Source organism: Lepisosteus oculatus, chromosome 3 (genome assembly GCF_040954835.1).
Source record: "Lepisosteus oculatus isolate fLepOcu1 chromosome 3, fLepOcu1.hap2, whole genome shotgun sequence".
NCBI lineage: Eukaryota > Metazoa > Chordata > Actinopteri > Semionotiformes > Lepisosteidae > Lepisosteus > Lepisosteus oculatus.
Window position 1 is genome coordinate 34,592,211 of NC_090698.1, and position 72,089 is coordinate 34,664,299.

The window sequence follows — 72,089 nt, forward strand, 5'->3', positions numbered from 1 at the left end:
CTTCTTTTCTTCTCTTGCCTTAACTCGGACCAAGCAAGTGGATTCCTTAATACAGGTATGTCCTACACACAGAGCTTTTTCCATTTGAGACATCCAATATGCATTAAATTGAAAATACTTCTCATAGCTCTCAATTTCCCTACGGGATTAATAAAGTATTATCTATCTATCAGAGGGAAATTCAGAATCTATTTACACCAACTGGGTGATGCAACAGCAATTTAATTCATGTTAAGATAACCTAATGTATATTGTATGTATTATGTATTCCAGATAAATTCATATGATTTGTCTTATACAAAAGCATTGAACCATTAAACTAATCATAGGTAGTCGCTTACTTTCTGGTCTGTCATGTTGGAAAACAAAGTTGAACCCCTAGAAGTTATTTTCATGTTATGATCAGTATTTTGCAGTATGAGGGAATACATTCATGAAAAATTCCTGTTCAGCCTGTTCATCACTTCCCTTCGAGTCTTCATGCCTGCTCGGTGCCTTTCTTCGAGTCTTCACTTCACACTGCATTCCAGTGAACTCTTCACCCTGCATGGCAGCTCCTGGTCTTCATCTTGGAACCCTGGTCTCCACTCTGCTGGCCCCTCTTTCTTTGTTGATTGCCCATCTTCACCTTAGGGGCAGTATCCCTTATCCAAGATACCAATCCTCTCTGTGTGCTTCCTTTACCTTCCCTATTAAGCAGCCTGTATCCCCTGCTGAAGCCTTGTCAAGAACACTAGCCTTTTCTCCAACTGCCTTCATCTCACCCACCTTTCTGGCCTATCTTAGAGGCATCTCTGGTTGTCCAGCACTTCAGGGATCTTTTCTTCTCGCAATCTCTTTCTCAGGTCGTCTTGGCCACTTTTGCTTTCAATTACTTTTTCTTTCTTAGCCACCTACCAGTGTGCAATGGAGCCAAACCCATCCCTCCTAGGGAGCCAAGCAGTAGGAATCCACTCCTAAGTTGTGAGATTGGCACCCCATTAGCCCAAGCTCCCTGAGGATTCTTGTGTTCTCAAGCTCTGACTGGGAGATCTGCTTTTATCTGTGCTGACCCAGGACTCCGGAAGATGAGAGGGGATTAAAGGATGGGTCACAACTCGTTCCCTGCAGATGCCTCTCCCTGATTGGTCCAAAGGTTGCTTGATTGGTTCAAAGGGTGCCTTGGTATCAGGTGCCATTCGCCTCTGGGCTCTTCCGTCAGAGTGATGAACCTGGTTGACTGAGCTGACAGTGCACACCTAGAGAAATTGCACCTTGATTCCTGGACCCTTGGACTAGACCACCGATTCTGGGTTTCCTGCCTGCCAGTTTCAGTGAAACCACTTCTCCCAGTGAAACCTTTTGAGGCAAAGCATGACCCTGACCTCTCATTTTTGGACAGAGCACTAGTCTGCTATTCTGCCATCTTGCATCCCTGGCTACCAGTGCTGCTCCCTTTTCCCAGGGAAAGGTAAAGGTAAAAGGAATCCGCTCAAGCCAATTAATACCTGCAATAATGCTATAATATTGTCCCATGCAAAGTAGCATTGACTTTAACAACAGAAGAATATTGTCACACTTCTCTTTGTGCAAAAAGAAAATCTAAAGGAGCTGTGTACTGTCTTTTGTACAACAAATACAACAGTGAGCATTGCTGGGTTAAACGCATTTCATTTTGACTATATCTTTAAAAGCCAGAAATGTCACATCTTTAGAAAGATAACGGTATCAACAAACCAACAGTAGGTACAAGTCTTACTCTCAAGTCATTGTAAATGTATTCCATTCAATGTTTAAAGATTAGGCGAAAACCTATGTGCAGTACATGTTTCTGCAGTTTCACATCAAGAATAACATACATTTGCAAAGCCATGTCATTTCTACTTTTCACTGAAACAGCAATAACAACATGCATTTTCCTAGTAATGCTCACTAACATGGTGTTCTACTTAATGTATACAAAAGATAGTACACATACTCTTTTTGATAGTACACGTACTCCTTTAGATTAATTGTTTTGCACAAAGAGGAGTGTGTCAATATTCTTCTATTGTTAATGCTAGTTTGTAACATTGACAGTTGCACAAGGCATTTGTTTTGAGGATCACTGTTTTTAGAGCACTATTAATTGATTTCTTCCGGTCACACCAATCTACTAGTTTCAATGTTAAATACATCTGCTCGTAGATTCATCTTGTGCCTTGCGTGCGTGCTTCAAGTAAGTATTTCAAGTAAAATTGCCTTAGTTAATACAGTGTTTGTTATACAGATGATAATATTTAAATATTTCAAATAATAAATATTTATTATAATATTAAAATAATACATAGCTGTTAAAAATTTATACAATACATGACTCAAATCCCATTTCTCTGCCATATTAGTCATTTTAAGGAATGAGAATAGTTAATCAATGATCAAGATTTGAAACATTTTAAGAAAAATAACTGATGACAAAATTATTTATAATTGGTAATGAGGAAAAAAATCCCATGACAAATTAAAATATGTTTTGACAGTTAAGAGAGTGTTTTTTTTCCAGATATATTGTTTGTTACCTCCAAAGCATGAGAAGCATATAGTATGTCAAGGGAAGATAGATTCATCTGGAATCAAGCTTTTGAAAGGAACCGAAATCATAATTTGATGCACAGACATGCTCACAGACAAACAAAACTAAAATAAGACTGATAACTGATTGTTACGATTTCAATACAGCAACATGCAACATCATAAATGTTGGATTTTTACATGGCATTAGCTGGTAATCTTTGGGGTGTAGTTGAGGATTGAACATTGAGGATTATTTGTCATTATCCATTTCATTATCTGTAGCTCCTTTAGTTTACATTATGCAGTCTTACTAAGGACAGCATACATACAGTAAACATGCCAAGTCAGTAAAGCATAAGCACAAAGCTTCCAGCTCTGTACTCCTGCCATGTAACGTGCAGTGTCAGCTAGATAGCTGCCTTGCACCTGGAGATTAACCTCTCTTCTGTAATGCTCATGAGATCCTTCTTTGTCTTCACTGAAATTTGAGCCTCTGGCAAGATGCCACATGTCTGGCGCTGTTCATACTGAATTCTGGTGGTACCAGATCTGGACGATAAACTCATCCAACCTGTTTTTTAAAGAACAGACCTGTATTTGTGCCATGATCCTCATATCTATTGTCTGTTGTGGAACTCCTGTCATGGAACCTATACGTGGAATAGGAGGATCCTTATGCGTGACCAGAATCCCACAGGACACAGAGTAGCAAAGGGACAATCCAAAAGACAAAATCCAAAGGCTGGGTCAATAAGGGAGGCAGAGGGTCCAGTAACAAGAGATATTCAAAACAATTCAAAGGCAAAACCCAGAAGGCGAGGTCAAGAGGCAGAAGCAGAAGCAGAAGCAGAAGCAGAAGATTCATAATCAAAAGGTTTGGAAACACACACTGGAGAATACTAAGAAAGGCTTCTCAATAGTGAGCACAGGAAGGTGTGCGAAGGGGGTTTAAATACTGAAAGGAAAGGGGTGTGATTGGATGATTGGTTAGGGAGTGAGAATTTGAGGAATCTGATGCATGTGAGAATGTGCTGGGTTCAATCAGGGGTGAGATTGGGAAGCAGAGGTTCCGGGAATGTAACGTCGTTTGTGAGGGAGAGTGTGGGGCGTGACACTCCTTTGTGGCAGATAAAAAGCAGCATTTGATTTATACTTTGTATCATGATTTTCTCAGTATTTTCAAATATGACAGATGCTCACGAAAACAAACCATTACAGAATGATTCTAGAAGCTCCTTCCAACATCTGCTGCCATGTTATATCACCATGTTACTCCATATGGCTGGGTTATGATTTAGTCATGCTCTTTGTACATGCAAACTCAGCAGGTTTTAATGGTTGACGCTTAAACATACATTAACTCAAAATAAGTCTGAGCAAAATCCAACTTCTTACTGGATTTCTGAGATGAATTCCTTAGTGGCAAGTGCAAAGTGATACTGAAAGAGACCATTCATTGATGATAATGTCTATGCAAGCAAACCACGTGATCAACTTGTACCATCTGCGGTCAGTGTAGAAGTGCAGTATCAAATATTTTTATGGAAGGCTTTATGGGAGGATCTTTAACTTTCTCTTAACTAAAAACAAATGTAAACATAATGGGGGATATTCATTAAATTGTTAATACCCTCCAGTTAAAACTGGGTGACAGCTCTTTTACCAATGAATAAAATCACACTCAGGATACATAACTTTAAAAAATATTTAAAATACTGTTAGGTGTCAACTGCACAACAGAAGACACTACACAAGTTATATACTGTAAGTAAGTAGGAAACTGATGGTAAAACTCACTGACTTTTGGAATGTAAATTAAATGACAGAAAACAAAGACAAAATTCTCCACTTGGGAACTTATAATTCTAAGAGAGGAGGTTATGGAAAAATATCTGAAGCATCTCTGAAAGAGATCAAATAACAAGAAGACAAATGCTATGGTGGTCACAACTGCCCCAAAATGGCTCAAATGGCTATTAATATCACGGCACCCAAATTACCTTTATTTACTGTTGGTACATATAAGGTACATATTATATGTCCCTACATATTAGGTAATGTATATATACAGTATAGATATGACATCCTATTTTTTTTACAATTTTGCTAGAATATATCACATTACTCAGATATATTTTTTAAAAAAGTAAGTACAGAGATTTTTTATTTTCGTTAACAATTTTGGGCATTGATCATTTATGAGTGACAGTGATACATTCAAGAGTCTTTGTATGAACATAACATCACCTCATTAGTGAGTTGAAATGAGCAGGGGTGATTAGATAATTAACCTGTTGAATGTCAAGCCTTGCAAAATTAATCAAGAAAAAACAAAAGGAAACAAAAAAGCCTGCTTATCAAGAGAGCAATAGCTCTGGGCCATTGGCATGTTGAAAGACAAATATATGGTGTACTCACCAGCAATGCAGTAATGTCCTTGTGCAAATGTTAAGGTTGAGTTAAGGTTTTGTGTAGACCATGGATGGTGTAAACCATCCTGGCAGATATCAGTGAGTATGGCACAGACATGCAGAGCAACATGATACTTGTTGTGTTCAACAGACCTGTCAATGGGGAGGTCAACGTATGATGGTCTGGGCAGGAAAATCTAGTTGTTACAAAATTATTATAGTGATTAGTGACAACATGACTGTATAATCCTACATTGATTAAGTCCAGAAACCTCACTTCCTGTGAATCTGTCTTGATGTGAACATTCTAGCTGGACAATGTATGTCCTCATTCTTCAAGTTCAACTTTATTTGTCATTATACTTACTCAGGTGCATAGTATAATGAATAGAGTTTTTCATTAATCTCTAAGGTGCAATACATATATAGTACAGCAGACAAAACAATAGACAGAACATACAATAACAATAATAGTGTAAACAACAGTACGGTACAAGTGCGACAGTACCCATATCTGTTAAAAACTGTGCAAAAGTACACAAACAGAGAAAAACAGTGCAAAATAATACAGCGATTATCAAATAGTACAACTATCAAACAGTACAACTACAATCGAGTACAGTTTTAAGTTCAAGTTTGGCTTCCATTAAATTGTCAGAGGTATGGTGTATGTTGTGGTGCAGGAGTACAGTCGTTGTAGGTACAGGAAGAAGTGAGGAGAGATCAAAGTTTGGTGGGTGGGAGTGGGGGGGTCACCAGCTTGACGGCTCTGGGGAAGAAGCTATTTTTGAGTCTAGTTGTGTGCGACTGGAATGTCCGGAACCTTCTACCACATGGTAGAGAGAAAAACAAGTTGTGTCTGGAGTGAATGGGGTCAGTCATAATTTTGGTGGCTTTTTTCAGACACCTGGTGTTATAGATTTCCTGAATGGATGGTAAGGCATTGACAATGATGTGTTGGGCAGTTTTGACCACCCGCTGCAGGGCCTTACAGTTGGATGCGGTGCAGTTGCCGTACCAGACTGTGATGCAGCTGGTCAGTATATTCTCCACCGTACATCTGTAGAAGTTGGTGAAGATCTGTGGATGCAGGCATATTTTCTTGAGCCTTCTCAGAATGTACAGCCGCTGTTGTACCTTCTTGATTAGACTGGAGGTGTTGAGTGCCCATGTGAGGTCCTCAGAGATGTGAACACCTATAAATTTGAAGTTGTTCACCATCTCCACTGCGGACCCTTCGATGTAGATGGAAAAGTAGGGATGTAACCCCCACGTCCTGGCCAAATTTCCCATTGGCCCTTACCAATCATGACCTCCTAATAATCCCCATCTATGAATTGGCTTCATTACTCTGCTCTCCTCCCCACTGAACACTGAGTGCTGTTCTGGCGCACTATGGCTGCCGTCGCATCATCCAGGTAGATACTGCACATTGGTGGTGGTGGAGGGGAGTCCGCATTACCTGTTAAGCGCTTTGAGTGGAGTGTCCAGAAGCACTACAATAATGTAAGGAATTATTATTATTAATCTTCCAATATTCAGACACAGTGACTGTGACTATTACAAAAGTATTACTGAACTTGGTAATTAAGAGTTTACAACCCTTATTTCTTACTAAGCAGTTCTTAATAGATAATAAACAGACACAAGTGGGAATGATGCAGTTTCAGACAGCACAGTGAGTTTTTCCTTTTGCTTTAGTTCAATTGGTTGTAATTTACAAGTAGCTCACATAACTGAATAAAGGCTGTATTTAAACTCACTAATTAATACAGGATTCAAATCAATTACAAAACTCATTCAGTGTTATAAGAGCTGAAAGCAAATTAAAAATGCATCAAATAAAAAATTAAAATAAATTAGCCTGTGATGATTAGGAGCATAATGCTGAAATAAGATCCTCCAGAAGCATAATAGGAGGCAGTTCTGATAGTGAAGTAACTTTGCTGCTGTATGTCCCTCTCTTAAGCCGGCCTGAAGAAGCCCCCCATCCTGTGTTGTCGGGTTTTAGCTCTTACTGAGTTTTTAATTAATAAAATTTCATTATCAGTTCAATGAAGGCTTCAAGAAAGTAGTGTGTACAGCTGGATTAGAACAAGCTTGGGAGGACCAAGCTTTGAGAACTGCAGTTGTATGCTAGATTGAGGCCTGTGAGATAATCAAATTAAAATTTGTACCGGACTAAAGCAAATTCCTAATGAGTGTCCTTACTGATTGGTAAAGCTAAAGGAAGATCAAAAGGTGTATTCTTATTGTTTTCCCTATTACATGTAAAGCGCTTTGAGTGGAGTGTCCAGAAAAGCGCTTTATAAGTGTAAGCAATTATTATTATTCATAATATTATCCAGGTGGGTTAGTGTGGTGTGTGAAGCTATAGAGATTGCATCTTCTGTGGAGAGGTTTGTGCAATAGGCAAACTGGTGAGGATCAAGTGTTTTTGGGATGCTGGCCTTAATGTGTGGTATAAGTAGTTTTTCATAGCGCTTCATTATGACGAGGTGAGTGCAATAGGGCGGTAGTCAGTCAGGCATGTGGGTGTACATTTTGTTGGTACTAGTACGATGGTGGTTGTTTTGAAGCAGCTAGGTACATTAGCCTGGGTCAAGGGCAGGTTGAAGATGTCAGTACAGACATCTGCCAGGCACATGTTCTGAGTACCTGGACAGGGATTCCTTCAGATCCAGCAGCTTTTCATGTGTTCACTCTTCTTGGTGATTTCCAGACATCTAGCTTGGATAGTGTTGGGATGGCAGGGGTCCAGATGGCTGGTTCAGGGTTTTGAGCTTCAAAGCATGCATAGAAGGCGTTAAGCTTGTTTGGAAGAGAGGGGTCAGTAGTGCTTACAGGGCTTGTTTTGTTCTTGTAGTTTGTGATTGTATGTATGTCTTGCCATATGCTTCGTGGGTTAGCATTGGTGTTGAAGTTTTGTTCTATCTGGGATTTGTAGTGTTTCTAGATAAAATCTAGTGATTTTATTCCAGCCCTTATTTTTTTCCTTGCCACTCTCAGTTCTTCCTCATTACCAGATTTAAAGCTGCATCACAGTCTTTGAGAAGGGAGCGGATCTCGGTGTTTATCCAGGGTTTTTTGTTTGGGAGTTTACATATCTTTTTAACACTTGCAACATCATCAGCACATTTGCTGATGTAGCTGGTGACTGATGATGCATTTATGTTTATATTGTTGTGGGACCCGTGGGTGGCTGCATCTTTGAACACACTCCAGTCTGTGCACTCAAAACAGTCCTGAAGCATTGATTCTGCCTCTCTTTAGTCCATGCTTTTACAGTTATAACTGATGCCTTGGTGCATGTAGGCTGGGAGTAAGAACAGAGAGATGTGGTCAGATTGTCCAAGTTGGAGGTGAGGTACAGCTTTGTAGGCACCAGGTACATTAGTATAAACGTGGTCTAGTGTGTTGTTTCCTCTGGTGGGGCAGTCAACATGTTGGTGGCAGTTGGGCAGGACTGATTTTAGGTTTCCCTGATTAAAATCGCCTGCAACAATAAAAACGCCATCAGGGTATGCTGATTCTTGTTTACTAATAGCTTTGGATAGAGTTTTGACTCCTTCCTTAGCATTAGCATTAGGAGGTATGTACACAGCAGTTATAATAACCAACGTGAATTTCCTTGGTAGGTAGAAGGGTCAGCATTTTGTCATAAAAAATTCTAAGTCTGGTGAACAGATTGCAATTTTTGTAGTATTTCCACACCATGTTTGATTGACATAATTACACAGACTTCCTCTTTTGACTATTTTTACCATTTTTACCAGAGGCGGCTGTTCTTTCTGGGCAGAAAGTTAAAAATTAATCTAGCTGAGCTATGTTGCTGTGAAGCTATGTTTCCATAAACATGAGAGTGCAGCAGTCTTCTATTTCCCAGCGAGTTGTGAGCCAGAGTTTTATTTAGTCCAGTTTGTTGTCTAGGGACTGTACGTTGGTGAGGAACAGACTGGGTAGAGGTGGTCTGTCCCATCGCGCCATCACCTCTCCCGGCGGTCAAGGTCAGGTAGCTCTGCGGCTTCCGGGTCTGCAGTGTAAGGGCTGGATGAGCTTATGTAGTCCAAGTCAAGTGAACTGAAGGAGAAATCCCTGCAGTTGTTTCTGATGTCCAGTAATGTTTGCCAATCGTAGGAGATGTACTGTAAGCTTCAACATTTAAAATAAATAACGTGACATATAATATAAAAATAACAAACAAAATACACCATTGTTTGAGAACTAATGAAGCCGCTGCGTCCAAGCGCGCCACCATCTTAAGATCTTACTGCGCCGCCATCTTAAGATATCGTTGCAAAATAAGAAAGTGATGTTTATGCTGGATACCCTTCTCACCAGATTTGAGCCCAGCTTCTAACGTCCATAGGATGTCTCATGACAGTTTTTGGCTTTAAAGGATCAGAGATCATGTTGAACAATAGGAATGGGACAGAATCACAGAATACAGCAGTTTCCTGCAACATGATAGACTCTTTTATTAGCTTGTAATTTTCACATCTCCTGTTGATGACAAGTGAGTCCCAATGTCGAATTTGCCTAAGCCCTTTTTATTGAATACATTGGCAGAGATCCTTCTACAAAAACAATTGTGGCTTCTCAAAGTGCTTTACAGAATGACAACAGGAGTAACAATAAAAAAGCACCATTTCAGTGAGAGGGGTGAGCCTGTTTAGTCAAGCAAAGCAGATGTGAATTCATTGGTCGAGCCTTGATACAATTCACAACAGACTCTAAAAGATTTTAAATCCTCAGGCATTTTCTTGATGGCCAAGGCCTTGTGGTGGATGCTGCAGTGCATCCACTTCATATCTGGAGTAACCTCTAATTCGTGCAACTACACCACTGTGTCGGCTTGTCATCGCTCTAGCACCGTCTGTACAAACTCTGATGCATTTTATCCAGTTGAAGCCATTCTCTTCAATAAATTCATTCAAAAGCTGAAAACTGATCACTGGGGTCCCCCAGGGGTGTGTGCTTAGTCCATTGCTCTACTCCCTCTATACCCACGACTGTAAGGCCAAACACAACACCAACTCCATCATCAAGTTTGCCGATGACACCACAGTTGTAGGTCTGATCACAGACAATAATGAGAGGGCCTACAGGGAGGAGGTCAATCTCCTTACAACGTGGTGTGATGAAAACGACCTCACCCTCAACTTCAGCAAAACCAAGCAGATGATCGTTGATTTCAGGAAACTGCAAACAGGACATGCCCCTATCCACATCAACGGGACTGAAGTGGAAAGGGTCAGTAACTTTAAATTCCAAGGACCTCACATGGTCTCTCAATGCCACCTGTCTGATCAAGAAAGAGCAACAGTGCTCCAAATGATTTTCCCATTCAAAGATCCAGAGGAGCATGTCATGGAAGAAATGGTCTTAACAGTACAATAGTGTGTCCACTGTAAGAAAATAATAGCTTGCTTCCAGAATCTGGAAGAAGAAGAAGATCTGATAGCTAGAATGTAATAGTTGTGTTATGTAAAGAGAGATCATGCACCTCTTGCATGATGACATTAGCTCTTATTTCATTTTGACTGTTTTACAAATTTACAATAATGGTTATATCTGCAATTGAGGAAAGTTTATCATTAGTGTCTAGCTTTAGAATATTTGCTTTCTAAATGTAAAATTGGAAAGCCTCTGGGAATCTGGGCAGCTGCCAAAAATATTGTCAGTTTCTTTCAGGATAATAAAACTCTTTCTCTAATATTGAAATACAATAAATAATATATACTATATTGACATTTGTATTATTTTATATATCACTGTATGTTAAATATTACAATAATATTAATAAAAGTACTGGTGTAGCCACTCAGATTGTGTGTCAAAACTCATTGCCACACATCAAGATGACTTGCTGCAGTAAGATTCATTACACTACAAAAATAATATTTACTGGCCAATTAAGATCAATAGGTGGCACTTGTGGTGCATTAGATGTTAGAGAAAAACATTAGCTTCATTTAATCTGTACCTAAAACAACCTAAAACAAACCTATATACCTAAAACAAAAGTATATAATATGGAATCATGTAACATCATTAACAATATCAATTTATGAATATAAAAATAATATATTTTATAGCTGGTGGTATTTTAATCCACTTTCTTCATAAATATCTGTATTGAATTATTGACTTTGGTCAGTTGTGGCTATTTTGGAAATGTTTTGATGTGCTTGTTTTGACTACATCTAAAAATGCTGGGGAAAAGATTTTTTAATTTTTTTAAAAGAAACCGAAAGTAACATACAATGAATAGTCGAAAACAACTTTTTATGAGTGAAAAATTGATGATTTTTCTTCCTTAGAATTAATTTCTAAAGGTTAGAATCTTTTTGCACTTAGAAAAATAGTGCACCGCCCACTGCGCTCCATCAGAGAGGGAGGCAGCACTGAGAAAGGGAGGAGGCGTGGAGTTCAGCCATACACAATGAGTGTTCTATAGCACAGAGTGCGAATGGCACCGATTGCGTCTGAATTTATAACTTAGTGTTTCAAATTAAAGTACGTAAACCATTTTTTTTTACTTCTAACTCCATTAATTATCATTAAGCACAGCTTTCTCACCATTAAGATTTATTTCTGATACCAGACAAAGCAGGGACTTATTGTACTTATTGACATTACACGTGGATAGATCACAGATTTTAATCATTTTTAATTTTTTATACATTTTAGAAAAGTTCTAAACAAACACTGCAAAACTATTCTCGATTGTATTTCTGAATGTTATTTCACACTTAGTTCAATGTTACATCTAAGTACATCTAAATAAGAAAGTTAGGTGTTAGCAAAAACTATAAGTAATCAATAGTTGCACTTTTTCCTGCATCTTGTAAAAATATATTTTAATTGTTCAAATGTACGTTAAATCAGAAAATAAGCAAAATATAAAATTTATAAAGAAAAAATAGGGTAAAATACAATTTACAATAGTATTATCTAAAGAATGGGATGGCACAGTGGTTAGCATGCTTTTTGTATGTGTTTTTCATAAATACAACAGTAGCACCAGATGTCTCAGTGGCTTTCAAAGTTAAATTATGCATGCAAATCTTTGAATTAGGAAGATAACTAAGCTATCCATCCATTCTAATGTTGGTGAAGGGGTTAGCATTGCTATCTTGCAGCCCTGGGGCCCTAAGTTCAATTCCTGCCATCCTGTGTGTGTGGAGTTCGCATGCTCTCTCTGGGTTCCGTGTGTTTTCTCCAGGTAATATGATTTCCTCTCACACTCCAAGACATACTGGTATGTTAATTGGCTTATGGGAAAACTGGTCCTGGTGTGAATGTGTTTGTGTCTGTTTGTCTGTCCTGTGATAGACTGGAGCTACATCCAGGATGTATTCTGCCTGTGTCCGTTGCTTGCTGGGATAGGATCCAAATCCTCTGTACCAGAAAAAAAGATTAGAAAATGGATGGAACTAAAGGCACTGTGTAACTATACACAGTGATAGAAACCCACTATGAAATGGCAGCATCTCACTGAGGATAAATTATTTTATAATGCTGGCTTAAGGAAACAGCCTTTCCACCTATCTTGCACATAAGTATCCATAACTAGTTAGTTATTTAAACAAATTGCCTCTAAATATAAACATTTTATGATCTCTTGATCAGCATCAGCTATGTTTACCCATTCCTTCAATTTATGTGCATCCAACACACAGTTCAATGCTAACACCTACACAAAATCTAAATCTAAAATACAATCCTCATTTCAGTATCTATGTAAAAATACAGTCTGTTAACTTTATCATCTTCCTCTGCAGTCTATAACATCTCCTGTCAATTTGTTAAAAGTATGCTTAACCCTATTAGAAAGTGTTCTTGTTACATGTGTATTCCTCAGCTTTCTCAAAATTATCTTTTTCCTACCTACATCTCTAGTCTTACATCCTGCAATAACTCAGCCTACACTTAAATCCTTAAAAACTGCTTGTATTAATTTGTTTAAATCACAAATATCATACGTAAATACCGGCCATGTAGCACCCAGCATTGTGGAACGTCACACTAAAGGGAACTAGTGAATTACTGTAAATCCACACTGAGCAATCTCCAATATGTTCAGAGTTTGGCAGCCAGAATCTTGATCGGGTCACATTACGCCTGTCTTCAAGTCCTTGCACTGGCTTCCTATCAGGTTTCGAGTCAACTTTAAAATCCTTATCCTCATATCCTCAATATTATCTTATTATCTGTCTACTTCCCACCTTGCAACCTTTGTTCATCTGACTCTGGTCTTTCAGCTGTCCTCAAGAACATCTACATTCTGTGGGTGACAGGACCTTCTCTAGCTGCACCCCAGAGCTCTGGATTTGTATCCCCAGTGATATCAGAGTCACCTACAGTACCCCGAGTGCATTTAAATCTAACCTCAAAACCTTTCTTTTCAGAAGACTGTTATTAAGTGTCTTTATCTGCTCCATTTTCTAATTTCAGTAGCAATTCTAACTGCTTGTATTTCCTATACTGTACAGAAAGTATTTACTTTGTAATCTGTGGTCCTTATAACTGTTTTTACACCTACTATATTGCTTTGAGATGCCACTTTTTAAGTGGTATTAAAATAAAGTTTTTTATTATTGTTATAGAGAATCATGATCATATTTTCTCTGGTTCAGAAAAAAATATCTAAAGTATACTAGTTTGTCACTCTTCTCACACCCTCTTTGCTAAATGGCTTTGCATACTAATCTGGTCAATCTAACCACCTATTTTCTCTATCCTGCTAGATTTATAATTATTCTGAAAATCTCCTTCTTGAAATGAGTCATTTCTAAATACCTGTTTTCACTGTTAACATCTTGTAGCAACTCTGTGACAAAATATACACTTAGCTCAACCTGACAGCTGCTGAGTCCTAAGTTTATCCTGCTTCCAATATTGAATAAAAATATCTTTAGATTTCTATATTTATGTTTTATTTAGTGGTTCCATTAGTGACAAAGGCTAAATTACTTTCTTGGAATAATGTCTTTTATATTTATATTTACAAATCCTTTCCTCTGGCAATCTACCTAAATGCCCAACTATTTGAGAAGCTTTCAATGAAACCATGTTTGCTATTAATTCACATAAGGCTCTCTGACTGAATTGCTGTTTTAAATGTGTGCTGATTTTCTGACTCTCTATCCCATCAAACATGCATACTCTCCCTGCCTGAAATGCACCTGATTTTTCAAGCCCCTAACTCTCTGCCAAATCTGCTTTAGGTTCACATGTTCTTTTGTAACACACACCTTTCTGTGATTTCTTTTATGCAAGTGTTCCTGCATACCTCTTCTGTACTGTCTGATCATTGCATTGTTTCTGTTTGCTTATTTCAAGGTAATATCTGCTCTATTTCTAAAACTTTTTGCTCATTTTTGTATGTTTACATTTCTTTACACCTCTAATACACATTTATTTTTTACTAATAAAATAATATTTATTGTATGTGACACATAGCTGGTGGTACATTAAGGATATACTCTGCCAGCTGGAAGTTACACTGACACAGTTGTACAGTCCTGCATCAGATTATTTGAAAATAATTAGATTACATCTGACATGAAGCATAAAATCTGCCCCCACTCAAAATTGTTTAGAGGTTATTTATCAAGTAAACCCAGAAACAGGTTATTCTAATGACCCATTGACAGAATTGTAAGCATAGTTTTTAACTATTCAGAGTGTGTTATTAATGGTATACAAAGAAACAGATACTGTAAATATAAAAATATCAGCATTTAATTATGAAAATATAATTTCAAAAATTATTATACAGTATAGTGTTTCACACAGACATACTAATCTTCCTTTCAATCATGCTGCCCCCCCTCAGGAATTGGCCTATGAAACTAGCTCAGGGTCCACTGAAAAAACACCATAATTGTTCATGGTGAGAATGGTTTGTGTCATCAAAACTAAATATTGTGTTGTCTTATGTTTTTTTTTTCAGTTTTGTAAAATAAACAGTTAAAATCAGACATTCTGTGTGGGTGGACTGGGCATCCCTAGCTCCTTGAAGTTGGCCCCCCTACAAACAACACAGATGATGACATCCCTCTCGTTAGTTAGTGCTGCGTTTGTGCCGGTTTATACCGTTATAAGTAGCATTTGTGCTGCTTTTGTTCCTGAGATATAGTGCCTTTCTTCGGGGTCGTGATGTTACTCACCCCCCTAAAATGTCGTAGGAAAACTAAACTGGTCTCATTTGTTAGTGCTGTGTTTGTGTTGGTCTGTGCCGTAACTTCCCAGCTGCTTTCATTTCCGATATATAGTGCCTTCTTTTTTGGTGGTGTGATGTCGCTCAGCCCCCCTACAATGTTTTAAGGGAACCAAACCGGTCTCATTCGTTAGTACTATGTTTGTGTCGGTTTGTGCCATTTAAAGTAGCGCTTGTGCCTTTTCCGTTTCCAAGATAAAGTGCCTTGTTTTTCGAGTGATCATGTGACTATGCACGGCAACTTTGATCTCCAGTGACCCCATCTGTTGAGTTCAAGCTCTCTGTTACTGGCGTGAGAGTAACAATTCTGCAATTTTGTTTCTCTGTTTGCCTTTGTGTGGGGGTTGGCGGTAGATTTATTTTCACATGTAGTGGTTTGATGGGTTTACTGAGACAATTATTAATTGTAGCAGTAATCACGAGGTTGTTCGTCGGGGCTTTTAGAAAACCAATCTTCAGAACAACTAACAACGCACACACACAGGTTCAATACACGGGATACATTTATTAATATAAACTGTGCACCAAACATATACTAGTCTGCCTGGATACGAGCGGCAGACCTTACTGTGAGGGTTATCAATATACAAGGTATATAATCTCGAAGAGATGCAAACACAAAGAGATACACAACAGAGAATATATGTCAATATATATCGTTCGGTTTAAATCGCTAATCAGTGTTATTACCCACTGTTACTCTAAACTCGGAAGTAAATACATTACTCATGAATTAAATTGATAACAACTTGTGTTGAAGTACAATTGAATTCTCGAGACGCAATGTAGAACATGGGGTTTACTTATCCACTGTGTATGGATTTGGAATTTCCCGGCACGAACACCAAACCAGCTGACAGGCTCTGTTGCAGCCTCTGTTCCAGCGGTTGTCCAATGGGCGTTGTGTCGGCGTCCTCTGGCTACCGGCCAACCAGTCGAGGTGCAGCTCGGAGTAGGACGGGCGGAGGAATCTGACTGCGGCGCGCAGGGCAGTTGTTGCTCCGAGGGGCTCTACCAGCAGTCCGGCTGGCTAGTAGAGTCCTCACAAGTCACTCTTTTGCCTGGAAAGAAGCTGGTTCGTTTCCGGTCCAGCGCTACTTCTGAATAAGCTATTCAGGTTGTCGACGAGGGTCCAACTGTAGGCTGCCGTTGATCAAGCGGAGCATTCACGTTGGTAGAATTCTGAGTACGTACGGGATCCTTGGCCTCGCGCTTAGAACAAACTCCAAGTCCTTTTGCAGACAACAGCAGTTGTCACGTGATTGTCTCTGAGGATGAGCGAAAATGGCCAAGGAGAGCCCCGATCTGAGCTTGCGCTCCCTTTTTGATCAAGACCCAGATGTGTGCTGATTGGTTGAGAGTTTGGCGGGCATTGGAGACCCACGTGGTATTACCACGCCCTGCCAGTCCTTGATTGGTTGGTCAAGGTGAGATATAAGTCACTTACTCTTGACACTTAGGAATGCAGTCCAGATGTCCATTTGGCACTCCCTAGACTGATAGGCGCCAATGGATGACCATTGAGCATGATAGCCAGGCTTAGCTAAGTGCATCCCCGTCTGGGAGCTTGTTTCTTATCAAAAGAAAACATCTTAAATCAGCCTGCATGAATTCTTTCTTGTGGCTGCACCACAGAGATGGAGGGTGAGATGGGGCCTCCTTTAGGAGCATACCAACGCTTAATTCTGTCTTATTAACAAGCATTGCCGCTACACACATAACAGAGGTGAACATATAAAGTAGTTTCTTTAATAAACTGTTTGTATTTACAAGGTTCTTATGCACAAACATGAATGATTAGCTCAAAACCCTTTTATCTTTGTGTTTTGTGGTCAATAGTTGGTGTAGAATACAGCGTGAGGGCACATCTTGACCAATGAAGACACAGGTATGAATGCCTTTGTTAGATCGTCATATTTCTCCCAGGTCATTTCTGCAGTATGCAATGTAATGACCCAGGACATGTTTGCTTGTCCAGTTCCATTAAGTTGCCCACCCGCCAACCGAACAAACAGCATAAACGATGAAACCCACCACAGTCGTTAGTTCTGCGTTGGTGCCGGATTGTGCCATTGATAGTAACGTTTGTGCAGTTTTCATTTCCGAGATATAGTGCCTTATTTTTTCAGGTAATCACGTGACTATATACAAGGAAGTTTACAGGTACCAACACTCGGTACTTTAGTGGATGTGAAGAATACAATGGGCGCAATTTGTGTCTTTCTGGTCGGGTGGGGTGGATGTTTTACATTTCAATATAGTGCCTTTTTCTGACTGTGATGTCACATTTATTAAAGAACTTAGATATACCTAAGTTCACCTGTGTTATGTGAAAATAAATATATTTTTCCAATATTGCCATGGTCTGCATGTGTGAGACGGTAGACTTTCTAATGTTGTTTTGTGGATGTACAGTATTATAAACTACCCATGTCAACTTTGTACACAGCGCCCCTTAAAAAAATCATCCTGGTTCTTTTTCACATTTATGAATGTGCTTTGCATAAAAAGAGCAACAATGGTCCTGTCGTTCATAAAGTTGCAAATTCAAGTCTTTTCAAGGCCAAATCTTTACACATCACTTGGTGTGCATGTAACTGTTTGCTAATGTTTGCTTTTTAAGGCTACACCTGCAAGTTTTCAGATAAGTGTATGATATTGGTGTCAATTTTAATTTTCCTGTTCACAGAAATAAGCAGAATATACTGGTCTTAAATCCATAATCCACTGCCACACCCACCTGGGCAGACAGAGAAACAAAATTGAAGAATTGTTACTCTCGCACCAGTAATAGAGCGCTTCAACCCAGCAGACAGGGTCACTGGAGCGCAAAGTTGCCGTGTATGGTCACATGATGACTTGAAAAACAAGGCGCTATACGTCTGAAAGTGAAGCAGCACAAGCGCTACTTTCAATTGCACAAACTGGCACAAATGCAGCACTAATGAAAGAGACCAATTTGATTTCCCTATGACATTGTAGGGGGGGCTTTTCACAACCCTGAAAAAACAGGGCACTATATCTCGGGGACGAAAGCTGCACCAACACTATTTTCAACGGTACAGCTTTTTGTAATCATCATGTCATACTGCAATAATTACTGTTCAGGAAGTATTTATGTGTTGCTTGCATATGAAAATCTGAAAAAGAATTATGTGTTTGAATATATTCAAATATATTATAATAACTGTATGCATCGCATGTGAGTATTGTATTCAACTTTATGTAATTTTAAACTGGCAATAATTCCACTAAAGTTCCCCTTTTAAGGCTAAAACTGTATCTCTTGTGGTTAATTTAAGATATGCGAGACATATTTCATTTTAATATTGACACAAACACATAGAAAATTCTGGTATTTCACTGCAAAATATCCACCTCCACGTCAAATATTTTGTCATTTAACATGCTATAATATATAAAAAGTTAATTAAAATTTCACTACATTATACATATTTTAATTACCTTTTATGCATATATCTACTTTTAAATATTAATAGATGTATAGATTTTAAGTTATATTTGCTTTAAAATCTTATTTGTTAAACCCACTATGTATAATATATTTTATAATTACTGTATAATCTAAAACATTTATATGTTTTTTTGTTGCCCTTTTTTCTTCTATTTTCTTTATGATACGACTTTGAAGTGTAATGGAAAACATAACTGATTATCAATAAATGAGATTAAATTTAGTAAGAAAAAAATGACACGCCCTCACTATAAATGGTGATGCAATCATTTGAAAAGCTTCCGTAAAATTGAGCAGCCACTAATTGACTGTAATGCATCTAGTTTGGTTTTAGGTAGGGCACTAGCTTGTGACAGGTCGTTGATGTTGTCTTGCTACAAACAGCACAAACAATGAAACCTATCACATTTGATAGTGCTTTGTTCTGGTTTGTGCAGCTGTTTTTTGCTGCTTTTGTTCCTGCTATGCTGTAGTGAATTTAAAACCATATATTATTATAATGTATTTATTATGTCGCACACAATTTCTATTTGGGGTTTACAACGCTGTTGCATTTTAGGTTTTGGGGGTTATTGCTTTACGGCACTTGGGTGCCTTGGCAGGTTTTTGTCATTCTGTGTCAGTTATGCACAAGAAAGAGTCGAGGTTTGTGAAATCACCAGGGTAAAGTTAGCTTGAAGTTTGAAAACGATTTTGGCATGCCTGTATCACTTTCATGAAACCTCCTAAGGTTACAAAAAAACTTGCTTTGTGTATAAAGTACATTGTGACTGTTTTAACAGCCTTCACTTTGTCATTTTTATGACATTTTGTTTACCATTTTTTTGTGTTTATAGATGTAAAAGCTATTGAAGAGCACCCCACCCATCTCGGTGGAAGTAACCTGTCACGATATTAGTCCCCCCTCCTTAAGTGTGCTCCAGCCCTTTCACTCAAGACTTTATTCAGTGCACCTGTTTCCCATTCCCAGCCCACCTTAAAAGCCAGGCGCTGACGCTCATCCGGGCTCTGCATCTGATTTCCATATCGTGCGAGTCCGGGACCTGGAAGCGCCTGGTCCCGTTAAGGTTTTAACCTCAGTTCCCGTTCCTGTTCCCCGTCCACCGGTTCCGACCCGGCCTTCGTGGTTTTTAATTCCTTCTTCTGATGGATCTTCTGGTTTTGGACTTACCCTTGTGTTTTGGATATTCCCAAAGGACTACTCTCTCGGATTGTTCGTCTCGGCCACACCTCCCCCGTGCACCAGCGCTCCTTGGACACGCCCCCCTGTCTTCAGCCCCGTATTCCTGCATGACGTTTCCCTAGTGTTTCCTCACTCCGCCGGATTGTGTCATCCGCATAGGGTCCGGAAAGAACTGTTCGTTACATAACCATGTTAAAAAAATCCTAAAAAGAGAATTAAAGTTTCACGCAACAAAAGCATGACTGTGAAAGGTCAGGAGGCCTGCTGAGTGTGCACAACACATGAGAACAGTCCCAAAGTCATAAGAAAATAAAGAAAGGTTCCACAACCCAAAGCAAGGTTGTATAAGGTTAGGGGGGCTGTCTGGTGTGTAAAACACCTGGTTGCAGCACTGTGGCTGATGTGCTTAAACAGCTATTGAGTCATGAAGAAGACCCCCCTATTCCAGTGTATTACCTGTAGTGCTATCTTAAAAAAATCATAACAAAATAAGGAAAAGTTTCACAACCCAAAACAAAGCTGGGAAAGGTCAGAGGACCTGCTTAGTGTGTAAAACTACTTGCATCATTGTGGGTGCTGTGGTTTAAAAGCTATTGGCTTGTGAACAGCACTCCCCTATCCCAGAGCATAGTGCCATATTAAATAGAAGTACGAGAAAAAGAGATTCAGAATGCAAAGCTGTGTCAGTCTTCTGTGTAAAAAATTGGTTTGAACATCATGGGAGCTGTTTTTAATTAGCTGCTGAGTGAAGAATATTTGAATTTTCCTGCTGTCAGCAGTATTGTGAATATAGTTGACCCTTACCTGAATGAAAACAGGACATAAAGAAAGTGTTTCAGAAATCAAACAAAGGTTTATTCCCATGCTTACAGTCTAAGTAATTGAAGACTGCGCTGTTCTGCTTCCAATGGTGATATACTGTTTTTTTTGCACAAAGCTGTATTGAGCTGTATTTCTCGCGTTTTGAAGCTATGTACACAGTGGTCCCCTTCGGGTTCCAGTTAGTGCATAATTACACATTGCTGAAAAACTGGAGGTTTAAAAAAAGATAATTAGCTCACTGAGGCTGTGGAAATTTCCACAAGTCGTTGTCTTTAAAATGCATTTGGTTTGAAGGCGTTCTGTGCTTCCATTGCGAAGATATGGACAAAAGAATATTTGTCTTCTTCTTCTTCTTCTTTTTCTTTTTCACAGCCTTAGTCCCAGACTGTCCTGGGGTCACTTGCTTTGGTTGCTCTTCTCCACTTGTCTCTGTCGAGCACATCTTCCTCACTCACTTCACATACCTCCATATCTTTTCTCACACAATCTATCCATCTCTTTCTAGGCCTGCCTCTTCCTCTGTTACCTTCCACCTCAAATTCCATTACCCTCTTTGTTACTTCCTCAACGTCCCTCGTCATGATATGTCCATACCACCGTAACCTCGCCTCTTGCATCTTCTCACCCACATCCACCACCCTACATCGTCTATGGATTTCTTCATTTCTGATCTTATCCTTCATTGAAATCTGCAGAATCCATCTCAACATCCTCATTTCAGTTCTTCTCATCAAGTTCTCTTCCCTCTTTCCAACTGCCAAGCATTCAGCTCCATATAGTAGTACAGGTCTAATTCACAGGAATTTTCCTGTCACAGATTATTCCAGTTATTTCTCTCCACTTGTTCCATCCAGCTTTCACTCTTTGTTTTACTGCCTCCAGTGTTTCTCCTCCCTTTACCAGTTTTGATCCAAGGTATTTAAAGCCATCAACTTGTTTCAGTTTTCCTCCATTTGTCTCCTCAACATTGGTCATAGTATCTCCTCTTCTCTCCATTACCATTATTTCAGATTTTTCTGCATTCATTTTCAGTCCAACCTTTTCCAGACTCCTCTGCCATTTGAACACTTTCTCCTGTAGTTCTACTTCTGAATCTGCCATCAGTGCCACATCATCAGCAAAGATGAGTTCCCAAGGCACTTCTGTTCTTACCTCCTCTGTCAGTGTGTCAATAATGTTTATGAAAAGGAAAGGACTTAGTGCTGATCCTTGGTGTACTCCAACTGTGATTTCAAACTCTTTTGTCCCTCCTCGTTGTGTTATCATCTTTGTAGTTGCATCTCTATAGGTTGCTTGAACTAACTTCACCATGCTTTCTGGTACTCCTTTCTTCCTCAAGCACCAATACACCACCTCTCTGGGCACACGGTCATATGCCTTCTCCAAGTCCAGAAAGGCCACCTACAGCTTTTTCCCTTTCTCTAGTGTCTTCTCCTGTAACTGTCTCATCACAAAAATGGCATCTGTTGTGCTTTTCCCCGCTGAGAATCCAAATTGTGAGTTGTGGATCCTGCCTATCTTCCTGAGTCTCTTGTCCAGAATTTTTTCCAGGATTTTCAATCCATGTTCCAGAAGTTTTATTCCTCTATAGTTTTTACACTCCATTGGGTCTCCTTTCTCCTTATAGATGGTAACCATACTGCTTTTTGTCCATTCTTCTGGAATTCTCTCTTCCTTTCCAATATTGTTTAGCAATCTCGTCAGCCACTGAATCCCCTCTTCATCGAGGTTCTTAAAGTGTTCTGCTGCTATTCCTGATGGTCCAGTTGCTTTGCCCACTTTCATCTCTTTGATAGCTTCTGTCAGTTCCTTTACTGAAATTTCTTGGATTGGTCCACACACTACGTCTGCCTCCACTAGGTTCTCCCTCTCATTTTCTACATTTAACAGATTTTTGAAGTACTCCAGGCATCTTTGCTTGATCTGTTCTTCTTTAATCAAGACTCTGCCTTCTCCATCCTTGAGTACTGCCACCCGGATAATATATTTTTTCTGTCTCACTCTATGTTTAGCAATCTTGTAGATTTGGTCCTCTCCTTTCTTTGTTTCAAGTTTCTCATACCATTCTTTCCAGCCTCTTTCCTTTGCTCTTGCTACACTTCTTTTTGCTACCTTCTTTAGTCTCTTATATTCTTGTAATTCTCCAGTGCCATATTTCAGTGCCTTGTATGCTTTTTTCTTTTCCTTAAGTGTTTCCTGAACTTCCATATCCCACCACCACTCTTCATTTTCCCTCGGTCTGCCTCCTCTTGTCTTTCCACAAACCCTGGTAGCAGCCTCTTCTAGGATGTGGCTCATCTCAGTCCACTCTCCATCAACTGAAGGTTCCTCTGTTTCCTCTGTGTTGTTTTTCATTTCTCTCACCAGCCTGTTGAAATCTACTTTGTTTTCTCTCAGTTTCCACACTTTTGTTCGTGCTTTGTGTTTCCTCTGCCTTATTCTTCGCTCCTTCAATATTGTGATGTCCATCACCAGTAGCCTGTGTTGTCTGGTAACAGCCTCATCGGGCAGGACTTTAGCATCTTGGACTTTCGCTCTATCAATTCTTCTCACTAATATGTAATCTATTTGGGTATCGTGGCCTCCACTCCTGTATGTCACCTTTTGCTCATAATTCTTTGTGAACCCTGTGTTCACTGCAAACAATTCAAGAGCTTGGAGTGTTTCTAGTAGCCTTCCTCCTTCATCATTTCTCTCTCCTAGCCCTCTCTGATCATGTTCATCTGGATAATCTGGGCATTTCTCTCCTAAATGTGCATTGAAGTCTCCTCCAATTACCACCATTTCATTTCCTGGGATTCTGCTAACCACGTCTTCGAGATCTTCCAAAAAGCTATCCTTTTCCTCCTGTGGTCTTCCTACCTGTTGTGCATATACAGAGATGATATTCCATAACCCACTCTCAAAAGCCACCTGTACATTGATAATCCTGTCTGAGTGTCTAACCACCCTCACTATCTTGTCTGCTAGGTCTTTGCACACTATCACACCCACTCCATTCATTTTTGTACTCTTTCCAGCATATAGAATCTTGTATCCCTCTCCTAGGTGTCTTGAGCTGTTTCCTTTCCACTTGGTTTCTTGCACACACAAGATCTCCACTTTTCTCCTTGCCATAGTTTCAACCAATTCTCTCCCTCTCCCTGTCATGGTACCAACATTCCAACTCCCCACTCTCATTGACTTAACATTCCTTCCAGGCCCCTTCACCTTGTTTCTTTTCTGTAGCCCCCACTCTACAGTTTTCCCCACAGTAGCATAATTTCAATTAGTACCCTTTTGGGACACAGCACTAATGGCGGACGTTGTTAACCCGGGCCCCGAAGGATCCAGTATGTGCTTTGTGTTCTTTGCAACCATGGTTTTGGCAAGATGGTTTTACGTGGGATGCCCTTCCTGACACAACCCTTTTAGTCGCCTCTTATGACAGGCAGGGATACCCAGGAGGTATTCTGATCCCCCTCCCAAGGGATACAAAAGAATATTTGTGTGTGGTCAAAAAAATGTAATAAAAATGACAAAGTGAAGGCTGAAAATATTTGAATACAATGTATTTTATACACAAAGCAAGTGTTCTTGAACCTTTAAGAGGTTTCCTGAAAACACTACAGGCGTGCCATAATCATTTTCTAACTTCAAGCTAACTTTACCCCGGTTGTGAAATCTGTCTGCTCAGTCCCTGGTTTTGTGCCTCGTAACAGAATTTAAAAGAGTTTAAATAACATGTGCAAAAAAAAAAGGCCAGATTCAATTAAATTTTGATTTGAATAACCTTGTGTACAGTATAATAAATTGCTTTGAAGCTAATACAAGTGTGCACACTACGTCTGTATACTTGAATCATTGATACTGCAATTTGCCATTGAGGTACTGCATAGTATTATAGGGTTCCCTTCCCCCTAGCAGTGGACCAGACCGTCGCCCTTTGACCCCTTCCCAGCAGAAGTTTCCCTTTCCTATATAAGGGGGGACCCCGAGGCAATCTCCCTTTTTTCCTATTGGCATGCTAGGGGTTACCTTGCAGCTGTGAGCTCTTCCTTCAGTCCCCCACCTGCCAGCGACTAGCACACCTTTTTTATATAAAAGGGCAATCAATTTCTCTCCTCACTGCTGCAACTCGCCTTCTGTCTGCTTATTCTCTCTCATCCTCACTCCGAGTCGAATAGCCACAATATGCTCCACATTTATGCAATGTCATTTTAATGATCACTTGGCATCTATGGTAGGTGAAGACAGTCTCAAGAACAACACAAATTTAGTAACAGATTAGTAAAATTACAAAAAAAAGTAAAAACTTTTAACAATACTGTGAAATGATAAAACATTATCTGGGTATTTTCCCCTATATGATAGCTAATGTTGACTTCTGCAAAAGACAGGGGTCTTGGCCTCAGGGAAAATTCAGAAAAGAAAAGGTTTTGCGTAAACTACATATGAAACTGTGGATAAAATCCACATACTAAAAAACACATTCTAATGAAGATAAGGGCCCCAACGTAAAGGAAAAGTACATGAAACAAAACAAAATTGCAGCAATCTTTATGTAAAATTGAGTTAGAATGAAACCCTGAAACAAGTGTGCATGAAGATGGAGAGGGACATGAAAATTGTCGTTTACAAAGACAGTACTAGAACAGAGATTTTGAAGAAAGGTACAGAAATATTTTTCCTGAATGGAAACGAGGATGAATTCATTTTTGGAAGTCACTGATGTAGGTACACCAGTTTTCCATTTCTCCCTAAACATTTTAAGCATCGAAGTCTTTAACTAACATGTGAAATAATACGTGTATAAAAAGTGGTAGTTTTAAGCTTTTCTGTGAATATGCTCGATACCGGAGTCAACAAGCATACTTTTAGAATTTGATTAATAGGGAATATAATATGGAATCGTGTATCTAAAGAAATTAATAAAGATATAATTATATTAATGTACTGCAACACAAGAATAGTATATGCTGTACAATGTCTGTTAATACTGTTTGTGTAGGGATGTTTCACTACTCCTCTGGCAACCTTGTGGGTGGTACCATGGTCTAGGTTTCTGACCTGTAAACCACAAGTTGGGTGTTCAAATCCAGCTGGTGCTGCAACTTTTATTTTAACAAACATTTCTTTTTTAAAAATAGAATAGCAATATTATGGACAATTAATTGACAATAAATATAGAAAAGCACATATTAAATTTGGGAAATTTGGTTTCTGTCAAAGCGATCTGTCAAAGAGCAATGAAACCTATTACTTGATTCTTATGGACGCCCGGTCCAGCCAGGGATTAAAAAAAAACATGCAATTACGTATCTAAAGAAATAACAGTATAACTATGTTCATGCACAAACAGTAACATGTTACATTATTAGTTTGGGTGTCTCCTCTTGCCAGAAAGCTCTAAATTGCATTTTGAGTGTGGTTTTTGACTTGTTGTAAATTACAACCCATAAATAAAGCTGATACTGTTTAGACTTTTAATTATTTTAAACTGTATTACAGCAGCACAATGCACAAGGCAACTGTTACGATCCCTGCCTCTCGGCAACGAAAGAGGCAGAAGAAGGCGTAGCTTTAGTTCATCAGTCCACCTATCACGGTACGCGTTCACCACCACACCTCCGTCTCATCTGGTATTTAAGCATTAGTCTTTCCCTACCTCCTCGCTCAGTATTGGTTTCCCTTTCGAGCTTCTTAGTTGCGCTACGCCTTCAACTTCCCCGTACTGTTCTGGTTCTGACTTCGGTTTTTCCCCTTTTACTACGTCTATTGGATTACGGCTCGGCTTCGGTTGCTTTCTCTAGTTTGGTCACTGGCTTCTCTTGGACTCTCGGCTCTCCCCTTCGTCTACGGTTTCGGATTACGGTTTGGCTTTGGCTACTCGTTCTCGGTTTGGATCACTGGCTTCTCTTGGACTCTCGGCTCTTTCCTTCGGCTACGGTATTTGGATCACGACTCGTCTCTGTCAGCTCCCGCAAGTGGGTTCACTACTTGGTTTCGGTTTCACTGACCGAATCCGTAACAGAATACTGAGCCACTTAACAATGACCCAGCGGAGCAAGAGGAGATTCGCTCAGTTTTGGATCAGCACTGACAAGCCTTACTCCAGTTACAGGCTTCCGTACAACAGATTTCTGCGCACCTGTCGGCAATGTCGACTACTGGAACTACTGTAAGTAACGCTGGAGCTGCCACTTCGGCTCCGCCTCCGCCAGCTTCTACACCTGCTCCTCGACCTCTTCCATTCACACCCCCTGACAGGTTTGATGGCAACCCTACAACATGCTGGGGCTTCTTGGCACAGTGTGCGCAGGTTTTCAGGCTCCATCCGGTAGTTTTTTTTCTCCTCAAGACAAGATTACCTTCGTAGTTTCTCTGTTAACTGGCCGTGCTCTGGAATGGGCTACTGCCTTACTCGATCGCGGGGCTCCTGAGGTACAGGACTATGATCTCTTTCTAGAGAAATTCAAGGTTTTTTTTGTCGTTTCGCAGCTGGTCAAGACTCCGCCTACCGCCTCTCATCTATCCGTCAGGGCTGCAGGTCTGCACAGGATTATGCCATAGACTTTCAAGTGGCAGCAGCAGAGACTCCCTGGGATAATGAGGTCCTAATTTTTTTTTTTCCTGCAAGGATTATGTGAAGAAATAAAGGATCGCCTGGTAACTATGCCACAGTCGGGCAGAACCTTGGAGGAAGTGATTTCCCAGGTGTTAGAGTCAGAGGAATAGAGAAAGGTCTCAGACACACATACAAGAGGTTCCTCAGCCACCACCTACCAACACTCTAGACTCAAGCCATGGAAATTGCCCACGCCCGGTTAACTCCTGAAGAAAGAGAGAGACGCAGACAAGAGGGCTGCTGTATGTACTGTGGAAAATTAGGACACTTTAAAGCTGACTGCCCTGCCTTATGTTCGTCTCTGAGGCGCCTCCCAGCTGCTCAAGATCCTGTGGTGAGTGAGTTGTCTCAATCTTCTAAATGTTCCTCAGGATTTTCTATTATGTCTACTTTGTTTTGGGGTAATAAACAGATCCCACTTCTAGCTTTTATTGACTCGGGGGCAGCAGGGAACTTCCTCGACGTCTCCTTAGCTCAAGTTTGGAAACTGCCCCTGACCCAGGTGACTCCTCCTCTTCGTGTACTATCTATTGATGGTTCTCCAGTGTCTCCAGGACTTATAAGATGGTGAACTGATCTAATAAGATTTCAAATTGGCGCCACACATGTAGAAGATATCTGGTTTTATCTCATCGAGACCCCATCACATCCTCTTGTACTAGGATTTGCCTGGCTCCAACAGCATGACCCTACCATTTCATGGTCCCGTAGAGAAATTTTAACTTGGGGACCCCAATGTATTGGTAGGTGCTGTCGTCCACCTGTAAGAGTTGCACTCACGGAAACGCCCTCTTCTGGCGTTCCTACGATACCTCCCCAATATTCTGATCTACAGGAAGCCTTTAATGAGCAAGAGGCCTTGGCTCTCCCACCCCACCGACCCTATGACTGTGCCATAGACCTTTTGCCTGGATCTATTCCTCCTAAGGGTCGTATATTTCCGCTCTCCAATACGGAATCTGAAGCCCTGAAAGTATATATACAAGATTCTCTAAAGGCTGGAATTATATGCCCATCTACTTCACCTGCTTGTGCCAGTTTTTTTTTTGTGGAAAAGAAGGATGGTGGGCTCCGTCCCTGTATTGATTATCGTGGCCTTAATGAAATCACTATTAAAAACCGGTACCCTTTGCCCCTAATCCCGGCAGCACTTGAGTCCGTGCATGGGGCCAAGATCTTCACTAAACTGGATCTACGGGGGGCCTATAACTTAATCCGTATTCGGGAAGGGGATGAGTGGAAGACAGCGTTTATGACAACCCATGGACATTACGAGCATTTGGTCATGCCTTTTGGTTTGGTAAATGCCCCGGCAGTGTTTCAAACCTTTATTAACGATATTTTTCGGGATCTCATACAAAGGTTTGTCTTAGTATACCTTGATGACATTCTAATTTTCTCTAATACCTTCCAGGATCATGTTCTACATGTCAGAGAAGTGCTCACCCGGCTCATAGAGAATAAACTTTATGTTAAACTGGAGAAATGCACTTTCAATGCTTCTAAGATTCACTTTTTAGGTTACATCATCTCTCCAGAAGGGGTGGAAATGGACTCAAGTAAAGTCTCCTCTATTACTGATTGGCCCACACCCAAGAACCTTAAACACATACAACGGTTTCTTGGCTTTGCCAACTTCTATAGAAAGTTTATTCGAAACTTCAGCTCGGTGGTTGCTCCCATAACCTGTTTAACCCGCAAAGGACCCAGACAAGGTAAATGGACCCCTCAAGCAGAAGAGGCATTTCAGCACCTGAAACACCTTTTCACCACCGCCCCCATCCTGAAACACCCTGATACTTCTTTGCTTTTTGTCGTTGAGGTGGACGCTTCTGGCCATGGTTAGGGTGCTGTTCTCTCTCAACGCCATGGAGAAAAACAGATTCTTCACCCCTGCGCCTTCTTTTCTAAGAAGTTATCTCCTGCACAGATGAACTACGATGTTGGTAACCGTGAGCTTCTGGCTATTAAGTTAGCATTGGAGGAATGGAGGCACTGGCTGGAGGGAGCTCATCATCCCTTTTTGATATACACAGATCACAAAAACCTTGAGTATTTACAAGCGGCCAAACGTCTATGTCCTCGCCAGGCCAGATGGTCCCTCTTTTTCAACCGATTTAATTTCCTTATCATCTACACTCCAGGCTCTAAGAACATCAAAGCTGACGCACTCTCACGGATCCACGACCCCCCTGAGGCTGAACTACTTCCGGAACCCATCATCCCTTCTGGTAGATTCCTGGCAGCGGTCAGATGGGACATAGAAGTCATAGTTAGACACGCCTTGGCTGGACAAACAGTTCCTCCTCAGTGCCCTCAGGACAAATTATTTGTCTCGACCCCAGTCAGATCTTCTGTCTTGCAATGGGGACATGACTCCCGCTTCGCCGGACACCCTGGATTCAGACGTACCCTGGAGTTCATCTCTAGAGATTTCTGGTGGCCAACCATAGTTAAAGATGTCAAGGAGTATGTCCAAGCCTGCTCAATATGTTCCCGAATCAAGTCTTCTCGGATGAGGGCGGCAGGCCCTCTTCAACCCTTACCTATCCCCGACCGTCCTTGGACCCACCTCTCAGTTGATTTCATTACTGACCTTCCACCAAGCCAAGGATACACGACAGTCATGGTTGTAGTAGATCGGTTCTCGAAATTCGCCCATTTTATTCCCCTACCTTCCTTACCCTCAGCTAGGGAACTAGCAGACCTGTTCGTACTGCATATCTTCTGTCTTCATGGCATCCCTAAAGACATTGTTTCTGATAGGGGCCCCCAGTTTATTTCACGATTTTGGAAGGCCTTCTGTAAATCACTGGGAGCCTCAGTTTCGCTTACTTCAGCTTACCAACCGCAGGCCAATGGTCAAACTGAACGTATGAATCAAGAACTGCTAACCTACTTACGGGCATATATCTCATCTACCCAAGATAACTGGGTATCATTGCTTCCATGGGCAGAATATGCTCATAATTCTTTGTATACTTCATCGACCGGCATGTCACCATTCAAGTGTGCCTTAGGTTATCAGCTCCCTCTCTTCCCGGACTCCCCACCAGACACAGAAGTTCCTTCTGTTCAAGAATATATCGCTAACCTACAGGAATTCTGGAAGAAGGCTAAAGCCGCCCTTCTTCACACTACAGCTAGGCAGAAGACCGCGGCGGATCGGTGCCGTCGAACCGTATCCAGATTTCGACGTGGACAATTTGTCTGGTTTCTACCCACAACCTTCCTCTAAAACAACCTTCTGGCAAGCTGGCTCCCAGGTTCATCGGCCCGTTTCGTGTCCTCACCCAGGTTACTCCTGTAACTTATCGACTGGCCTTGCCTCCTACCTTCAGGATTCACCCTACGTTCCATGTTTCCCTCCTTAAGCCCTTTCGCAGATCCACTCTGTCTAAACCACAACAAAAACCCCCACCACCTCGTGTAATTGATGGACTTCCTGCCTACACCGTAAATAAGATCTTAGATTCCCGATGGTCTCGTGGATCCCTGCAATACCTAGTGGATTGGGAAGGCTACGGTCCAGAGGAGAGGTCATGGGTAGCGGAAAGAGATATACTGGATTCAAACCTGATCCGGGATTTCCATCAGAAGTTCCCTAATCGTCCAGCTAGGCCGTCGGGAGCTGCCCATAGAGAGGGGGGTAATGTTACGATCCCTGCCTCTCGGCAATGAAAGAGGCAGAAGAAGGCGTAGCTTTAGTTCATCAGTCCACCTATCACGGTACGCGTTCACCACCACACCTCCATCTCATCTGGTATTTAAGCATTAGTCTTTCCCTGCCTCCTCACTCAGTATTGGTTTCCCTTTCGAGCTTCTTAGTTGCGCTACGCCTTCAACTTCCCCGTACTGTTCTGGTTCTGACTTTGTTTTTTCCCCTTTTACTACGTCTATTGGATTACGGCTCTTTGGTTGCTTTCTCTAGTTCGGTTCACTGGCTTCTCTTGGACTCTCGGCTCTCCCCTTCGCCTACGGTTTCGGATTACGGTTTGGCTTTGGCTACTCCCTCTCGGTTTGGATCACTGGCTTCTCTTGGACTCTCGGCTCTTTCCTTCGGCTACGGTATTTGGATCACGACTCGTCTCTGTCAGCTCCCGCAAGTGGGTTCACTCCTTGGTTTCGGTTTCAATGACCGAATCCGTAACAGCAACATAAATCGCTACCTTTTTCTTCTGCATAATAATGTTCACCTCTCTGTCCAGCAAATTAACAATAGTAATAATAGTGAACTTTATTGTATATACAGATGCAGCCATTCAAAATGGGTGAGGTATTTCATGGCATACCCCGGTGGGCGTGTCGCGGTATCACGCGGTGTCACGTGGTTAATCGCGCGTCATTTGACGCTCTGCCGGAAACTATCCGGCGTCACCTTGTAAAACCGCCAAGGGGAGCTTTACCTCTCATGTACAGCATTTGAGCTTTTAATTTTGAACTGTGTATTACAGCATGTTAATCATCAGTCATTAAAATGTTGGTATATTTTATGAAAGCAAGATTGCTCAGTTGGACAAAAGTACACAACCTACCTTTATCAGAAATATTTATGCATCAAAGCCTTTACCGAAGATATTACTAATTTGGACAAGCTGTATACTCAAAGTATAATTTCTTTAGCACATTTGTACAAGCACTTGGAATCTGTCCAAGCCATACTTTGTCAGGCATTTTGTTTTACTTCAACGGGCATAAAAACTTCCTTGCTTTTAACAGGGCGTTTCATAATTTCTAACTACGAAAATGATTTAAAATGCGACACTTATCATTCAACTAGAGCTCAAAATATCACAAGGATCCTCAAGAGCACAGCAAAGAGTGTATTAAAAGACACTTGTATTTATCAACGCTTTCTTTTCCGTATACCAGATTTTATGGAACCACTTCAGAATGGTGTCAGCCAGTCAGATTCCAGGAATCGGTACTTTAAAGGAAAAATACACACCGGTATTCCATTTCTCCCTAACGATTTTAAGCCTTAAGGAAATCTCAGTATAACTTTGTTCATGAACAAACAGTGGCATGTTACATTATTATTAGTTTTTTTGTTAACAAGGCTCGCCAGCTAATGTGAATCGAAACCTGTCTTATTAGCTTTTAAAGTTGTGCGAGGTGTAAACGACAATTGAAATAGAGAAAAAAGACCTGACTGACAAGCCGATACATACTCTTAGAGTTTGATTAATAGGGAATATAATACAAAAACATAGTACTAAAAAAGGTACTACCACTTTTAAAGGTGATATGTAAAATAAAGTTTTTTATTATTGTTATAGAGAAACATGATCAGATTTTCCCTGGTTCAGAAAAAAAGATCTAAAGTGCTACACATAACTTTCTTAATTCGATGTATTTAAAGCAGTGAACTACTGTAGGTGTCACATAACATTCAGAAATACAATCACGTATTTGACAAATAAAAACGATTACAATCTTATCCTTCCACATTTGATCCCAAAATCACAAGAAATATAAATCTTAACGGGTAGAAAGCTATGCTGAAAGTTTATTAAGATACTTAGAAGACAAAGATACTGTATCAATTTATGTTGCATTTATGTTGCAATTTTTAATTGCGTATCTAAGGAAATCTCAGTATAACTTTGTTCATGAACAAAAAGTGGCATGTTACATTATTATTAGTTTTTTTGTTAACAAGGCTTGCCAGCTAATGTGAATCGAAACCCGTCTTCCTAGCTTTTAAAGTCGTGCGAGGTGTAATCGACAATTGAAATAGAGAAAAAAGACCTGACTGACAAGCCGATACATACTCTTAGAGTTTGATTAATAGGGAATATAATATTCCCTGATTATGATTAAAAAACACATATAATTAAACACGCGTTTGTGTTTTAAATCAGAACACGATTTAAATCAATATAAATGTTTATATTGTAAAGCATACTGTCCAGCCTCCATTTCTCTATAAAAATTTACTCTGTTGCACACACACACACAATAGAAGCAGGAAGCAGAAGCAGGGACTGTTGTCAGAAGGGAAGAAGGTGACTATTCATTGTTATCAAAAATGACTTAGAATCGATCATGTTGCGATATTTTGAAATATAAAAGTCAACTGATTGTCCATAATATCGCTATTCTATTTTTTCGAAGAAATGTTTGTTAGAAGAGAAGTCCAGCACCAGCTGGATTTGAACACACAACCTGTGCGTTGTTAGTTAGGTACGTAGACCAGTAGGCTACAAGACAACTCGCATGAACAGGGAGGCGAAACAGCCCTGTTGGAGTACATGAATATAATCATACCGTTATTAAATTCTTTAGATACACGATTCCATATTATATTCCCTATTAATCAAATTCTAAAAGTATGCTTGTTGACTCCGGTATCACGTTAGTTAAAGACTTCGAAGCTTAAAATGTTTAGGGAGAAATGGAATACTGGTGTGTATTTTTTTCTTTAAAGTACCAAGACCAGCTATATACTGTATGTTTATGTTCCAAAATTAATATCGTTTATGGCCTTCACACGCGTTACAGTATGCTCCTATTCTTTTTATGCTCAGCTACTAAGATTTCCCTTCAGTGGTAAAATTCAATATCTACAACGGGCACAGTAAAGACGTTTACTGTAAGTCTTTCTACGACAGACCAACAGACCACGAGTGCCCCTGTCGGTCAACCAATCACGTACCGCGGTACCCCGCGTCATCTTGCGTCATGATACGCGACACCGCAGCCAATTACCTGCGGTACGTGTCTGTACCGCTCACTTTGAATGGCTGCATCTGTAGCGCCTTTAAAGGTGGCTCCTTTAGCGCTTTACAGAATAAAGACAATAACAACAATACTGTTAGGCTGGGCAAACGATTTTTTTTTAAAAGAAATAAAAAATGAGATATAATAATGTGTTCTGGCTTAGACATTGCATGACTTTAAAACCTATAAAACAGATTTAGAGAGTTAATAACCACTTTTTATGCGCAAAAAACGAGTGATCTTTTGCAGCTGTTTCACTGTTTTAAACGAATAAGAAATTAGATTGCTCATAAATCTAATCACTTATTCTACATAAACACAGCGTAATTTCTCTCTGAAAATGCTATTTTTCTTGTACGATTTGGAGACCTTGATTGAAACTGATTTGAGATGTCAGAACAGATTTATTTTCTGTGTATTTCTGTGTGCACATTTCCTACATTGCTTTGTTTGTCGAGATTTTAACTTTATATTTAGGCTCAAGAGTTCAACTATAAATCGTACACTAATTACTAGCAGTAAATACTGATGTTTTGCTTCCTCTTACCACAAAAATATATATGTATTGTAGTTTGAATTAACTTTGTTTCGTATGTGTCTCTACCTACTGCGACTCAACACGGAATGGTTAAAGATGGCGACAACTCAGGCACCCAGAGGTGGGGGTGCGTCTTTCCACCTCCATAACTAAATTGCCAAATAGGAGTGGTGCAGCGCGGTTTTCATCACTCTCTGCGGGAGTGCTGGCTGTGACTAATTAAACCGGTTTCACGGGTATTTAGTAGAAGGGGGTGAGTCTTCCAGCAAAAGACACCCCCCCCCCTCCAAAACCCCTTTTATTTGCTTACAGTAGTACTTAAGTACAGTACAGTAAGTACAGTACTTACTTACAGCAGTACTTCTCACGTTAAGAAAGTTTTTAACTTCCTGAAAAACAAGTATTAATTTAACAATATATGTAAATGTTTTATGATATGTAGCTGTTGTGAATGTCTGTAGAGTGTGTCTTATTTTTAGTTTTGTAGCCAAAGGGCCTTGCAGATCAGATCAGATTCCCTTCCCCCCACAGAAAGACAGACAAATGTTTTCACTGCTTATTAGTCGCTATTCACCACGCGGCGAGCAGCTCCAATTTCAGGCATAAGCGATAAATACTGTATATTTAGCTGAAAAGCTGTACAACGCGAGAATTTCGTTACCCTAGGAGGTTTCGTGAAAAAGCTACAGGCGTGCCAATTGCAATCGTTTTTATTTTTAAATACATTTTAGCCATGTACCATATGTCATGTACCATAAAAGTATGATAATTAAAAACCATTAATACTTTCGCTTGGGTTTAAATAAAGTCGATGTTTTCTCTTTTGGCTAGACTTGACTATTTAGCCATGAGATATACAATCAATTGTCATTAAACAACTTTATGTTTATTAATCTTCCTTGTTATGCACAATGGGAATGATAATGTAATGAGAATTAATTTAATCACAGAGTGCTCATAAGCTGATACCCTGGATTCTCTCCAGACACAGCTGTATGAGCTCCACCAGTCAGGACAGGAGGCTTTACTGTACACAGAGAGGGGCAGGAGGGGGGAACACGCTGTCCAGCCATGTGGTTGAAGCTGATACCCTGGATTCTCTCCAGACACAGCTGTTTGAGCTCCACCAGTCAGGACAGGAGGCTCTACTGTACACAGAGAGGGGCGAGAGGGGGGAACAAGCTGCCCAGCCATGAGGTTGAAGCTGATTTCCTGGATTCTCTCCAGACATAGCTCTTTCAATCACAAAGAGTTACAAATACCAAGAGGGACATACATTCAGTATATCATTCATTTAGACCGTTCCGTAAATGAACTTGGATTACAACTTCTACACTAGATACTCAAAAGCAAGTACATCACTCATAGGTGTAGTGTGCTCTCTGAAGGCACCAGTTCTGTAGGGTTTGGGCATTTACTGGGACAATTATTAATTGTAGTAAATCACAAAATTGATTCTTTTGATGGCTTTAGAATCCAACCATGCGATATAACTCAAACAACGCACACACACAGGTACTAATACACGAGGATACATTTATTAATACATAGAATATGCATGTAAACCTAACAGATCTTATCGAGAGGGTTATCAGAATACAAAAGGTATATATTCAGTCAGTTACGAAGTGTTACATATATCAAGAGGACATACGTTCAGTATATCATTCATATAGACCGTTTCGTAAATGAACTTGGTTATAACTTCTACATTAGATACTCAAAACAAGTACATAACTCTTATGAATTAAATTGATATCAACTGGTTGGGATAACAATTGAATTCTCGAGCAGTAATGCAGTGAAGTTGAATATTCATCCAATCTCTGGGGATTCAGATCTCCTGCGGGCTTTCTGGCTCCGTGCCAGGCTGTGCTGGGCTGCTTGCGACGGTGCACTGCTGATGCTCACTGACCGGCTAGTTAGTGTTGGCTTTAATTAGCACAGTTTGTGCACAGGAGAAAAGATGACTGTGGATCCCAGCAAGTCAGGAAGAGGACCAGTTTGTTCCTGATGAATAGCTAGTTCTGAATAGTGATTCAGCTGTCCACAGTTCTGACCTGTTCATGAGGTTTGCTGCTGGTGCTAACATCAGGTGGATCCTCGGGTTACTCTCTGGCAACCTCCGCTCCAGACTCTTGGAACAGAGGAAAGTTCTGGCACTCGGACACACTGGCCGTTCCGTGGTTGTCCGGGCTGAGTCTCAGGATGGTCAAGAGGCGCTCTGTGAGAATGTCCTGCCCTTGGGAGCCTTCTGCTCCTGGGCCGTCCTGCCCTGGAATTCTCCTTTGAATTCCCTTCAGAATTCTCCACAGAATAGTCTCTCAGGCTCTCTGTGTTGCCTGTTTTTACCTGGAGGAACTTCAGCTCATTCATTGGCTGAAAGTTCCATGGGCATCAGAGTCCCACGTGGGTTACTCATAAATTACTCATAAAAATGTAGTCTGATCTTCAATGAAGTCACAATAATAGACAAATACAATCTGCTTAAAATAATAACACATAAACAATTGTACTTCTTCTTGTCAGTACTGAGCACATTGTTTAAACATTCACAGTCTAGGCTGGAAAAAGTATGTGAACCTCTAGACTAATGACTTCTCCAAAAGCTATTTGGAGTCAGGTGTTCCAATCAATGAGATGAGATTGGAGGTGTGGGTTGGAGATAACCTGCACTATAAAAAAGGCACACAAGGTTGGTTACTGACAGAGTCTGCTCTTCTCAAGAAAGAGTTGTTCATGTGAACCATTCTCTTATCAAAAGAAATAGCAGAGGACCTTAGAAGAAAAATTATAGAGATGCATAAAGCTGGAAAATGCTACAATTTCTAAAGCGCCCTGCAAAGATCATGGCAAGAGCTGAGGTGAAAAAGAACCCTAGCGTAACTGCAAAGGACCTGTAGAAATATCTTAGACTTGCCAAAGTCTCTGTTCATGTGTCCACTAAAAGAAAAACACTGAACAAGAATGGTGTTAATGGAAGGACACCCCAGAGGAAACCACTGCTCTCCAAAAAAAACTGCTGCATGTCTTAAGTTTGCAGAAGACCACCTGGATGTTCCACAATGCCTCTGGGACAATGTTCTGTGGACAGATGAGACAAAAGTAGAAACACGCAATACTATGTTTGGAAGAAAAAAAGCACTGCACACTAACACCAAAACCTCATCCCAACTGTGAAGCATGGTGGAGGGAGCATCATAGTTTGGGGCTTGTTTGCTGCCTCAGGGCCTGGACAGCTTGCTACCACAGAGAGAACAATGAATTCAAACGTGTATCAAGAAATTTTACAGGAGAATGACAGGGTAGCGGTCAATCACCTGAAGCTTAATAGAAGTTGGGTGATGCAACAAGACAATGACCTGAAACACAGGAGTAAATCAACAACAGAATGGCTTAAACAGAAGAACATTTGTTTTCTGGAATGGCCAAGTCAGAGTCCAGACCTCAACCCAATTGAGATGCTGTGGCATGCAAGGAATCCCAGAAATATCAAATATCTGAAACAGTTTTGTAAGGAGGAGTGGTCTAAAATTCCTCCTAACTGTTGTGCAAGTCTCATCAACAGCTACAGGAAACATTTGGTGGAGGTTATTGCTGCTAAAGGAGGTTCTACCAGTTACTAAATACAAAGGTTCACATACTTTTTCCAGCCTGGACTGTGAATGTTTCAATGATGTGTTCAATATTGACATGAAGATATACAATTGTTTGTGTGTTATAAGTTTTAAGCAGATTGTGTTTGTCTATTATTGTGACTTATTTGAAGATCAGACCACATTTTTATGAGTAATTAATGCAGAAATCCAGGTAATTCTGAAGGGTTCACAAACTTTTTCTTGCAACCATAACTTTTGTTGCTTCATTCCAAGCACATCCCTGTTTTCTTAAAATATTACTGAACCAGCACACATCCATCCATGCTTAGTGACAATAATGAGATCATGTTCTGACAATTCTTTGGTAAATCTGAGGATTTATCTAATACTATTGCTTTGGCATCAAGCTCTCCCTCTTGTCTCAATGAACACAACCTTATGGTGTGGGAGAAAAATGGATTACTTGATGAAAGCATTTAAAAAACATCCAGACATCATAAATGATGGGATCCTGAGAATCCAAAAACTCCTGCTACCACGTGAAATAGAAGAGGCAAATAATCTGGATGGAGTCTCATGGACACAGAGTTCTCAGATGTTTGCAGAGTTCTCAGATGTGTTTTGTAGCAGATGCACACTCAGAATAACCTACAAGGTGCCTTATCTGTTGGTATTTTCCAATTCAACCTGTATCAGCTTTCATGCAGCAGGTGCTTTTTGGTAAGATTCAATGTCTGGGAGCCAGCATTTTATTAGACACTTCAGTTTCCTGAAGTTCATTTCTGCTTACAAAACTGACATTATCCAATTTGGATTTCACAAACTCAGAAAGACCTACAATGTACCTTATCTGTGTCATGATTTCTGAAAAAATAGATCCCTGCAGTCTGTGTGGATCCTAATGTCCCATTATAGTGACGGGGACACTATGTTGTAAAATGGTGCTGTCCTTCAGATTAGCCATAAAACCGAGGTCCTGACTCTCTGTGGTCATTAAAATCCCAGGGTGTTTCTCGAAAAGAGTAGGGGTATAACTCCAGTCTTGGCAAAATTTCCCATTGGCCTTTACCAATGATGGCCTCCTAATAATCCCCATTTATAAATTGGCTTCATCATTCTGTACTCTTCCCCACTGTTAGCTAATGTGTGGTTAGCGTACTGGCGCACTATGGCTGCCCTTGCATCATCTATGTCAATGTAACACATTGGTGGTGGTGGAGGGGAGTCCACATTACCTGTTAAGCGCTTTGAGTGGAGTGTCCAGAAGCACTACAATAATGTAAGGAATTATTATTATTAATCTTCCAATATTCAGACACAGTGACTGTGACTATTACAAAAGTATTCCTGAACTTGGTAATTAAGAGTTTACAACCCTTATTTCTTACTCAGCAGTTCTTAATAGATAATAAATAGACACAAGTGGGAATGATGCTGTTTCAGACAGCACAGTGAGTTTTTCCTTTTGCTTTAGTTCAATCGGTTATAATTTACAAGTAGCTCACATAACTGAAAAAAGGCTGTATTTAAACTCACTAATTAATACAGGATTCAAATCAATTACAAAACTCATTCAGTGTTATAAGAGCTGAAAGCAAATTAAAAATGCATCAAATAAAAAAAATAAAATAAATTAGCCTGTGATGATGAGGAGCATAATGCTGAAATAAGATCTTCCAGAAGCATAATAGGAGGCAGTTCTGATAGTGAAGTAACTTTGCTGCTGTATGTCCCTCTCTCAAGCCGGCCTGAAGAAGCCCCCCATCCTGTGTTGTCGGCTTTTAGCTCTTACTGAGTTTTTAATTAATAAAATTTCATTATCAGTTCATTGAAGGCTTCAAGAAAGTAGTGTGTACAGCTGGATTAGAACAAGCTTGGCAGGACCAAGCTTTGAGAACTGCAGTTGTATGCTAGATTGGGGCCTGTGAGTTAATCAAATTAAAATTTGTACCGGACTAAAGAAAATTCCTAATGAGTGTCCTTACTGGTAAAGCTAAAGGATCAAAAAAAGATCAAAAGGTGGATTCTTATTGTTTTCCTTCATTAAAATGCAACACAGTTCGAATATGTCTCAGGAGTATTCATTCTTTAGGCTACTTTCTTCTTCACAAGCTTCAAGTTCAATCAGGTTAATGGGAAGTCCATGCATTTGTAGGAGAGTGTGAAGGAGAACTGGTATTCCACAACACAGACTAGCAGATGGATTTGATCATATGTGGCATCTATTCTACACAGGAACAAGGACATCCAGTCCACAGATTAACTATGTTCAAATAAATTCACATGAATTCTGGAAGATCACTTTTATGGACTGAATAAATTAAATTGAAATAATATCTGAATCAAGTAAATGCACAAAATAAATAGTTGCAAACTTGTATTAGTTCAAGAAAGCAGAACCTTAGAAATTGTTTGTCAAGATGATCACCAGATAAATTGCCATCCTCTTGAATTTGCTTAAATAGTTCCATCCAGAATTGAAGATGATCCTTCTTTAGAATCCCTGACCAAAATTCAGTTAATTGATTTGTCTTGTTTTGTCCATCCACCATTGTTATCAGTATGGTTTCTTGTTAGGAAAGTTTGAATGTTTTCAACATAGTCATTCCACATACAGTACATCCAGGTCATCTCTAATAACTTGTATATAGCCATTTCTATTTTGTACAACATATACAAAAGTAATTAGCTACAACACTGGCCTTTCCACTGTCACTTGCTTGCAGTCAGATTATTAGATGAGACAATCCATTGATACAACCATTAATAAGGATGCCACAGAGTCTACGTTTATCTTTGCATCCATGTGCCAGGTGAAGTTAGGTGTCCAGTATTTTTAGTAGATGCATGATTGTTCCACATTCTGTAACATATCCTTTAGCTAAGCAATTAGTATACATCCATTATAACCATGAAGCCAGCAGATTTATTACTTTCTTGTTGAAGAAATATGGCTAGGTCAACAACATTGTGATGTTTTTTTTGCCAATACAGCTGTTACCTCCTCAGGTTCTGATTCAGAACTATACCATGGTTATGAGCCAAACAAGACAAAATGTCCCCTGTCCTTACACCAGCTTAAGATACATCTTTATAACACCTTTTTTTATTATGTGAAAACCTTGAACAACATGGATCATGGATTTAGGTTTGAAAACAAATGTTTCGCAAGTTTCTATTAAAATTATTGATACCAGTGTATCATCAAAATCACAAGTATCAGGGCACCTGCAAGTGCACCTAGACAATAATATTGCATAATTTAAAGTACCTTTTTTATTAACAAGAAAGAATATGGTCAAACTCCGCTTTGTGCCAATTAATTCGTATAAAGGAGCACCTGTGATATCTTTTGTATATATCTGATATAACACCCTGTCAAGGGGCATTTTTGGATTACACATGCCATTTTCACTATGTTAGAGAAAAACATGTTCTGTTCTTGATGTGCAACTGCAGAAATACCGAAACCTATTAGCACCATGGACAAAAATGGTATAGTGTTTAAATGCATTGTTATCTGATTTAAACACTATTTTTCTTTCTTTATGGCATTAATAGGCTTCCAAACTTTGCATGGGGCCATACAGTATATTCCATATACTGTATACTGCAATGTATTAATATATTGAAGCAATATTATTTATGCAATGATTATGGTGCTTAAATACAATGTTATCTGGTTTTAACTGATTTTTTTTTTCTTGATGGTGCAAATAGACCTTCCTATTTTTTTTACTGTTATTTTTAATTAAAATTATATTGCACAATCAAAGATTTCACGTTGCCTTTACAAAACAAAAGGTTATTTATAAAAATGGGGCAAGGCTAATTTGAAAAGTACCTGTTATTAAAACAATAGAATTTGTTTAGAAAGCAAGCCTTTTTTAGATTATCTCTTCATTGTTCATGTAGGTTCTTTGTCTCTGAATAATAAACACCAATAAAATCACCTTTTACAAAGAAAAATCTCACAGTGCTGTACAGTCAAGAAAAAAAACAAAATATAAAATATCAGACAGAAATCTTATGTAGACAACAGACAATTTACAAAATTTACAATTGACAAAAAATTCTATAGCAATTCTAGTTTGAATTAGTAATTTATAAGTAAAGCACAGATGCAACCACTCAGAATGTACTGCAAAAGTCTTTGCCAGGTGGGGTACTGAATCCTTAATATGCCATATGTCTAACATACAGTAAATCCTATTTTAATAATAAAAATGAAATGTGTATTGATCCATTAGTGCTTTCCTGCATAAATCATACTAGTAACACTAACATAATGTCATTTTTAAATTTAATATAGTATAAAGAATTATTAGTAATTGTGTTAATTCGACACATGCAAGTGAAACTTGAAAGGATTTGTCACACATCTGAATTTAAATTATAATGATTTGTTTCTGTTAGTGTTACAAGGAGAATTGAACCCCATAAAATCTCTGACACGTTACAAATTGCTGATGTGAAAGCTGAAATGATTAAGTGGTGAATGCAATGCTTTAAAAACATATTATAAACAAAAGAAGGGGTGGTGGGCCTTGGTATAGCAGTTAACGAGAGTAGGCAGGTCTAAAAATATATGAATTTATCAATTTCTCTCTACAAATATAGACACTTTTTGATGTGCACTTAAACTGTAATCCGTAACAATGTAAAAAATGTAGTTATTTTCATTAACGTGGTGGAGGAAAGTCCCCATTACCCCCATTATTCCAGAGAAGCACTACAGTATATAACTGAAAGGATATTATTATTAATCACGTGAAAATTGGTATAGTTAAAGCCAGGTTTGGTGAAATTATAGTTTTTGTTACATTTTTGTATCCCATAGTACCAGGGCCATGGGTCTAGCTAGGGATTCAGTCAGTGTAAAGCTCGCCACAATTTGTTGTTTGAGATTTCAGTTCTAAGCATTATGCAGTGTTTCGCATTCATCCTTATTTCTGGGGATTTAAACTACTCATTAATTGTTTGTTTTTTTAAACCTTGAGGGTTTCAGTTCCATGTTCTGCACATATTTGTGATTTTTGTTAATTCTTAATTACGTATGAAAGTAGATATCAGACCTACTGCATACAATAGCTTATTAAGTAGCTATTGCCTTTCTATTGGTCCGTTACCTGTAGAGGGGGAAAGGGGTTTATAATGTACATTGAAGTACCTGCCTCTTTGAAGTCCTGATCATCTTTGGGAATATTTACATGGTTTACATTGTTTGTATTGCAGCATTTTTTACTTCATATTGGACAAAGGACAAGGAAATAGAGAAACAAGCAACTGCTTTTATTCTTTTTAAAAACAACCCCAACCACAGGATTTGCACACACACCGGTGGGACCGGTGGAACATGTACACAGGTTTAGGGTGGTAACTCTTTAACAGAAGACTACACACTTACTAAGCTACACAGGACACTTAAACTAACATAACTCTATTTACATAACCAGGGTCAGCTGCTGGTCATCGTGCTGACCCTCAGACTCCCCCCGGCTACAACTCCCAGCCTGCTTCGTGGTACCCTCAGCGTCTAGGTGCGTTTCCTCCCCACCACCAGGAAAGGGCGCTACACTGCTCCCACCTGAAACGTCTGGTGTCCCGCCGACATCGAACACCCACCTCAGGCTGTACTCATAATTGGCTCATAAAAGGCTGCAGAACGCTGCGTGAGCGGCCACTGAGCCGTGGTGATGGCTGGCGACCCGCGGATGCCCCATTGTCGGCCGGCTCCGGCTCTGCCTCCCCCCGGGGCTCCTCCTCCCAGACCAGGCGGTCTAGGTGCAGGACCACCACTCTCCCCCGTGTTCGCAACCGGACCCGGTAGCAGACCTCGCCCACCACCCCAAGGACCTTATCGGGCCCCTCCCATGACAGTGCCAGCTCAGGGCTGAGGCCTTTGCGGTGGCATGGGCTGTACACCCAAACCAAGTCCCCGGGCTAGAAGGCAGGCCCCCTGCAGCGCAGGTCATAGTGTCGCTTCTGCCGGACTCCCACCTGAGTCATGTGGGTCCGGGCAAAACTGTGCTCTCGCCACATCTGCTGCCGCAGGTCCAGCTGGCGGTCCAGCTGGCGGTGCTGACTGGTCTCTGAGCGGCGGGCTGAAGACCAAGTCCACCGGGGTTCACATTACCTGGGCCAGCATGAGCGAGGCCAGGGTGCACCTGGTAGATTCCTGGACCGCGGTCCAATACACCCAGAAGCCAAGGGGGAGGTGGCGGTCCCAGTCCTGCTGGTGGCGGGACACCAGGGTGGCCAGCTGGGTGACGAGCATCTGATTAAACCGCTCCACCAACCCGTCACTCTGGGGATGCAGCAGGGTGGTCCGCGTCTTAGAGATCCCCAGGTGCTAGCACACTCTGGCGAAGACCTGGGACTGGAACTTACACCCCTGGTCACTGTGGCACCCCTAGCCTGGCAAACATCCCCTCCAGTAGGGCATCGGCCACCGTGGGGGCACTCTGGCCTGGGAGGGTATGGGCCACCAGGACGTTTCCCGGCCTCAGTACACGGAAATGGGCCCAAAACATCCACCCCCATCCCCTCCATGGGAGCCCCCACCTGGTGTTGCTGGAGGGGGACCTGAGAGCACTCGGGGGACCCTTCTGCGCCACGCACAACGCACATGTTCAGCAGTACCGCTCCACATCCCAGTGGGAGAGACCCCAATAAAAGTGGCCTCAGAGATGCTGCAGGGTTTTCTTACAGCTGAAATGCCCCACGCCCGGCTGGCCGTGCACTGCCGGAGCACAGCCCCAAGGAGCAACTGTGGCACCACCAGCTCCTACCGGATCTTGCCACTGGAGGGTACCTGCCACCCCCGGCGCAGCACCCCATCCCTTCCCTCCAAGGCCTCCACCAGGGAGCAGAGGGTCTTGACGAACTTTGGGTGTGGGGCGAGCTCCTCCCACACAGGCCATGCTCCTGCTGCCTTCCAGCAGAGCACCGGCCCCAGGTCAGGATCAGCTGCCTGTTGCCTGTTGCTGGCCTCCAGGGCCGTGGCCGTAGCACTTGCCTCCACCACGATGCGGACATCCCCCTCACGCTACTCCCGCCGTCCAGTTCCCGGCCTCACAGGGGTGCTGCGAAAGAGCGTCGGCATTGCAATGGCGAGATCCAACACTGTGCATGACAGTGAAGTTATACTCTTGCAGGACCTCTATCCATCTCGTCATCTGCCCCTCCGACTCCTTGAAGTGGAGCAGCCAGGTGAGGGATGCATAGTCTGTCGGCAACCCGAAACGGGTCCTGAACAGGTACGGCCTGAAGTGGTGGACCGCCGCCATCATCGCCAGAAGCTCGCAACGGGTCACGCAGTAGTTCCGTTCAGCCTTACTCAAAGCCTGACTTTAGTAAACTACCACCCGCTGCCCATTTGGTCCCTCCTGCACCAACACCGCTCTCACCCCTGAGTCACTTGCGTCGGTATCCAGGATATAAGCCCCCACCAGAGCTTTGTGTAACTGACCGAAAGCCGTCTCACAGCCTGAGTCCCAGTCAAAACGGCCGCCCTTGTCGGTGCAGCGGGGCAGTGATGCTGGCGAAGTCCCGGATGAACCTCTAGTAGTACAAGGCCAACCCCAAAAAGCTGAGCAGCTCCACGAGGGTGCGTGGAGTCAGCTAATCCCTCATTGCGGCGATCTTACCTGGGTCTGTAGCCACCCCTCCCAGTCTACTCAGGTGAGAGAGGCGCATTTCCTGCTGCGCCTCCTTGCGGAAACCTGGGTATCCTTGGCTGGCTAGGAACATGACATCAGCGGCGACCGGGCCCAGTCGCTCTCCTGGTTGACGCCACCGCAGGGCCAGCCTTTCCCGCATCAGGTCCACGCAGCCTTCTCCACACTGAAGCACAGCCGGAGAGCTGCTGCCAGCACCGCGTAGTCACCTTGGTCCTCCTCCAGGACATCCAGGAGCACCTGGCAGGCCACTCTTTCCAGCACCGAGACCCAGCTCCAGCCATTCGTCTGGGCCTCGAGCTGGAACTGCGCCTCGTATGTCTCCCAAGGCACTTCTCTGTTGAAGCGACCGTGTCGTACCCACACCAGCAGGTATGGGAACAGCTGGCTGGCCCTGGCTGGGAAAGCATCTCCTCTCTTGGGCATCTGCTGGACGGGAGTAGCGGGCAGTCGCTTCGGTTCCACAGGCGGGACCACTACTGGGTAGCCCTTATAAGACTGTGGCCACCTGTTGCACCCAGGAATTGCTCAGGCTCCGGGTGACCCTGCCCCTGGGCTCGGTCTTTCAGGTCTGCCTATGGGTTGTCCATCATGCCCGCTTCTGACACCAATGTAGCGCTTTTGGGTTCACGTAGGTATGCGCCCTTGCCGCTGCCACCTCAGGTCGGCCCTGTCACCACTGGGGACTCGAACCCAGGCCTCCGGCGTCACTCAGCAGGGACCCAGCCAGCTGAGCTAAAGGAATATCTCCCATCAGCCCGACAGCTGCAGTCCCTCCAATTCACAGGGAAGGGCAGTGACATCACCGCACTGGTAAGCCGGCCCACCCAATCTCTAGTGTTGGCCGTAACACTTTCCCCTGCTTAATTTGGCGTCCTTGGTGAAGAGCTATACCATCCTCCTCTGATACCAATGTAGCATTTTTAAGTTCATACAGGACAAAGGACAAGTGGAGACAAGATAGAGAAACAATCAACTGCTTTTATTCTTCTTTTAAAAACAACCCCAGCCACAGGATTTGCACACACATAAGGGGACCAGCGGAACATGTACACAGGTTTGGGGTGGTAATTCATTAACAAAAGACTACACACTTACTAATCTACACAGGACACTTAAACTAACATAACTCTATTTACATAAGCAGGGTCAGCTGATGGTCATCGTGCTGACCCTCAGACTCAGACCTCAGGCTGGGGCTACAACTCCCAGCCTGCTTCGCAATACCCTGAGTACCTAGGTGCGTTTCCTCCTCACCACTGGGCGAGGGCGCTACAGTATCATGTCTCAGAAGCACCAGGCACGAAACTGCTGATTCCACTATTGTACTAAACGTAGTAGAGTTAACCATTTGACAATAGATTAAGGTCTGCCTTCACAGAGCATAGAACAGGATAAAATGAGTTTTGTGAGCTTTATTATATCTGTGTCTTCAGAGGTCACGGTGTGCCCTCATGCTGTATTCTACACCAAGGACTGACCAGAAATACAAAGATAAAAGAACTGTGAGCTAATCGTTTCATGTTTGCGCATAATACCCCTATAAATACAAACACGTGGATAATGCCAGTTTTTCAAAGAACCTAGATGATATATGTTCACTTCAGTTCTTTGAAAATAAAAATATTTTCCAATATTGCAACAGTCAGCATGTGTGAAATGGTAGACTCTTGTTTCTCAGATGTGTTATGAACTGTGTAAACTTTGTACATAGTGCCACTTTAATAAAAGAAAAAAGTCCTGAAGTCCTGGTTCCTTTTCTCATTGGCGAATGTGGTTTGCATAAAAAAGAGCAACAATAGTTCAGAAAGTTGCAAATTCAAGTCTTTTTAAATACGTGGCTCGACAGACAGGTCAAATCTTCACATGTCCCTTGATTAAAGGTTTATTTAAGAAGGAGACAATGCGAAACTGATTACTTCTTCAGATTTTTAAAAAAGGACTATGAGGTATTAAGACATGTTTGCTAAAGCCTCTTTGTAAGAACATACAATTGTTTGCTAATGTTCGCTTTTTAAGGCTACACCCTCAATTCTTCTGATTTGGGTATGATATTGGAGACAAATTTAATTTTCCTGTTCACACAAACACATAGAAGATAATGATATTAAATGCAAAATCCACCACCATACCCTCACCTAGGCAAACAGAGGAACAAAGTTGCGGAATTGTTACTCTCGCGCCAGTAACAGAGCGCTTGAACTCAGCAGACGGGATAACTGGAGGTCAAAGTCACCTTCCATGGTCATGTGATCAATGGAAAAACAAGGCGCTATATCTCGGGAACAAAAGCAGCACAAACACTACTTTCAACGGCATAAATCGGCACAAATGCAGCACTAGCGAATGAGACCGGTCCGGTTCCCCTACGACATTGTACGGGGGCTGAGTGACGTCACCCACTGAAAAAGAAGACATTATATCCAAGGAATGAAAGCAGCTGGGAAGTTACAACGGCACAAACGTAGCACTAATGAATGAGGTGGGTTTCATCATTTGTGCTGTCTGTAGGGGGGCCAACTTCACAGAGCTTTCGCGGTCTTGTTTTGCTGGCTTATTGATTACCTTATCGATGCATATTGGAAGTTTGGAAGTACATCATCAGATAAAACATAGGAATCAAAGGTAGTGTAAGAGGACCCGGGGAAGGGTCATTTATAACCGGTATTTCCGGAACGAAACACTGAAAATACTCGATATACAGTAGACCTGGGCAAGATGGCCACCCAGGATAACCAGCTGACCCGCTGTTGGGAAAAGCCTATGCAGCAAAATAAGGAGACACAGCTGAACTACATCAGGAAACAGGATATAAATGCCCCAGAAGCGATGAGCCAGTGCAGAAGCCAATAAGGTGAAAGCGTTTCGGAGGAAGGAGAGATTTAGGAGTGTACTGAAAGGAATTTAAGAATAACGGACTATTGGATACAGTTCTGGCAAAACCATCTTTCTTTTTGAGAAACACCCTGGGATTTTTTAATGACCATGGAGAGTCAGGACCTTGGTTTAACATATCATCCAAAGGATGGCACCTGTTTACACTAAAGTGTCCATCACTATGCTGGGGCATTTGGAGCCACATGGACTGCAGGGTGAGCACCCCCTGCTGGTCTCACTAACACCTCTTCCAGCAGCAGCCTCCCATCATGGTACTGACCAGGCTCACACCTGCTTAGCTTCAGTGGGTTGCTAGTTGTGAGTTGCACAGTGATGTGGCTGCTGGAATGCGTGAGTTTTGATTAATTTAGTCAAATCGTTCAGTCAGGATTGGCCAGCTGTGGAACTATTGTGATATTCTTTCCAAATGGTCACTACACAGCTTAATTGTGCAAATGCCTACTAAAGATTTTAAAAACAATGAGTCGGGGTGACATGTACAGTGTACTGTATTGTCACCAGAACCAGGTTTGTAATGTATGTAAAATGTAAAAAAGCATATTGGCAATTACGAATGTTTAAAAAAGGTCCCTATGCAATGTTTGAAAAACCTATATATCCACTCATTTATCTAAACGTTATCCACATCTGTATTCTGAAAAGCAGCAAGTAAAACTTTGACTATATACCTAAAACAATGATATCCAGTGTTAATATAGTCAACAGTTTTTGATACATCGTAGTCTTAGTCAAGTCAACTAAAATGCCTATTAGTCATAGTCACTTTCTTATCACCCCTCACTAGTCGATTAAATTTTGACGATTTAGTTTTACTTTTAGTCGACTAAAATAATAAAATGTATTTTTAAGAACCTTATATCAAGAAGCAAAGTCTTTGTTGCAAATCTAAAGTGTATTGATACCTATTAGATCCCCATTAATCACCAGAGAGGTAAAATATCAAATACAAGAAATAATTGTGTACTAAATAGTTAATAAATGATCTATACAGAGACTTCTTATGAATAAGAATTTGTTTTGGCACTGTTAGTAATAATTCTTAACTTTTATGCAAAAATGTTTAAAGTTATTATTAGTCATAGTCACATTCTAGTCACCCCTCACTAGTCGATTACATTTTGACTATTTAGTTTTACTTTTAGCTGACTAAAATAATTTGTTTGGATTAGTCCAGAATGAAAGACTTACATTTCTCATTTACAAAAGTATTCACCCCCCTGAGTCATACTTTGTAGGTCCTTTAGAAGCAATTACATCTGTGAGTTTTCTTGGTTATGTCTGTATGAGCTTTGTACATTTAGATTGTGGAATTTTGCCCATTCTTCAATGCACATTTGCTCCAACTCCAAATTAGATGGAGAGCACCAGTGGACAGCAATTTTCAGGTCATACCACAAATTTTCCAATTGGATTCAAGTCTGGGCTCTGGCTAGGCCATTCTAGAATACTAACCTTCATTTTTCAAGGCATTCCCTGATAGCTTTTTGCCATGTGCTTCGGGTCACTGTCCTGCTGGAAAATGAATCTTCGCCCTAAATGCAGATCTCTGGCTGACTGAAACAGGTTCTCCTCAAGGATTTGCCTGTATTTGGCTCCATCCATGTTGCCCTTGATGGCAACAAGCTTTCCTTTTCCTCCTGCTGAAAAGCAACCCCAGAGCATGATGCTGCTACCACCATGCGTGATGGTAGGGATGGTGTTACCTGGGTGTTGGGCTGTATTTGGTTTGTGTCAAACATAATGCTTTGCTTTGAGGTCAAAGAGTCTCATCAGACCACAAAATTTTCTTACGAAAGGTTTCAGGTTTTGTCACATGGCTTCTAGCAAACTCCAGGTGCAACTTAATGTTGGCCTTTCTGAGAACTGGCTGCCTTCTAGCCACTCTTTCAAAGATGCCAAATCTGTGAAGTGCTGAGGAGATTGTTGATGTCTGGACAGTTTCTGCCATCTCAGTCAAAGAGCTCTGCATCTCTATCAGTCTTGTATCTGGCTCTTGATCACTTCTCTGACAATTGCCCTTCTTGTCTAGTTGCTCAATTTGGTAGGACGGCCTGATCTTAGTAGTGTCTGGGTTGTGCCATGTGTTTTCCATTTTGTTACAATGGATTTCATGGTGCTTCTAGGAAGGTTCAAAGTTTTGCCAATCTTTTTATAACTTTCTCTGGATTTTTTCCTCCTAACAGCTTCATCTCCAAGTTCCACGGGCAGTTCCTTGGTCTTCATGACAGCAGGACTGATCTGATCTACTGTTTTAAATGTGAGACCTCACAAAGTCCTTTCTGTCCACTCAGATGTCTGAGTAAACTGGAGGTAATTACTACAGAAGGGGTCTGCCTTCTGCCACAAGGCTGAAGCCCAGGCCACCGCCTTACAGGACAGCAGCAATATTATATAGACCACCTTGGCCATATCAGACCAGGACCAGGAAATGGGGCTGGCGCAGGAGCAGCATACTGTGCTGGTATACCAGCAGGGGCAGGAAACTGTGCAGATTCACAGGTGGGAAGTTGAAACATGTCCTGGAACAATGTAGGTGCTGCACAGGACTGCACAATTCAGCTGCAGTGGTTCCAGATGTTCCTCTTGGTAAATCAGGAGAAACCCTGCTGGGTGGCCATGCACTGGTGTCTGCAGAATCTCCAATGTCTGGCTCTGTTATTTCTGTCTATCAGTTGATGGCAGGTGGCTGAGAAAACCTGCGGTACTGGGTTCAGGTGGAGCCAGATGGAGTCGAGCTCCTTGTGCAAATGCAGTCGATCCCCATGGAAACCGAGGACTGGGAGCTCTGCTTGGGCATAACACTTCATAACTTCTCTTGTTAGCTCTTACCTGTGTTTTATTTGCTTGAACAAATAAGCTGACCTAAAGATAAACTTCCCTTGAGCTATTTTGCCCTTTATGATTGATCTGTATACATAGAAATTAAGAGATGATTTTGTTTTATTTGATAACGTTTTCTTGCAATCACCTCTTTCATAACTGCCACTGTTTCCTGACAAATTATATACACATGCTTGTTTTTGCTTTCTGATGAAAATTAGTGACTCTTCCATCATTCATGGACTTTCTAACTCTCATTGTCAGCTTTATGCTGTTGTCGTTAAGTGCTATGGAATTGTGGTGATTTTGTACTCTAATGCTTAAACTGGTGAGCTGTATGTGTTGTATGTATTGGTATCCAGAACATGAAAGCCAATGTGAATCTGGGGCAGTAAAATTGTAGTTCTGACCGGATGGCTTTACCTATTTTTGGACAGTTTAGATTAACTTTTTTCTTGTTAATATTTGCCATATTGCCAAGAATCATGTAAGGCAGTGGTTCTTAAACTTTTTGGACCAAGTACCACCCCTGATCATACCAAAGCATCTAAGTACCACCTACAAGTCATCTTCCCCTAGGAACCACAGAAAATCTCAATGACCAACATGAGTGCACGCACACACTCTCACATACACATATAATAAAAATAGAAACACTTATAAAAATAACACTGAGCACTTACCATTTCCGTGAGAGGGGTGAGCTTGTTTAGTTGTGCAAAGCCTTGCAATGCCAGGGATGAGGGCAGTGAGCTTCAAACGCAGATCTGGCTCACCATCCATTTTGCTGCAGTACTTGTCTTGATTGCAGTGAGAGCAGAGAAGCCTTTCTCACAAAGGTAGGTAGTAGCAAAAGGCATAAAAAATTGCATAGCCTCTAATGAGAGGGCTGGGTATTCACTCTGTATTTGGATCCAGAAATGCAACAGTGACTGTCATTTCAATTCTGACATTAGAGTCGCATCAGATGATAACTCGAGCAACTTCTCTTGCTCAGCACAGGAGAGATTCTTGGGTATTCCTTCGGCATCAACAGTAAAGGTGTTCCTGGTCCACTCTGGTGTGGCCTCAATTGGAAAATACTCTGAGAACTGTTCTTTCAATGACAAGAGGTGCACAGCAATCACATCTCGAACAGCAGCATTAAGTTCCACACCATATGTGTGCAGATGGTTCTCCAGAGTTGGGAAAGCAGACACATCACCTGCATCATTGATTTTATTAACAAAAAGTTGCAGCTTTTTCTTCATAGCAGTGATCTTGTCAGACACATCAAAAATTGTTAAAGAGAGCCCTTGCAGTCCCATATTCAGCTCACTCAAACATGTGAATATATCAGCCAGGTAGGCTAATTTTACCAGCCACACTGGATCATCAAATAGACTTGCCAAGGGAGATTGCTGGTCATGCAAAAATCTCTGTACCTCAGAGTGCAGCTCAAAGAGCCTCGTGTGCACTCTGCCCCTTGATAACCATCTCACTTCAGTATGTAGCAAAAGCTGCACATGTTCGCTGCCCATTTCATTACAAAGCACACTGAACAGACGTGAATTCATTGGTTGAGCCTTGATAAAATTCACAACTTTGACAGCAGAGTCTAACACGGATTTCAAATCCTCATTTTCTTGGCTGCCAAGGCCTCATGGTGGATGCTGCAGTTGGTCCACTTCATATCTGGAGCAACCTCTCTAATTCGTGCAACAACACCGCTGTGTCTGCCTGTCATCGCTCTAGCACCGTCTGTACAAAATCTGACACATTTTTTCCAGTCAAGTTCTTGTTGGTAGCGGCTTGCAGAACAGAAAGTCCTCATGCGACCTGCCCTCAAACTCATATCTAACGTAAACAACCAAATTTGCCAAATTGACGACATCTACAGACTCATCTAATTGCAGTGAAATGCATCTGCTCATCTTAACGTGCTCTATCAGCGTACTTTTGACATCATCCGCCATATCACTAATTCTACAAGTTACTGTATCATTCGAAAGGTCCACCAGGTTGAGCTGTTTAGCAGCTTTTTCTCCACACATAATAAGTATTAGCTCTTTTGCCAACGGTAAACAAAGTTCTTCACCAATAGTGTGGGGCTTACTTGCTTTAGCAAACCACAAACTTGCATAGTAAAATGCTTCTTGGGCTTTGGAAATTGGAGTGGCACTGTTCCTTATGGTGGACTTGCGCTGCTTCAGATCTTTAAACTTCCTTTGAAAAAAATCAACAGGCTTATCCTTCAAGAGTGCATGTTTCATGGTAAAGTGTCGCCTTAAATGTGCTGGCTTCATGCTTTCATTGCTGAGAATCTCACAGCACACGACACACTGTGGTCTTACTTCCTCTGTCCCGATGTAAGTAAATCCCAAATTTAGATAATTTGGATCGTACCGCCTTGTAGCCATTTTGCCGACGCTTGCTAACACTAGCAGGTTCAGCAGCAGAGTTTGTGTCGGTGGCCGATGTATAATCCTCCTCAATCTCAACAGGTGTGTGTGTGTGATCTGTCGGAGCTGCCATCTTTACTCTTGGTGTCTATTCCTTTCAGCCAGGACATAATACTTGATTTTTGCGACGTATTCATTTTCAATCAATTGTTGACGAATGTGACGCTGTTGGAGAAATATTTCCTGTTTCCCCTTTAAAGCCATCTCAGAAGTTTTTATTTCATGCGCATGGATGTGAAACAAAGATACTTGATGTATTTTTCTCAAACTAATGCAGAACAGTCCTTAAATATTTTTCTGTTATGTATCACGCTTTCCCATGCTTACAAGATTGGCGTGTTCCAAGATCACGCACATTCTCCCACCTTCCTATTTGCTGGAGATAACTTTTTTAAAATACAATTGGTCTCTTAAGTTCGTAGCATGCATTTCTATACTTTCCCACGCTTACAAGATTGGCGGTCTTCCAAGATCACGAACGTTCTCCTACCTCCCTATTTGCTGGAGATAGCTTTTTTTAAATACAATTGGTCACTTACTTCATAGCATGCATTCCTATAGAGTGGTATAGAATTACATTGTAGCTCTGTGTTCACTCAAGTATTAGCGCGTGCTGTACTGTAGTACGTAGCCTGCATATTTGACATTAAAATTTTAAAATAGAAAATATGAAAACCCATCCCAAATTTTTCAGCGCACACAACACAGTTCCAGGGTCATATGGTGTACCACCTGGCGGCACTCTGTGTACCACTGCAGGTACGCGTACCACTGTTTGAGAACCACTGATGTAAGGAATATTGTTATGCATCTCTGCAAGCTAGAATGTATTGATTATATGCACCCGAGGGACCAGATTGTGGGCTTTATTTTGTCCACAAGCTGTAGATTCGTTGTCCTTGATGTAAACAATTGAAGTCCAGAAAATAAAGATCTTCTCGTGTATGTGTTACAATTAAAGTAACAAGAACCACTTTCTGCCTTAAAATAGCTCAAGCTGACATATTTTGAATTTCGAACATAAGACTGCGGGGACCTGATTCAAAATCCTCAAAGGTATTGTCAAACAACCCAACAGACTTTTTCCAGAATCAACAGTGAAACACTAACCAAACAACACAAGTGGAAATCATGAAGAGAACATGAGTTATTTGTATCCAGAAAGAATACTGAGAATTGAAGCCATTAGATACCCTGTCTTCTTTTAAGAAATTGAATCCTCAGATAACTACTAGCAATCAAACATGCCAGATGTCTCTGCTCATTTGTAGCACTTCTTGCATGGGCGGAGCGGTGGCTCTGTGGCTAAGGATCTGCGCCTGTGACTGGAAGGTTGCCAGGTCAAATCCTGTGGCCGGCAGAGGAATCCTACTCTGTTGGGCCCCTGAGCAAGGCCCTTAACCCTAACCGCTCCAGGGGCGCCGTACAATGGCTGACCCTGCGCTCTGACCCCAAGCTTCTCTCCCTGTCTCTGTGTCTGTGTCACCATGGAGAAAAGCTGGGGTATGCAAAAAGATGCATTCCTAATACAAGAAATTGTATAGGGCTAATAAAGAAATATTATGCTTATGGATGAGACCTTTAAAGTTTTTCTCACATTCCTTCTTTAGCTTTCTTATACCATTGTCCTTTAGCCTGCCTTTAAAGACGTTTTAGAATACATTGTGATTGTTTGTTAATTGAGAAGTTGACTGGAAATTAATTGAAACTTCTCTTCAGGTAAGATTTGGTCATTTTTTCAAAGTCAGTGATATTTATTGTGCAATCAAGCAGTTGAACATAGGTGGATTCAAAATGAACACAGGGCATACCTTGTTAATGTATTTAGTGTGATCTCTCAAGATAACTGAATACCTCACCCAATTTAGGTTGTTAAAACAAAGGGGGTGAATATTTATCAACTAAGCAATTTTCAGATTTTTATTTTTAATATAATTCTGCAGGCATCAAAATACTTTATTTCATTTTTAATGAAATAGAGAATTACTTCTACAGGAGGGAAAAAAATTCCATTTAAATATGCTTTAATTTAAATTTGCAACACAGCAGAATGAGAAATATTCAATGGGGGGTGAATACTTTCTGAAGGCACTATTGTCATGCCCCACACTCTCCCTCGCAAACGACGCTACATTCCCGGAACCTCTGCTTCCCAATCTCATCCCTGATTGAACCCATCACATTCTCACAGCATCAGATTCCTCAAATTCTCACTCCCTAACCAATCATCCAATCACACCCCTTTCCTTTCAGTATTTAAACCCCCTTCGCACACCTTCCCATGCTTACTATTGAGAAGCCTTTTATAGTATTCTCCAGTGCATGTTTCTAAACCTTTTGACTGGTCTCTTGTTATGAATCTTCTGCTTCTGCCTCTTGACCTCACCTTCTGGATTTTGCCTTTTGGATTGTTTTCTGAATATCTCTTGTTACTGGGCCCTCTGCCTCCCTTATCGACCCAGCCTTTGGATTTTGTCTTTTGGATTGTCCCTTTGCTACTCTGCGTCCTGTGGGATTCCGGTCACGCATAAGGATCCTCCTATTCCACATTTAGGTTCCCTGACAGAATAGTGAGCCATATTAAAATGGATCCAGCGGACCAGAGTCAACTTTATTCTCCTAGAACACTCCCGGAACCTGGACCTGCTAACTACGGCAGTCCAGCAACTAGCTGACCACTTTGCACTTCCACTGTCTCCCCCACCTGCAGCTCCTGCCCCTGTACCCCTGCTTCAAACAAATTAATCTTCTACCCCCTCCCCTCCTGGAAAAATTTGATGGTGACTCCTCCAGCTGTCAGGGCTTTCTGACTCAATGTCAGATGGCTTTCCACATCCGCCCAGACTGCTTCCCCACCGATGGAGAAAGAATTGCTTTTATGGTATCTCGCCGCTCTGGAATGGGCTGGACATCTCTCTCGAAACACTCCTGAGACTGCCAACTTCCACCTTTTTCAGACAGCTCTACAATCTGCCTTTGGGCAGTTGCACTCTCGCCGCCTCACTTCCCTTACATAAGGATCTCGCCCTTTTCAGGACTACTCTTCCGAATTCTGTTTTCTGGCTGCTCAACTCGCTTGGGATTACAATGCCCTCATTCACTACTTCCGCCTTGGATTATCGGATGAACTCAAGGATCATGTTGTGCACCTGCCCCTGGACTTCCCATCACTTGATCCTTCATTTCTCGAGTTTTTGAACTAGAGGTCAGGCTTCAACAGCGAAGGTTGGACAATCGAACCCCTCCCAACTGCCTTCCTTCCATAGACTGACCTCTGAAGAGAGAGACTGCCGACTTCGTGAGGGGCGATGCCTTTACTGCGGTTCCCCTGATCACCTCCGAGCCGCCTGCCCCGGTCTCCCTCATCGCTCCTATCCACCCGCTGTTATGGCCAGTGTCACTTCTTCCTCTCCCAGATCTGGACTCTTTCTCCCAGCCACCCTGTCATGGACTACTGGACAGATCTCTCTCTCTCTCTCTCTCTCTCTCTCTCTCTCTCTCTCTCTCTCTCTCTCTCTCTCTCTCTCTCTCTCTCTCTCTCTCTCTCTCTCTCTCTCTCTCTCTCTCTCTCTCTCTCTCTCTCTCTCTCTCTCTCTCTCTCTCTCGGGCTCTGAAGAGAATTTCCTAGACTCCGGACTTGCTTCGTCCTGGAATATTCCTCGGTTGCCAGTCACCCAGCCCATTCGGCTCCTCACTCTTGATGGCTCCCCCCTCTCCCCTGGTCTGGTGAAGTGGCAGACCCCTCCCCTCACTCTTTGCATTGGTGCCACCCACCAGGAAGTCATTCAGTTCTTTCTCATTCAATCCCCTTCTCACCCATTGGTTCTCTGTTTCCCTTGGTTACAGATTCACAACCCACACATCTCCTGGTCACAAAGGGAACTCACAGCCTGGGGTTCCCATTGCCTTTTGCATTGTTAACTTCCTCAAAAGTTTGAGTCTCCTGTATATCTCAAGATAACCTCCCCAATATTCCTTCCCAGTACTCGGCTCTACACCTAGCCTTCAGTAAACAGAGGGCCCTATCCCTCACACCTCATGGCCCATCTGACTGTCCTATAGACATAATTCCAGGGCCATCCCTAAGGGCCATGTCTATTCACTCTCCAACAAGGAGACTCAGGCTATGGAAGATGATGTCCAGGAGTCCTTGGAATCTGGTTTCATCCGCCCCTCTTCCTCACCTGCCTGCGCCGGTTTCTTCTTTGTTAAAAAGAAAGACGGCTCTCTGACCCTGCATTGATTATCGCGGGCTGAACAACATAACTATCAAGAACAGTTATCCCCTTCCTCTGATTTCATTGGCTTTGGAATCACTCCGGGGCACCACTATTTTTTCTAAATTGGATCTCCGCGGTGCTTATAATTTGATCCGCATTCGGGAGGGTGACGAATGGAAGATGGCATTTATTACTACCCACGGTCATTATGAATACCAAGTAATGCTGTTTTTCAGGGGTTCATGAATGACACCTTTAGGGATATCTTGCACAAATATGCCCTGGTATACCTGGATGATATTCTAATCTTTTTCCGTAGTCCCCAGGAGCATGTCTCTCATGTGCGCGTGGTTCTTCATCGTTTGATTCAGAACAAACTCTACGCCAAATTGGAAAAGTGTTCTTTCCATGTTACCAGAATCCACTTCCTTGGCTACATTCTCTCACCCCTGGGCATTGAAATTGACCCTGCCAAGACTGAATCCATACAGAACTGGCCAACCCCCCAGAATTTAAAACAAATTCAACACTTCCTGGGATTTTCCAATTTTTACCACCATTTTATTAGGAATTTCAGCTCTGTAGTCTCCCCCATTACACCCCTGACCCGAAAAGGTCCTGATCAAGGGAAATGGACTCCTGAGGCAGACCAAGCTTTCCTTCATCTCAAGAGACTGTTCACCACAGCCCCATACACCCTTTTACTATTCTTACGAATCATAAAAATCTCTCTTACCTACAAACTGCCAAACGTTTGAATCCACGCCAGGCTCGCTAGTCCTTTTCTTTTCTCGTTTCCATTTTTTCATTACTTATACACCGGGATCCAAGAACATAAAGGCTGACGCCCTATCTCGCCTCCATGATCCTCCTGGCTTTTTGGGCCCTTGGAACCAATTATACTCCCTGAGAGAATCGTGGCTGCTATTAGATGGGACCTGGAGAACCAAATCAAACGTGCACTTCATAACCAAACCGTTCCCCCCCAATGTCCTCCAGACTGACTCTTTGTTCCTGATACCATACGCTCCACTGTTTTTCGCTGGGGTCATGACTCACTATTTGCAGGTCACCCTGGTGTCAAACGTACCTTGGAATTCATCTCTAGACATTTCTGGTGGCCTTCTATGAGGACTGATGTTACTGGGTACGTGCAGGCCTGTCCCATCTGTGCCATGTCCAAATCCTCCCGTTTTAAGAAGCCCGGTTTACTCCAACCACTCCCAACCCCTAGAAGACCTTGGTCCCACATCTCAGTGGACTTTCTTACGGATCTTCCTGAGAGTCAAGGCAAAACTACCATTATGGTCGCGGTAGATAGATTCTCGAAGTCGGCTCATTTCATTCCTCTTCCTGCCCTTCCATCTGCTCAAGACATGGCTGACCTCTTCATTTTTCATGTCTTCAGACTTCACGGCATTCCTGAGGATATCGTATCAGATCGAGGACCTCAATTTATTTCAAGATTCTGGAGAACTTTTTGCAAATCTCTTGGGACTTCCACATCTCTCACGTCTGGCTAAATGAAAATCACAACTGAGATTTTTACAACTATATTTGCTTTTAAGTACTAAATTATTAAAGGCATTATGTATATGAAAACATAATTATAATGTTATATTTTGTTTCCATAACTGCCCTTTCTTTTTTTACCATTAGTAACGCGTACTGTAAAAAAACAAAAAAAGAGGCCGGATTAAAACAAACATTTACTAGTCATTTGAATTAATTTGTCCTGTACTGAATGGTGGGTTTGTAACCAAGTGTAGAGGAAGGGAATCTGGATTGGTGTAGGCAGGTACAGTAGTTCGATCTCCACTAGCAGCTAGCAGTACTCCTGACCTGTGAATACCTGTGGAACCCCTCCTATGTGTTTTTGTTAATTTGTTTTATAAAATAGGCTTTTCAAAAGGGAGTCCTGTGTGAATTTCCTTCTGCGCAGGTGCCGGTGACAACAGACACCTAGCAAAGCACTAGCACCAGGTAGGACCCACTGGACATCACCACAGCCGGTCAGTTAAACAAAATTGTGTTATGTCATTAATAGTAACTGGACATCTGTGTCAAAGTATTTGGCTCACTCACCTAATTACTTTAAAAATATATTAGAAATATAAAATAAATAAGTGCCACTAACAAAATCCAAAAGTATTGTAAATATTTGTTTTGTCTTTGTTCCCTCATGCCATAGCTAGGAGTCAAAATATATAATAAGGCCTTAGTGAGAGCAGCAGAACTGCATGATTGAAAGGAATATTAGTACGTCTGTGTGAAACACTACATAATAATTAGTGAAATTTGGAAAATAAATGTTCTTGTTGCTAGCTATTATGAAAAACCAAAGAGATGCACTGCAATTGAGAAAAAAAGTCCTATTTGGATGAAAAAGTACTATGTATTATGAGTTTTAATCTGTTTTTATTTTTTTCCTCATGGCACCAGGACGGTACCATACAAAGCAAACAATTTTGGTTGATGTTTATCTTTTAAAGTTAAACCATGTTTATGTTGGTATAATGAAAAGCATTGCCTTTTCTGTTTAAACTGTGTGAATCTGCAAATGTATACTCATGCTGAAGAACATGATGGTCAGGTAAAGTATAACTCATACTGCAGTATGACTTGTCTCACTTTATTTTGATATCAAACCCGTCTTTTTTAACTTTCTGTTGTATCCATACTCCACTTTTCTTCACTTCTCACTCTGCAGGGGATCCCAACATTATCATCATCAAAGGGGGGTTAAAGAAGGAGGAGGGAGATGTGAACACATTGTTTTATAACATCATTAACCTTAAATGTTTGGTTAATGCTTATGAATATCACTTTTATACTTTACATACATATTTTAATCATAAAAATATACATAGTTGCTTTAAAGATTAGGATTTAAAAGCAAACGTGCATGTAAAAACCTTAATTGTGATTTCTGTTTAAGGGCGTTTTTTAATTCTCTTACTCTCTCTGAATACAAAAAATTATCTCCAGCAAATAAGGAGGTAGGAGAATGTGTGTGATTTTGTGCTAATATTGTAAACACAGGAATGCATAGAAATGCATGCTACAAACGCTGGCGATCTTGTGAGCACAGGAAAGCGTGAAAGAACTGTTCTAGGTTAATTTGAGAAAAATACACTGAGCTTCTCTGTTTCACTCACATGCGAATTAAATAAAAACTTCTTTAACCTTCTGAGACGGACTCCTGAAACGGAAACGGGGAAAAATGCAAGCTTGCGGATTGCTAAAGCAGGTAAGCCCCACACTATTTTTGAAGAACCTTATTTACCATTGGCAAAAGAGCTGACCTGCTGCCCTTCTGAAAGACAGTCACTCAGAATTATTGATATGGTGGATGATATCAAAAAGTACACTGATAGAGCGTGTTAAGATGAGAAGATGCTTTTCACTGCAATTAGATGAGTCTGTAGTCGATTTAGTCGATTTGCTCATTTACGTTAGATACGAGTTCGAGGGTACGTCCAATGAGGACTTTCTGTTCTGTAAGCCGCTACCAACAGGAACTACAGGTGATCACATATTTCAGCTTCTGAATGAATTTATCGAAGAGAATGGCATTGACTGGATAAAATGCATCAGAGTTTGTACAAACGGTGTTAGAGCAATGAAAACCCGACAACCTGAGAGATAATTTCAGATCTGCCACCCGTATTGCTGCTGTTACACGCCAGTGTGGTCTGTGTGTGTTTGTTTTGATGCTGTGTTCCACACTTCCTGACTTTGGTTGTTCTCCCTCCCCATTGGTTCATTAATTCATCCACTTTGCCACTTTGTGTTTTAATTACCACTTTGTAATACGTCATTTGTAATCAGCTTCTTGACCTATCAGAATTCAGCTTATGCAGTATATACCTTGGAGGTTATCAGAAAGAAGGGGTGTAACGAAGGCTGGGTTGTGATGAAAAGGATCCAATGCAGATGCAGGATTCCTGGGGCGGTGAGTAGGCGGACAGAGCTATCCAGGAGCTGGGTCGTAATCCGGAGGCGAAAGGTAGGTCGAGATCAGTAAACGGCACTGGTGGCGAACAATCCAGAACGAGAGACAGATACGTGGTCGGGACAAGAGCAACAGGGTCGATACCAAAAATAATCACAGGTAGTAAACAATCCACGGGGCAAGACGAGAAACGTAGTCCGAAGGCAAAACGATGAGGTCAGAAAATCCAGAAGGCAAAGTGAAAGAAACGCTAGGTAGAGCCACAGGTAGGGAACTCAATACCGAGCATCCCGGCTCCCGACGCCCGAGATGGTCGCTGGGGAAAATTGCGATGAAAGTCAGTGATGAGCGCTGGATCGAGAATATCCCTTTCTCGAACCCAAGATCTGTCCTCCGGTCCATACCCTTCCCAATCCACAAGATACTGCATAGTATTATGGTGCCATCTCGAATCCAGGATCTTATTAACAGTATACGCCGGACGGCCCTAAATAGTACGAGGAGGTGGAGGACGAGCAGGAGGGGCCACCAGGGGTGAACGGTAAAATGGTTTCAGAAGAGAGACGTGGAAAGCAGAATGGATTCTGAAAGTGGGGGGGAGCGCTAGTCGGTAGGTGACCGGTGTAATTCGGGTAAATTCTTTGTGGCCAGCCATACGAACTGACCCTTCCTGAACCTAGGGGCAGGTCTACGACGTCTGTTGGCAAAAGCGGCCTGGCGCTGAGTTGACTTGAGGAGAGATGTCCTAGCCACCTTCCAGATCCTCCTTAACTTCGAGATGAATTGTCGTAACCAGAGGGGCGTCTGAGATGAGGGAAGGTTGGTAGCCTAAGGAGCAAAGGAAGGGGGAGATGCCTGTGGAGGAGGATGTAAGGGAGTTATGAGCGTACTCTGCCCAAGGAAGTAAAGATGACCAATCATCTTGGGAAGATGAAGTGAAGGCTCTAAGGAAAGCCAGGAGCGTCTGATTAGTTCTCTCCACCTGCCCGTTGGCTTCAGGGTGATATCCCGACGTTAAGGACACATGAGTGCCCAGGGCTTGACAAAAAGCTTTCCAAAAGGCCGAGATAAACTGGGGACCTCTGTCTGAGACCACATCCCTGGGCAAACCATGTAGACGAAATATGTGCTGGACAAACAACATTGCCATCTCCTGGGCTGTGGGTAAGGCTGAAAGCGGAACAAAGTGGGCTGATTTGGAAAATCGATCCGAGACCACCATGATAACCGTATTACCTTGACTGTTGGGGAGATCCGTGATGAAATCCACCCCTATGTGAGACCAAGGGCGGTAGGGGACCGGGAGGGGGTGCAAGAGACCCATCTTTCTGGCACGCGGGGTCTTGGTTCTGGCACAGGTAGGACATGCTCGAATATATTCTGCTACATCCGCCCTCATGGTAGGCCACCAGAAGTCCTTACTCAGGAGATCCAACGTACGTTTGACCCCAGGGTGGCCTGCGAACCGTGAATCATGGCTCCACTGTAAAACCGCCGAACGTAAATTATCCACCACAAATAATTTGTCCACGGGGCAACGGAGGGGGATGGTAGTCTTGTCCATGGCCCGCTTGACTTGATCCTCAATCGAGCAACGAACTGCTGCCACGACACGGTCAGTTGAAATTATCGGTTCAGGTGCATAATCCAAATCCGGGGGGTCGTGAAGCCGGGAAAGTGCATCCGCCCTACCATTCTTAGATCCAGGGGTATAGGTGATCATGAAGTTGAAGCGCGAGAAGAACAGAGACCAACGAGCTTGACGAGAATTGAGGCGTTTAGCCGATTGAATGTAGGCCAAGTTCTTGTGGTCCGTGATAATAACAAAAGGATGCTGAGCCCCCTACAGCCAGTGCCTCCATTCCTCAAGGGCCAGCTTGATTGCAAGGAGCTCGCGATTACCCACATCATAATTCACTTCGGCAGGAGAGAGCTTCTTGGAGAAGAAGGCACATGGATGTAGAACCTGTCCTTCATCCTGACGCTGGGAGAGGACTGCCCCAACCCCATAGGCAGAGGCATCCACTTCCACTACAAAGGGCCGGGAGGGATCTGGGTGACGGAGAAGAGGAGCGGTGCTGAAAAGGTGCTTTAAGCGTAGGAATGCCTTGTCCGCCTCTGGGTTCCACTTGCCTCGGCCAGGTCGATTGCGAGTTAGAGCAGAGATGGGTGCAACAACTGAACTAAAATTCCTAATGAACCGCCTGTAAAAGTTAGCAAAACCCAGAAAACGCTGTATCTGCTTTAGATTGCGCGGGACTGGCCAGTCGTTAATAGCTGCTACCTTTGATGAGTCCATTGCCACACCCAGAGGAGAGATACTGTAACCGAGGAAATGGATCTTGGAAACATGGAACACACACTTTTCCAACTTAGCATAGAGCCTATTGTCAATCAATCTTGACAAGACCTCCTGTACATGGCGGACATGATCCTGAGGGTCGGTAGAAAAAATCAAAATGTCATCAAGATATACCAGGACAAAGCTACCAATAATATCCCTAAAAATATCATTCATAAAAGACTGGAAAACAGCTGGAGCATTGACAAGGCCAAAGGGCATGACTTGGTATTTATAGTGCCCATGCGTAGTCATAAAAGCCGTCTTCCATTCGTCCCCCTCCCGAATCCTGATAAGATTATAAGCCCCACGTAAATCCAGTTTTGAAAAGATGGTGGCTCCACGTAAGGACTCCAAAGCCGCTGGAATTAGAGGCAGAGGGTAGCGATGTTTAATTGTGATTGAGTTCAACCCCCTGTAGTCAATGCATGGGCACAATGAGCCATCCTTCTTTTCAATAAAAAAGAAACCAGCACAGGCAGGAGAAGAGGAGGGGCGAATAAAACCAGAGTCCAGGGCTTCCTTAATGTAGTCCTGTAAGGCCTGATTCTCCTTTTGGGTTAAAGGGTAAATGCGACCCTTGGGGGGGAGTGATCCTGGCAATAGATCGATGGCACAGTCATAAGTTCGATGAGGGGGAAGTAAGAGAGCCCGTTGTTTGTCGAATGCCTGTTTCAGGTGAATATATTGAGGTGGAATGGAAGGTAGAGCATCCACAGGGAGAATAGCGGCGGAGACCTTAACAGGGAGACGACAACAATTGGCATGGCAAAAATGACTCCAGGCAATGATCTCATTCTTGTCCCAGGAGATGTGGGGGTCGTGCTTCCTGAGCCAGGGAAGGCCCAGGATTAGCGGGTATGCAGGCGAGTCCAGGAGAAGAAATGAGATATCTTCTGTATGAGTGGCCCCCACCCTGAGAGAGAGTGGGATGGTTTGTAGAGAAACCTGAGCAGGGGTGAGTGGAGAACCATCCAGGGCTAGAATGCTGACGGGGGGTGATACAGAGACCACGGGGATATTCCATCGGTGGACGAAGGAAGCGTCTATGAATGATCCTTCTGCACCTGAATCAACAAAAATCGACAGGGGAAGATGAATATCAGACCATGACAATTCCGCCGGAAACAGAGTGCCCGAAGAGGCAGAGGAAAAAACAGCACTGCTGACCTTAGCTGAAGGCTGCGGTAGAGCACGAGGTGCAGACGAAGGTCTTGAAGGACAAGCAGCGAGCCGATGGTTAGGGGAGGCACAGTACAAACATCGTCTCTCCCGGCGGCGCCTTTCCTTTTCTTGAAGGGAAAGAGGAGCATGTGGCAGAGCTGGCAAAGCAGGAAGCGATGCCTCAGGAGGACCATGTCTGCTTCCAGTGAGTCTGTCTGCTTTCCGGATTCTGATGCGGGTGTCCAATTCCAGGACCTGGGAGATTGCTGCTTCCAGGGAATGAGAGTTGATTGGCATGAACACCAAGTGATCCTTTAACTCCTCTGACAAACCCTTACAAAAAAGGCAAACCAGCGCCTCTGGGTTCCAGGCGGATTCTGTGGCAAGAGACTGAAATTCCTCCACATAGTCCTGTAGAGGTCTATCACCCTGTTGAATCGCCGAGAGCCGAAGGTGAACCAAGTCCAGATTGTTTTGCGAAAAACGTGCCTGAAGACGTTCCGCAAAGCCGTTGAAATCCATGGGTTGCGGGTCAGCTCTGGTAAAAAAAACGGAAGCCCAATCTAAAGCCTTGCCTGTCAACAGGGAGATCGCAAAACCAATCTGTTCTTGCGACGTAGGAAAACGCTCCGGATGCAGATGAAAAGAGAGGTAACATTGAGTAATGAAGCCTCTGCAACCAGAAGGATTACCGTCATATTTTTCAGGAAGAACAAACGGTAAGGTTGAGGGAGGGGTGGGCGGGGCCGCGGCTTGTGCGGAAGAAACTGCAGGAGGAGCTGTTAAAGGTGCCGGGGGCGCTGGGGGGGACGAAAGCCAGGCAACGTGATTGGTAAGAAGTTGAACCGACTGCTGTAACTGAGTTAGAGCTTGGGAGTGCCGGTGGAGGAGAGAACGAAGAGCTTGCGCATCCGCGGGATCCATACTGTAGGCTCGGTATTCTGTAACGAAGGCTGGGTTGTGATGAAAAGGATCCAATGCAGATGCAGGATTCCTGGGGCGGTGAGTAGGCGGACAGAGCTATCCAGGAGCTGGGTCGTAATCCGGAGGCGAAAGGTAGGTCGAGATCAGTAAACGGCACTGGTGGCGAACAATCCAGAACGAGAGACAGATACGTGGTCGGGACAAGAGCAACAGGGTCGATACCAAAAATAATCACAGGTAGTAAACAATCCACGGGGCAAGACGAGAAACGTAGTCCGAAGGCAAAACGATGAGGTCAGAAAATCCAGAAGGCAAAGTGAAAGAAACGCTAGGTAGAGCCACAGGTAGGGAACTCAATACCGAGCATTGATATGCGAGTAAGAGCGGCTTAAATAATGCAGCCTGCCGCACGGTAAGACGTCTGAAGAGAATTATCACGTGCGGCGGCGTTTGTAATTATCACCCACCTGCTGGGACTGATTAGACCTCTTCGGAGCTGGTCTGGGCCGGTTAGTGGTCGTTACAAAGGGCCTTTCACTTGACTTTGCTTCTGCTCAGCTTCGGCTTCGTCTCTTCGTTTTTGTTCGTTTCGCTTTGTGTGTGTTTTAGCATAACTTCAGCTTTGTTGGTTTGTGTTTGTCTCGTTATACTTTTGTTTGTTTGTTTGTTTATCCTTTATTTCGCCATTACCTTGCCCAAACATGTTTATATCAACCTCTGTGCTCTTTTGTACCCTATTGTGCCTACACTCGTTTTCCCTTATTTTTATTTGTAGTTCACTTGTGTATTTGTGTGAACTTTTGTGTAAAAGGTTAGTTTAGGTTGTCGGGTACATTCTGAACACGTAGTAGGTCTTTGTATCAGAAACACTAGTTTAGGACGGGTGAGTGCCTTTTGTCATGTATGGTTTTGGGTAGTTAGTGAAGATTAGCCAGGACGTTAGAAGATGCTGAAGAACGAGTGTTTCGGGCTTTGTTTTGGTAGATAGGTCAGCTTTCCATCACTTTATTAGCCAGCTCCATTTTGTGGGGAAACCCACTTGCATCCTAATCGATCCTAAATGTTACACCCCTTTACCCTAGACACTTGAGGTCTTAACAGCTGCTGAAACTGCCGGCAGACACAATGCCTGCATCAGCGACAGGACAGTGAGGCTCCATGCTCCTGGCCTTAGAGCAAGGCGACCTGTCAGAAACCCTCTGCTCACACCTCCTAGACATCAAACCCAACTGGCTTGGGCCAGACAGAGACTGTGATGGACTCATCAGCAGTGGCATCAGGTCCTCTTCATGGATGAGTCACTCTTCAGCCTATTCCACACAGATGGGAAGGCCAGAGAGTTGAAGAGGAGGTGTTGCGTTTCTTTTTTCGATCAGTATATAAATCTGGAATAGCTCTGCTTTGGTGCTGACCCTAATATAGTTGGGTGTGTAACAGATAAATCTGTTTTGTGTGTATTCTATATTTGTACATTTTCATAAATAAAATTCTGGGTCACGTATGCTCCTGTAGCGGTGAGGCTTATTAATAAGGCAGAATTAAGTGTTTCTGAGCTTTCCCAAATTAGGCCTCATTTCTCTGTTCATCTCTGTGGTGCAGCCACAGAGAAACCATGCAGGCTGATTTAGGGTTCCTTTGATAAAAGACAGCTCCCAAAGGGGGATGCACTTAGCTAAGCCTGGCTATCATGATCAATGGTCATCCATTGGCGCCTATCTGTCTAGGGAGTGCCAGTTGGACATCTGGACTGCATTACTAAGTGTCAGGAGTAAGTGACTCATATCTCACCTTGATCAACCAATCAGGGACTGGTAGGGCCGAGTAACCCACGTGGGACTCTGATGCCCATGGAACTTTCAGCCAATCAATGAGCTGAAGTTCCACCAGGTAAAAACAGGCAACACAGAGAGCCTGTGAGATTCAGATTCGTAAGATTCAGAGGGGATTCAGGAGAATTCAGTGGACTGTTCTAAAGGGAATTCAAAGGAGAATTCCAGGGCAGGACAGCCCAGGAGCAGAAGGCTCCCAAGGGCAGGACATTCTCACAGCGCGCCTCCTGACCATCCTGAGACTCAGCCCGGACAACCACGGAACGACCAGTGTGTCAGAGTGCCAGAACTTTCCTTTGTTCTAAGAGTCTAGAGTGGAGGTTGCCAGAGAGTAACCAGCAGCAGGCCTCGTGAACAGGTCGGAACTGTGGACAGCTGAATCACTATTCAGAACTAGATCTTCATCAGGAACGAACCGCTCCTCTTCCTGACTTGCTAGGACCCACAGTCATCTTTTCTCCTGTGCACAAACTTTGCTAGTTAAAGCCAACAGTGAACATCAGCAGCGCACCGTCGCAAGCCGCACAGCACAGCCTGGCACCGAGCCAGAGAGCGCGGATTGGACAGCAACAAGCCTGCAACTGTTTCTTTGTGCCCGCAGGAGATCTGAATCCCCAGAGATTGGATGAGTATTCAACTTTAATGCATTACAGCTTGAGAATTCAATTGTTATCCCAACCAGTTGATATCAATTTAATTCCTAAGAGTTATGTACTTGTTTCGAGTATCTAATGTAGAATTTATAACCAAGTTCATTTATAAAACGGTCTTAATGAATGATATACTGAACGTATGTCCTCTTGATATATGTAACTGACTGAATATATACCTTTTGTATTCTGATAACCCTCTCGATACGATCTGTTAGGTTTATATGCATATTCTATGTATTAATAAATGTATCCTCGTGTATTAGTACCTGTGTGTGTGCGTTGTTTGAGTTATGTCGCATGGTTGGATTCTAAAGCCATCAAAAGAATCAACTTTGTGATTTACTGCTACAATTAATAATTGTCTCAGTAAATGCCCAAACCCTACAGAACTGGTGCCTTCAGAGAGCCACTAAAATTACATATTTGGCGTCCCTGAACGGCTATGAATCACTACATATTTGGCGTCCCTGGGTGGGCGTGGCAAGACTGAAATGAGTCAACCAAGCGGAATAATTCATATAAAACGCTGCGGGTTTCATACACGACAATACAGTGTGCTGAAAGCCGAAAGAAAAAAAGTTCCCCTTGCTCTTTAAGCAGTACTTGATTGTTTTGTGATCTTTTGCGATCTACCGGGTTGATTGCATACTTGATCTTGTGGTTTTCTGTGTGATTTCGTACTTAAAAGTAATACTCTTTAAGTAAACGATGGCTGGTAAAAGGTCTGAATTCGAGTCGCTATTAAGCACTCTCTCTAGCAGCGACAGGTCTGACCACGATCTCTTCCATATCTCCGTCAGCGGAGAAGCTAGGAGAATAAATCTCCATTCTCTGAGAGAGCTAGCGAAGGACATAGAGAGATTTGACCCCGCAGTGTCGGAGAATAATATCGAGAGTTATATTCAGGACCTCAGGTATAACCTGCAGTACCTGCCAAGCACCACAGAACAGGAGAAAGTGTTTCTGGTCAGGAAAACTACCAGCAGAGCTGTACATGAGTGGATGGCTAGGCAGATGAAAGAAGCTTTGTCAAGCACTTATCGAAGAATACAGTGCGTTTATTGACCCGACTGCTGCGATAGCCGCCGCTCTTAACATTAAGCACGAGAGAGCAGAGTCTCCTCGCGAATATTATGAGAGACTTAGATGAACTTATTTTGCAGGGCGAAATGATGAGGGTTGCGAAGAGAACACACATTTCAAGGGTTTATTCATTGCGAATCTCCACCCGTCAGTCAGAAAGATGATCTTAATGCATACAGATGCACAGAGCATGAAAATGACTGATATTAAGAGATTCGTGCAGAAGGCCTGGGAGTATGATGTCCAAAGTCGCTCTGAGCAAAAAGCTGTTAAAGCGACTGTGTTCGCCGTCAGAGCCAGCAGGACTAATTCCCTCCTGCTCGAAGGAGCACAGGCTCCTGAGCTGGCTAAGCCCCGTTCCAAAGCAGGCACACAGGACCGCACCCAGCGTCCTAAGTGCCATGAGAACACCGGGGGACGGAAAGGGCTAGAAAAGGCTGAACAAAAGGATTCAGTAGCCGCCCGCCTGGCCAGGCTTGAACAAGCTTTATTAGGACAGGGACAACCGCTCCCCAAGGCTGCCGGAAGCGTGAATGAGCTGATACTCTCCACTGGAGGAGGCGGAGACCCGCCCCCTCTCCCTCCCTCAGTCTATCTGATTGAGCGGAAAGGTTCCTGCCTGGATGAATTCAGCCACTCCCAAGTGAGTGCTGACTCCACCCCTGAAGTCACAGAGCAGGCAGTAAAACACAGAGGAAAAGCAGGAAGCTTTTACCTCAAGGCTGCCATGGGAGATGTCTTACCCAGTGAGACACTGATTGACACTGAGGTTGAGAGGTGTTTGATGTCACACGGCAAGCTCAAACGGGTAGAAAAAGAAAAGGGCATGAGACTCAGAGAGGAATCTTTGGTGGATCGCCAGAAAGGCAAAGTGTGGAAACAGGTCAAGGCTCATAAGCCTTCTGTACAGAAGGAAAGGGGGGCCAAGAGGCAGACTGTGCTCACACAGTGCCCACCGAACACAGAAGGCTATGTAAAGATTCCTTCTGTTCCCTCTGGACAAGAAATAAAAATATTTTCTTGTTCCCCGAATAAACAGGGAAGTCGTGTCCCGACCAAGGTCCCAACAGCCTCCCTCCCACAGGAGCAGTGCTCCGAGCAGCTGCTTGATCCACCAGGTAAAGCACACCCCTTTTACATCCCTGAAGAGGAGCAGATCTCCCCACCTGGCGATGAAAAGGAGCTTTCCCTGTGCACCCTGGCACCCAAGAGGGGTCAGGACCACCACCCCGCAGTGGTGGAAGGGATCCAGATGGCAGGAGAGCAGGTTGGTGATGTAGCCCTCACCCTTAGCCCAGAGAGGTCCTCTATTAGTGAGGATCTGCTTGAGCAGCTGTCACAGGGCCACCACCAGGTGCGCCTGGTGCAACATTCACAGGTTAGACAGGAGGTCCAGCTGGACGCTGAGACTACTGCGCTGTGGACACACCTGATCCTAGATGCCGATTCCCTCTGCTGTGACCCAGGGAACCTGCAGTCAGGTAACATTATTTCTCACGACTACCAGGTAGTGAGTGAGACTGACCTGATTGTTCCTGCCTCAACGGCAGGGTTGCCGACACACCCAGTCCCCCAGAAGGGACAGGGAATGAAAGCCGAACCGGTTTTCTTACAGCCGCCAGCTCAGTCTGTCAGTCTGAGTCTGACCAACAGTGGTTCAGCCAGACTGGAGCTGGATGGTCAAGTCACCCGCCTGCCAGTGCAGGACATCGCAAAGAGGGGTGTCAGAATCCCTGCCTGCACTGACATGGGCCTGGTGAGTGATAGTAAGTTCAAAGACAGTGAACTAGCTTTCCCAGTGCTGGTGCAGCTCCCTGAACCCCTAGCGAGGGAAAGGGGGGAGCGAGCAGGTGTCCTACACCTACCCCCAGCGAACAATTGTAAACATGCCGATAGAGGGATTCCTCAATCAGGAAGTGTGCAGGGTGGACCTGAACAGTGAGAATGGGGTAACAGTCCCAGAT